This window comes from Passer domesticus, chromosome W (assembly GCF_036417665.1).
Source record: "Passer domesticus isolate bPasDom1 chromosome W, bPasDom1.hap1, whole genome shotgun sequence".
NCBI classification, from domain to species: Eukaryota; Metazoa; Chordata; class Aves; order Passeriformes; family Passeridae; genus Passer; species Passer domesticus.
Genome location: NC_087511.1, coordinates 41041683 through 41113771, shown reverse-complemented (window position 1 = coordinate 41113771; position 72089 = coordinate 41041683). Strand labels below are relative to the sequence as shown.

At 43.8% G+C, this 72089-nt stretch overlaps 1 long non-coding RNA gene across 1 annotated transcript; it reads right to left on the bottom strand.

The window, feature by feature from the left end:
• Nucleotides 1-34664: 34664 nt before the first annotated feature.
• On the bottom strand, nt 34665-50064 carry LOC135288993 (uncharacterized). The gene is made up of 2 exons (XR_010351791.1): nt 43974-50064; nt 34665-43718 (listed from the first exon to the last, which is right to left on the bottom strand). It is a non-coding gene; the product is annotated as an uncharacterized LOC135288993 (long non-coding RNA).
• Between the last annotated feature and the right edge of the window lie 22025 nt (nt 50065-72089).

Here is a 72089-nt window from a genome sequence, read left to right as displayed (position 1 = left end):
CTGAGGCAGTTTTTGCGAGCACAGTAGAGCTAACAGACCAAACAGGTTAAAACAGCATATTTCACCTATGCTAGCAAGCTACAGACTTAATAACTCAAAGTGGCACATTTCATCTAAATCTGTAATGGATTTCTACCCTGTTAAATTTCCACTCTGTTTCAGTACAAGGATCAATATCCCAGTTAGCTAGCTTAATTCCCAGGGGACTATCTTGGGGTAAATCTACTGGCACCTTTTTACTCCCTTTTTTCATTGAACCCGACTTACTGGTTCCTTGTCCCATTTTCCTAGGATTTTACCTGTTCGTCCTTGGCCTCTGTTGCCCTGCATTAGCCGACCCCTGTGACAGCTTGACTACCACCCACCCTTCACAGCACAGAAAATCTTTCCAATAATATAATATAATCCATCTCCCACCATAAAGTAAACTTTAAATCAGCAATCTATATTATGTATACTTTCATTCATTCAATACTCACTCACTTTTATTTCTTTAATGTCTGTCTCACTCACAACAAGACAACACAATAATAAGGTACCTTTACTTTCAATTCACTTGTTAATATCCACCCACAGGTATTGTAAAATCACAAATGTTGTTGGCCAACCCCAGATTCTCTTGGGTATTGTATCCTACACCTCCCATAGCCTCTTGTGTCTTCCAACCCTCAATCTGGCAACTTTTAGGGGGCCCTTACTTTTGTCCTGTTTCCTAGTGGATTGTGCTAGGAACTCTTTAGCTCCCTTACTCCAACGTGTCTAACCCCTCCCGGAGACCCAGTCCCAGTTACCCTTTGGGATTTCTCGCTCTTTTTATCTCTTGCTTTGTGTCCTCCCTCGCCTTTTTTCTCCTGAAAAAAAAATGGAACTGCAGCCCTTAGATACTCCTCACTCACTTCGCAGGAGCAGAATAGCCAGCCCACGTTTCACTCACACACCTTTCATCCCCTGTATGATCCTGCCAAAAAATGCTTATAATCCTTTTTTTATATCCGTGTCTTTGGGCACAAGATTTTTGGGGCTAACTACCACAGTTACTTAGGGAGCCTTTTCCCTTTCGTTTTCTTTATTTGTCTCTTTCTTGTCCTCGGGGTCTCAACCTACAACCACTGATTCATGCCAGAAGAAATGGAGCAGGCTGCCGAACTCCGTGGGGCGAACCTCCCCCACTCGGGATCTCCCAGGGTCTTGGAGGCAAGGTGTTACATCCCGGACAAAGCTCCAAATTGTGAAAAACGAGGTTCACTCACTTGGTAAAATTTAAAAGTTTAATAAAGGACAATAGGATACAAAAATAAAGCAAACTTTAATGGTTGGGTACTTGGCATTCAGCCAAGAGCACACCTGCTATTTTGGAGACACCCTTTACATATATTTTCTATTGTATCAGCCTATTGCATATTCATAAACAATTATGCATATTTAAACTTTTCCCCAAACTAGTTTACCTGTTCCAAGAACTGTTTAGCATGGCTCCTCCTCGGGTCTGCCTTTTTAGAGCATGCACATTTCTTGTCTGTGGTTTTATTCCGTTCTTATTATCACCTCCACCTTGGGCTTTGGTCCATACTTTCTACTCACACTAAGTGCTGGTATTTGACATATCAGTAGCAGGAGTCCTCATCATACATTCATTGGATGTTATCCCAACCAAGCAGGCAGTTCAATTACCACAAGCATAACTATATCGGCTATTTCACTACTATGTCTAAGTTTAGTTAATAGCAAAGTTACTTTATACATATAGCATCCATTTTAATATTTGCAAAAAGCCAATATTATAAGATGTATTTATAACACTTGGTGTCCCATTTTTACCAGTTTATCCAAACACCTCCCACACAACCCCTTTTGCCTCTTCTTTTTCTTAGCTTCCACACAAATCTAACTCTGCCCTCTTCACAGGTATTTTCCCAATTCTCCTATGATACAGTCTAACTTCTGGGAACCAAATACCATTTTCCACACACTACTTTAATTATTTCTGCCGGTTGTGACTCAGCTTCTGCTTGCCTCTCAGCTTTTCCTATCCTTGAGCTATTTCCTTGTGTCCTACAGAAATTAAAAAATTCAATGCCCAATATCTAGTTCTTAATTCTGCTCTTCCATACTCCTGGCATGAAGCACTCCAGCGAGTAGCAGTGCAATACCACCTCCTATGACAGTTTTTGCACTCACACAAGACCAAAGGCTCACACCCAGGTCCACAACTCGAGCAAAAACTTGCATTCATACAAACAAGACAAAATCTTTATTGTAAAAGGAGAAGCACTTCGCCTTTCTCTGGCCATTCCAGTTGCCTGAAAATGGAACCATGGATCCAAGCTCCCCACTCACCTCATACTAATAGTACATCTCATTCATTCAGCAGTTGCACTTGTCAGTCACACTAGATGAGGGACATACATCTCACACACATTTACACAACAATAAGGTACCTTTGTTGTTGAGTTAGGTGCTAATATTCCTTTACAGACGTTTATTAGTTACACAATGACCTACTTCCCAAAAATAGTCATAAATCCCTTTAAGATTTTCCCAAACTTAAAATCTTTCTCTCACCACCTGAATACTTACAAAATCCCAGCCATGTAACAACACATAAACGAACTTCAAAGGCCCTATTACAAGGCTTTTTACTTTTTGCCCTGTTATTAAGCAGACCTAATCAGTTTCCTCAGATCTCTCAGGTAGTGTTTTCAGCTCAGCAACTTAACACTCCTATCAGCCTATCCATTCATGCCTCAAGGGTATATTGGGATTTCAGATCCTTCACATCTCACCTTTTTGCAGACTCTGCACCAACTTTTAACTGTCCCAAGCCTCAATATAACCAAGATTCCTATAGGCAGTCAGACATGGGTCGAACACAGTACTACCTCAGAATTAGGATTTCTGCAGTTGAAATTATAGGCAATTTCTCTCCTCTTTGTTTCCTTAATTTCCTGTTTTAACCACAAAGCAGCTAATTCTCCCCCAATCCGGGCTCTCACTTTCTAGCATTCGCTTTGTCCCTTCACCAACCAGTCCCCTCATGGGGAGACAAAATCACGGCTTATCAGGATCCCACAGTCACCTCGCAGGTTGGGAACTGTCCTGTCCACATCACACACACAAACACACACTCCCGGACTTTTCGCAGCCCCCTTTTTTTCACTATATACTCACCCATCTAGGATTTTTGTGCACAGATTTAGGAGTTGCCACGGTTGCTTAGGTAGTTTTACTTCCCTTTCTCTTTTAGTCCTTTTTTATCCTACTGACTGAGGGTTAAACCTGCAGTCTCACAGCAGCAGGGAAAGCCCAGGTGAGCCGCTATAATTAAGCGGGGGTGCTCCCTGCCTGGGACCTCTCAGAGCCATGGAGACTCAAGGTCTTGATCTCGGTGGAACCTCTAAATCTGTGAAAAACAGAGTTCACTCCTCAGAATTTTTAAAAGTTAAACAGATAAAAGAAGGACAAACAAGTAATCCAGCACTAGGGTGCTTTTGGTGAATGGCCAAAGAGCACAGAGGTAGCTTAAAATCATGTTCTCTATATACGATTACATTTCTGGGGTTACATGCACATTCATTAGCTTATACATTATTCAAACATTCTTGAAAGATTTTGATGTTGCAGGGACTCCTTTTGTTTTGGCTTTCACACCCTGACTTATCTGCATGACATTATGAGATCAAGTCAATATATTTTATTCCTTCCCCGGGTTTCATCCTCGTTGTTTCACACTTCTCTGATAAGAGGAGTTAATAAACTCTTCTCCGAGTCTTCTCTGGTTCTCTGGTTTGTGTCATGGTTATCTTATCACTTGGAGAGGTCAGCCAGTGGATTGCTTTATACTGTTCTCTTAGTTACAAAAAAGCCTTTTAACATCTTATGTTTTGCTAAGGTCTATAGTAAAATAAATTCATCACACCACTACTTCTATAAGCTATACATAGACATTATGTTCATTACACTACTATTTCTATGAGTGATACAGTGCATGCTTGAACTGATAGATTATATTCTATTAACAAGCAGCTACAAAGAGTTATAAATTGTACCATATCTAAATACTTATGATCAATAACAACATGCAAAAGCTAATACATAAATGTGAAAGCCAATATTATGTGGTATTGCAGGAAATCCAGGACTCCTGAAAAACTGACCAATATGATCAAGCAGAAGCTGTTTATTGTTTACATTACTAGCACTTTTATAGATTCTACAAACTATTAAGATCACACTTCTTGATTGGTGCCTTTGTCTTGTTCCCTAGTTCTCTGCCTCCATTTTTCAGCGTCCATGATTGGTTACTGTGCAGGTGTTCTGCAGTCCTCTGTTATCTAGTTCTTGAAATCCTGGTATGCGGTTTCTCAGCTTCTTCGTTCTTATTTTAGCACAGTTTATGTCTTAGTAACCTTGATGATTTCCACAGTGCCCTGAGAAAATTCTGATAAGAACAGTTACAGATGGTGTGAAAAGTGCATATTATATGGCTCTACGTGTTATGAATAGAAAGTTATCTTTTTTTTAGGTTGCAGAGTTAAAAACAAGTCAGACCAGTTGCTGTAAGCAAGTTTCACTGTTAAAGAAGAGTTCTTCAATTACCTGTTAATGGCTGGTGATTAACCATTGTCCCCCTGATGCTTGCCTCCTGCCAGGGAGGGACACAAGCACCCTCCCAAGTACCAGGAAGATAGGAGTGACATCAGAGCCAGTATGCAGATGAGAAATGCATTGCACCCGAATTTTTACAGTTTTCCCAGGAAAAACCCCTAAAATTACGAGCCAACAAGTGACCTAAGTGACGTCTAAGGATGGGAGCGTAGTCCCATACCTGTTTGGATCCTTTTTGCTTCTCACCCTAACCTGAAAAGATGTTGATTAAAGAGATGCCCCGGGGTGTTAGACAAAAAAGCAGGAATCTGCTAATCTCCCGTGAGGACGGAATCCCCAGCTCTGCCTGCAGACCAGCGGACAAAGCTGCATCACCCTCCTTCTCCATGACACGCCTGGGAGCAGCGGCGGCATGGGCACGACCCATCGATTTCTCCCCACCTGAGCTGATTCTTCTTAATAAAGGCATTAAAAAGGAGGAAGATCTCCTGCCCATTTATTTCACTATGCAGATATTTACTATATGTATTATATTGTATTGATTAGTAGTGGTGCTCTATTAACATTTTAACAGTATGGTAAATGTAGTTTTATAGTTAAAAGGTAACTTTTGTAGCTAAAATAGGAACTATGTATGTGGGATTTTTTTTTTAGAAAGGAATGAGGTACTTGCACCAGATAGCAGTCACAGGACACCTAAATCTTTCAGAGAAAGAGAATTTATTACTCCCTTATCAGCAAAAAACTACTTCTGGCCTTGCTCCGCCATGAAGATGCCGTTAGATTAAGAGGAAGAAGTTGGCGATGACCAGACAGAATCCTTTGTTTGAATGGAATTTATGCATCATGTATGGAGTGTATGAATATGCAACAGGTGATTGTTTTTAAGGGTTAATCCTCTGTTAATGGGTGTTCTTTTTCAGGCTTATTTTGCCCAGAAAAGGTACCCGAACTGTCCGTAACTCTTTGTTTGTCTCGTATGATCCTAATCTCAGTTGTTCAAATTTTTATTAGTCTAATTATATTGCTATTTTTATAACCTTTTCGTTACTATTAAAATTTTAAAAAATTTTAAAACAAATGATTGGCATTTTTCACCGGCAGTATGGCACACTGAGGCCTAAGTTGTTCATATACATTGCTCCAATGTGGTCATTTTTAACAGCCTTAAATGTACCTGAAGGCCCTTCAATAAATATAACTGTTTTTTATTCCCTGATTTTTGTCTGGCCTCTGTTTTTAGGTAGCCCAAAAAGGCATCACCCCGTGTGAGGTCCATAATGTAACGGGATTTTGGGATGAATGGTGGCTTCATTTTCTGAAAGGGGCATTTATTGTCTAAATAGAACAGGAGGCATATACATGGGTGTTGGGGGTTAGTATTTTTCCTTTTGTTTCTTTTTCCTAAAGGAATTTTGTCCCATAAGTTGCTAAGAAACAGTAACAATTGGATACTTAAGAAAGACAAAAGAAGTGGCCAAGCTCAGTGGAGGAGGGCATCTGGCTGCACTTCTCTTATCTGAGAGTTTCCAGTGGAGGGCAGAGATACCAGTAGATTTGGACTGGGAAAAAGGGGTTGGGTGCCACCCCTAGTTCTTTTGTGCTCTCGGCATTCAGAGGGGAAACAGGCCTTGGTTGTGGTGGGGAAAATTAGTCACTACTGTGGGGTTCTGTCTCCTGCTACCTTTCTTCTACTGTGAGTGGAGCACTGCTCATAAGAGCGGCAGTTGCACGGGGACTTTTTCACCATCTGCTAGGGTGCCTCAGTGAAAAAACCCCTGGATCCCCAGCTCACCTCTCCCGGCCCTGTTTAGAGCTGGGTTGCCACAGCCCCACTCCTGCCGCTTTCTACACTGTACCCCGCACCCCCTGCCTGCCGAGACATCCCACGGTTGCAGCTACAGCTACACAGCTTTTGATACATCTGCACCACCCCAGGATTTTTTGTTCATTCCTGCCGTTCCAGTTTGCCACTTCCCAGAGTCCTTCTGGGACACCAGGATCAACTGCCCCTGGGGGTTTGTAAAGAAGGTCTTTCTTCTATCCCTTCCCGTCTTGGTCAAGCTGCCATTACCACATTCTCCTTGAGCTCACACCAGAGGGCTCCCTGCAGCTGCAGGGGAATCTTCACACCTGCTCTGCCCACCTGACGCCATCAACGCCCCTGCGGGCTGTGACCAACACTACACCAAAGGGGAAAGTGCCTGTGGCCAAGAAGGCTGTTACTGGGTTTCTGGTTCTGTTTGTAGTAACTGCCATAGCTATTGTTGTTTGTTTGCCTTGTTATACATACTAAGAAAGAACTGTTATTCCTATTCTCATATCTTTGCCTGAGAGCCCCTTAATTTCAAAATTATAATAATTCAGAGGGAAGGGGGTTACATTTTCCATTCCAAGGGAGGCTTCTGCCTTCCCTAGCAGACACCTGTCTTTCAAACCAAGACACTGGGAAAAAGTGTTGATGACTGTACTTTGACTTTAGATTGTTGGACCCCCCAACTGCCCTCCTTACGATTGTTTCAAATATTGAGGCAGATGGAATCAAACACATGTTAAGCTCACTAATGGTAGCTGGGTAAGGTGTTCCTACCATAATTACTGAAGGGATTTTGAAGGCTGTAAAACATGTGGGGGGGGGGGGCAGTTTTTTGACCACCTGTTTTTAACGTGCTCTCAAGATAATTCCACAAGTAGGATACATGTTGTCCATGACTATCAGTGGAAGTGGCAACACTGGAACAGAACTCGAACCCTTTTTAATAAGTTCTGGTCCAGATCTAACAAAACAGATCTGCGATGTAACTGTAGGTGGAAACCTCATGTGAGAGCTTGGAAATGCAAATATTGTGATTTGTATTGTTGAGAAACTATTGCTGGAAGACCATTAGGCCCAGGAAGAAAGCTATATTTTGACCCACCAACTGATGATGAAAATTGGGAAGGCCCCTTTGCCAACAGGACCTGGGCTTTGCAAGGGCATTATGGGATTTGTGGCCAACATGCTTATGACAGGTTACCTCCAAACTGGTCAGGGATATGTTATGTAGGATATATTAGACCGTTGTTCTTTTTGCTACCACAAATTCAGGGAAATAATTTAGGAATCAAGGTATACGATGATCTAATTAGAGAAAAGCAGTCAATTGATGCATCCCTGGCTGGAGGGAGCATCCAAAGGTGGAGAAAAGATGAATGGCCACCTGAACGAATTATACAACACTATGGACCAGCCACATGGAATCCTAATTAATTAATTAATATCAGGTGCCAGAGAACCCATTTATAATTTAAATCAGATAAGTTACAACCTGTCTTTGAAATAATAACCAACCACACAGCTACAGCTCTTGACCTTCTTGCCAACCAATCCACTCAGATGAGGAATGCAATATTTCAGCATCGGATGGTTTTAGATTATCTATTAGCAGAAGAAGGAGGAGTGTGTGGAAAATAAAACCACTCAAACTGCTGTTTGCAAATAGATGACAATGGAAAAGTGGTGAAACAAATAAAGGGAATAATAAAGTTAGCTCATGTTAGTCAAAATGTGGAAAGGATGGGAATGGGACGTGTTTTTGGTTACCTGGTGAACTATGGGTTAAACGAATGCTGTTTTTCCTATTATGTGATATAGCAACTCTAATTTTTTACCATGCATGATACCTTGCTTAGTACAACTTATTCAATGTGTGATCAAGGGGATGCAGGTAGTAGCCATGCCTAGAGACCCAGAAATGGCTACAAAAGCACAGGAAATTATGTCACTGCAAATAATCACAAAACCAAAAAAGAGCCAGGAACAGAAAATTATTGATTACTAAAGTTTGTAAAGACACTTGTTGAGAAAATAGGAAGAGGAGGGATTGAAAGGAATGAGCAGGAGGTGTCTTGACAAACTGTGGATCTGTTGGTAGATAAAGCCAGATACAGAGAGGTGAAAGAAGCAATGAGGGGAACCATAAATTCCATAGGGATTCCACTACTTGACACAGACTGTTACTCACTTAAAACTGTGCTAAATCCCTGGATTTGGAGAAAAAGAACACAGACACAAGGAAAAAGAAAAAAGGGGGGGGTTACATGTGGAATCCTCTGAATCTTTCCCCCTCAGGGAAATCCCCAGAGCATTGCCTTGGAGAGACTTACCATAGAGTCTTTTCCCACCTGGGTGGACAGAAAGGACTTCCTCGTGGTGCTCTGCAGCACTATTGCCAATCTACATTAGATTGCTTCCCCCACCGGCCAGTTGATCCTGCCCACCTCAATTATTCATCCCTCATCCCCCCTACAGGTTGCTGCCCTTTGCCCTGCCCTTTGTACTGCCCCTGTGCCCTCCCATACTTAAGCTTGTTCACAGCACATGGTCTCGCCTTTTGTCTCTGGTTTCCCTTTGGTGTGCTGAAATAAACCTCACTGGAACTGACCATACAAAAGGGCCTTCTGCCTCTCTTCGCTGAGCTAGCTGTGGTGAGTGTGGTGTGTGTGTCTGGACTTGACTGCTTTGCCTGAATGCTTACCCAAGCAGCTTTTCCACAGGAGATGCTCACTGGGGAATATAGGCAGCAGCAACCACTATCTAAACCCCACGCTGGTACAGGTACAGATTAGAAGGGGGTCTGTATTCTGTGATTTGGGAAGTCTGTACCTCTCAAGTACCTTAGACAATTGGGAAAGAGAGAAGGAAATGCGGTCAGGAAATTAGGATAAAAAGGAGGCTGTATCCTCTAACAATTTGAGAAACCCCATGGAAAATGCTCATTTTATTAGAATAAAGTTACAGGACTCCTCTGTCTCCTTTTTGGACATAGCCTCTTGTTGTTTGTGGATCTTTTCTTTCTTTCTTTCTTTCTTTCTTTCTTTCTTTCTTTCTTTCTTTCTTTCTTTCTTTCTTTCTTTCTTTCTTTCTTTCTTTCCTCTTTCTCTTTCTCTTTCTCTTTCTCTTTCTCTTTCTCTTTCTCTTTCCTCTTTCCTCTTTCCTCTTTCCTCTTCCTTCCTTTTTGATCCCCTGACTTGTGTCATTCCTTTTTGACCATGGGTGATACAAGGAACCTATAACTAAGCTTATGCGACTATAGTTTGCTGTGTAATCAAGTGTGTTAAGAACAGATAATCCTTTGCTATGCAACAGCAGGATTTCGCCTATAGTTTAAGACTGATAAAGCAGGTAAAAACTGGATCTTTACTTTGGACTGTGGCCAGAGGCCTTGAAGGACGACCAGACACCAAGAGAGCCTGCACAAGGACCAGGTTCATCCAGAGGACATCATGAGGTATCACAGCAGTTTCCCACTGGGCTGATGCCCAGCAGGGTGCCAGAGCCAGGATAACTCAGTGGAGGCTCAGCACAGCAGCCTAAGCACACTATAGTGATTTTCAGCTCTTAGTGATTATCAGCTCAGTGATTTCAGCCCTTTAGCTTGCTAGGTGCCACAGCAGCAGACGCAAGGAGAGAGAGGAGAAAGCTGTGTGAGGTTCCGCAGGATTCTTTATTCAGGTGTTCCGCGAAGGTTCCCAGTGACAGCTCTTCTGCCGAACCAGGCAGAATCAGGGGTTTTTATACCCTACAGGGGTTTTGGAAACTGTCCAATAGTAAGGGTCAGTGGAAAGTGACCTGTGGGCTTACAGAGAGATAAGCAGGGTCTGAAAGGCGGAAGAGAGGGGCTTCTAAGGTCCAGTCATGCTGACTTGGCATTTCCTAGCTCAGGCTTCTGACCTCCAAGGAGGCCTTGCAGGTCTTGAGCCTGCTACAGTGAGGATGACTACTTACTTCATTCAGCGACCCCTGCCCGAGACCACCAGAAGATAGTGTGCAAGCACAGAATGATGAAAGGCTGATTAACATACAAAGGGAGAGTAGGTGGGGATAGGTCATGAATATGTATAGGCAATGTTGAAACTTTCATAAATATGTATGATCTTAAGTGCATATAAACAGAGCGTCTGTCTGCTATGTTTGGCATGCATGTGTTTGTGCTGGAGCAATCCCCCACCCCACCCAATCCCCCGATCCCCTGTGCACCCAGTGCTGAATAAACATACCTACTTCACAAACCCGCTGGTTGTAGAGTCTCAATTTCCGTGTGTCATGGTGTCTTAGGTTGGAAATGGTTGTGTGTATTCTATTCCAATCTGTTAAGAGGTGGAGCAGTTATCTTCTGTTAATTGGGCAGTTTTCTTTATCTCTTCCACAACCAATCCTCCCTCCGGGGAGATATCTTCTGTTAATGGGCTATTGAGTCTCACTGCATGAATGATAAAATTATATCATCCTATTCTGAGAAACTCCACCCAGAGAGAGGAGCCAAGCATCCCTACCTGGATATAATCAGAGATTTGAAAGACCATAGCAGCCTTTTCCGACTGGATTCCAAGACGAGCAGCTTTCTTCTTCACTGGATTCCCAGAGGAAGACCAGGCCCATCTACACCACCACTGGACCTTCAGAGGAAAATTACACCCTTCTACAGGATCACAGATTCAACAGAACCACATCTGTCACTCCAGGAGGACTGCAGCCACCATTTCCATTGGACTGCTACCACCACCCTGACCAACAGGATGTCAGGTCATATTCTGACTCTATCAGTGGGGTTTTTTTGTTTGCAGTATTGCATTTGTATTTTTCTTAGTTTTCCTAGTAAAAAACTGTTATTCCTATTCCCATATCTTTTCCTGAGAGCCTTTTAATTTCAAAATTATAATAATTTGGAGGGAGGAGGTTTACATTTTCCATTTCAGGGGAGGCTCCTGTCTTCCTTAACAGACACCTGTCTTTTCAAACCAAGACACATGGGCATCTACAAATCTTGAGTGCTCCCTTCCCCTTCAGGGTGGGATGCCACAGGTAGCAACTTGTGTGGTTTAGGAATAGTATTTCCTAATTATGTATTCCCACTGAAACACTCCAAACTATTCGCTGCTTGCTCACTCCGTCTCCTCCTGCGGCTGGCTGGAGATGAGAATTGGAGGCACAAAAGGTAAAGATGACAGGTTTGATGCCTTGGAGTGGCTACCTGAAACAGAGGCTAGACAAAAGAGAATAAAAGCAAGTATTTATTAAAGGTCTTCAATAGGTACACCTTGGGCAGTCAAAATCCTCCAAGGGGCTACATCCAAGATGGAGGACAGTAACGAGTTTTCCATACAGTTATAAGTTTGGTCCACTTACATATCAGGGGTTAATCCTCCCATTACAGTTTCAGGTAATGAAGTAATTTACTCCAAGCTTGTCCCCCCCAATTCACTGTTGTTTGCATCTCTTGGGGCCTGAAACAATAAGGTTTCCTTGAGTTTCAGGCCTAGACAAGAATTGTTTTGTCTGAATAAAATGGAAGAACAGTAGCTGACAGGCTATGGAGTTTTAGAGTTATACACTAAAGCAGTACAGGATCTGAAAAATATAAAAGCTAAATCCTAAGGTATGAGGTTGAGATAAAAAAAAACAAACTAGAAACAGCAATGAGATAAGAAATGAACAGTAATAACAATATTAATAACAGTGTACAAGATAGGCAAATGTTTCATGTGAGTGCTCACCATGCAGAACCCGGTGCTTCCCTCCACTTCCCCGATCACATATCCCATCAATGGCCCCACCAGAAGGGCCCATCCCCCTCCACCCCCTTCATTTGGGAGGTGATATAGAATAACCTCAGGGTCCTGGCCATGCCCCTCCTAGCTACTGCAAAAATGAACCCTGTCCTGGCCAGAACCAGGATACAACTCTGATCTCCTTTTTTCTTATTTCATTGCAAATTGTAAACTCAACCATTTAATGATCACTGAAGCCAAGCAACCTGCCTACCATCACATCCTCAATGAGTCTTTTATTCACAAATGGCAAGTCTAAGAGGGCATCTTTTCTAGTTGGCTCACTATCTGTGGCAAGAAGTTATCTCCTCCAAACTTCAAGAATTTGCAAGATATGCTCAGTGCGATATTCCCAGTTTATGTCTGGGAAGTCAAAATCTCCCATAAGGACCAGGGATACTGATACAGAGATTTCTCCTAATTGCTTATAGAAAAACTCATCAGTATTTATATAGTGGCTGGACGACAGATAAGATATCCACTTCAACATTTGCTTTTGTTTTCCATACCCTTAATTCTCACCCAAAGGTTCTCAACTACATTATCACTAACTGTAAGGGCTGTACAGCCAAACCTCTTCCTTACATGTAGTGCAACACCTCCACCTTACCTGCCCTGCCTATCCTTCCTAAACAGCCTGTAGCCCTCTGTTGGAAGGAAAGGGTTAAAATTGGAATATTTGGCAAGGAGGATGACAGATTGATTTAAAGTGACCTTGTAGCTGGGGAGGCTAAGAATATCTGTGAGAATGGTGCCAAACACCTGGCATCCTAACCAAGATTAGAATAAGAGAATGTTAGCCCTAAAGGCCCTGATAATTTGTGTGTTTGCTGAAGGATGCTGCGGAATCTCATTTCTTGGCGGCAAACCACCATATGAGTGCGTGACATTGTGATTGAAAACAACCCCATGCATGGAATGCTTGAGAAAAGTTTTGTGTGTTACAAAATTAGCAAGAGGCCCTAGGGACCAATAACAAGGCAATTGTTTATCTGTAATGAGATTAAATAAAGGAGACCTTGCTTGGTGTTGTGGTTTGGCCCGGAAGTGTGTTTCTGGAAAAGTTGTGGTCAAACCAATCAGTGGCCAGATTTGAAATTGGCACCTGGTGCTGGCCACTGAGGACACACAGGGGTTAAAAGCAGAGCATTCCCAGAGAAACTTCCTCTTTTGATCCGGCAGGTGAGTGAGTCTGACCTCTCCCCTGCCCAGCTGCGTCTGGGTGGGGGAGGGGGAGGCCATGCGGCCTGAGGGAAGGGAGGCTGGAGCCCCCTGCAAGAGGCAGGGGTGGAAGAGAATTGGGATGGTTTGGGCAGCCCCCCCCCGGGAGAGAATGATAGAGATTGTGCTGGCTTGAAATTTGATATCTCGTGCCAGCACCACGGTCAGGAGGAGAAGGGGGGGGGGAGGGGGGGGGGCAAAGTGCCCAGCCGCTGGCAGACCAGGCTGAGCTTTTAACTCTTGGTATTGAAACAATGGAAGCTGTAAAAACACTGATCCTCCCCAGTTAAAGATTGAGAGGGGACGGAGGATGGGAAAGAAGAGAAGGTTTGAGTAGTTGAAGAAAATGCCAGCAGATGAGAGTGCCCTAGATGGAGGAGATGATTGGAGTGGCTTTGGCTGGACTTTTCTCTTACATAGCCACGGGCGAAAACAATTTCTTCCGATAATGCAGAGACTGCACCTTGGGGGAGGCGGTTGGCCAGAAGCCAAGAATGATAAGGCCGCGAGGAGAAGCAGAGGGAACAGAGACTGAGGGGGAGGGTGTGGTGGAGCCCTCTGCCTTCAGCGAAGGATCTCTGTTCCTGAGACCCAGGCCCCAGGGGAGTAAAAATATGGGGGGGACAGGTGTCCCAAATGGTGAGAGGCGGCCACTTCTTGGAACTGGGCAATGCATTCTTAAAAGGACCTAAGGAGCAGTTTGGATCCATGGCCGGTGGTGAGAGCACTGGACATGGAAGGAAAATAGTCACCACGTCAGATTTTCTTCGGGCTGCTGCCGCGTGTGACACAGAAGCACAGGAGGTTCCACTGTGTTTCCGGGGGAGGCCCATGGTGCAAGAGGGAGACTCCTCTCTCCTGATGAACTGGGGAGAGCTTGTGTGAAGGAGGGTATTGGACTGAGATTTGAATGTTAGAGGACTGGGGGGAGGAGGAGTGTTTTGGGAGTGTTCCATTGTGGATTGTTGTGTGTGGTTTTTTTTTCTTTTTTCCCTTATGTTTCTGTGTTGTAGATTATTAAAGTGTTGTGTTTTTCCCTCCATCCCCAATTGGGAGCCTGCTTTGTTCTGTTTCTGGGTCACATCTCACAGTAACCATTTTGGAAATATACCTTTCATGGGGGACCTGGCATTGTGCCAGGGTCAAACCATGACACTTGGGAAATAAAAAAAGACAGACAAGACAAGGAGGAAAACAATTCCTGCCAAGCCCAAACCTATTACACCGTGTCAGTGTATTATTTCCATCGCTGATACATCTATTTTTATATTGAGATTTTCCTTTGCACTTAAACTCGTCATCAACAAATGTCCATGTGGGAAACTTCACATATTTACTGCTGATTATCCTCTGTTTTGAGAAGTAGAATTCTGTAAAGATAATTTAAAAGCTACTAGAAGCTTAAGAGGCATCTTTCACAAACAGGCCTGAGCCTCCTGCTGGGAGTGAGATAAAAAAGCTCAGAGGTCATAAAAGAATGGCATTGTGATAAACTGTACATGGGCCAGGCCCTTTGATGTTGAGGCCGGCAATGGGTCCACTAGATTTCTGCCCCTGATAAGATTGGACTAAGCTTACCAGTGCATGTGTCCCCATTTGTTTTTGGAATCGTCCAGCCAGCAAGGTGATGGAATAAATTTACTCTTTGCACTTCAGCTGTGGGTTGTAGCTGTCTTGGTTACTTGTATCTATCAACTCACACACCCTGCATCCCAGCACTCCAATTGTGGAACTCATTCCACCACGTCTCACTAAGACCTATGGTATCATAGCTCTGGGAGCTGATCAACACTTCCAATTTATCCTGTTTGTTTCTCATACTGCTTGTGTTGGTAAACAAGCATTTCAGACATGTTCCTGAGCCCTCCATGCTCCCAGGACCAGTGTAAATGTCCCCACTAGCATTGCCACACTCAGTGATGACATCAATTTCCCTCTCACACTCTTGAATAGTCCTCAATCTGTCCACCTCCTTCTGCAACTCAGCCACCAAGCAGAACAGTTCATCAGTCTGGTCCCACCTCTCACAGGCTTGCTTGCTATCCCTTTCTACCTCTAGGAATATCCCTGCACACATTCCTCTCACTATAGGACACGAAACCACATGACGCAGACACGCTGCTGTTCTCAAGGGGAAAAGGGAAGTTTATTTTCTGACTCCAACATTTATAGATTTCTAAAGGTGACAGTGGATTGGAGGGTGAAAGTGCCACCTCTCCAATGATACTGGACAAATCATCAGTCCATCAAATTTCTCCTCCTCCATAAAATAATGCAAAACAGTAAGTTGTTTACAGAAAGTGTGCGAGAAAGTTTGCTACAAGAATGCAAACATCAGAAGGCTTAGAAAATCTTAAAAAATCAGGGTAACACATTCCACAGCTGGAAACCTGTGTGGTCACATGCTTGAAGAACAGCTCTCTTTGAATTGTTAAAACCAAACATCACGGACAAAGACTCTCTAACTAGTTAAAGTTAGAAAGTAGTATGCTTATTACACCAGCGGGCAGCACAGGGGTCGTCCCCAAAAGGCGTGACTGCACTGCACAAGGTTCTTTGCCTTCTATTTATTTTCCAAAATAATACATATGCATAACCCCAGCACCTCCCATCCCCGCTTTGTATTAAAATGAAGTTATTAGTCCTTCACGCGTGCGCAATTCTCTTGAATTGAGTCGGTGGTTTTGAATTGGGTCAGTGGTCCCAGGGATGAAGTCAGGAAGGTCTTTGTCAGGTCTCTGTGACCCTCTGGCACGATCCAAGGCTCCCTGCTTTGTGATGGATTAACACAGAGTCCAGGTGCTGGGCACTGTTCTACTGGTTTCAATATGTTCCTACAATGGTTCACTTGCTCCACTTCCTTCTACAAATGAGCTCATAATATAACAATTAGCTTTAGCTTAAGCATCTAATAATCATTAACCTATCGTTGGTGTATCTAACTTCAATATAAATTGGTTCTAACCCTCAGCTGAAATCTTAACCCTTTAAAATCATGATTCATTCCCCACTCCTTCTTCAAGGTTAGAAAATTCTTTTACTAATATATAGATTCTTCTTCATCTAGCAAAGCTGTGCGGTAGGTGTCTCTTAAATCTGTACCATGTGCTCTTCATATTGAAGTTAAAGCTGCTACTCACTGCAACAGCGTCCAATTCCAAACAAGTACTATAATAGACAAAATCAAACTTATACCAACTAAGATAAGCAAAACAATAATTGTATGAACTAAGGTGTTGAGCAAGCCAGTTGCTGTTGGAGACCACCCAAAAAGCACATCCCACCAATGATGGGATAGACCTTCTTCCAATCTTTTAAATACTCTCCGTATAGTGTCTGTGCCATGGTGTATTGTAATCAAAGTTTTCTTTCCTTCATCTTTAATTTCTTTAAGAATTCTCTTTAATTCACGATGTTTCAACAATTGGGTAACCAAAGTTAAGTTCATCCCTATAGGCACAGGTGATATTTCTTGGACAGTAATCAAATTCGCCTTTATATGTTGGTATGATACAACAGGTGCCTGATAGGAAAAATCACATCCTTCGATTTTGAGAAAGTTACAAATGCAGAAGTTGAATTGAGTTTCATTCACAGTGATCTCATCCACCATTATAGTGGGGCATGCTGTTCTGAGGCAGACACAACCTTGTCCTGCATACACAAGCAAGGTTGTCTGGTTAATGGGATGCATTTCAAAGTGACAAATGCTTTGCTCTGTATCCAAACAAATATCTTTATCATCACTTATATTGCCTTCACATATATACCTTAGTTGTCCCCTCATTAAGCAAGGTTCTAGGTTAATAGTTCGCCACCTTCCTTAAACCTTTCATGCCCACATTCTGTGTTCAAAAGGATATAGTATGGTCCCCTCGTGATTTAGCCCTAATGGAACAATTGGATGTATGAAGCCCACTGATGCATTGTATATGGTTAAAACAAAAGCTGTTACAATACTCGTCATGGGATCATAAGTAAAATTAACTAAAACCCACCAGGGTTGAAGTTCTTTTTCTAAATCTGAGGCATTATCCCAAACAACTTTACAAATTTCAGCAGGGAATATGCTTTCTTCCCTGTCCCTAATGATCAAGGCTGCCACTGATTGCATCCATAATTGTGCCTGTGTACACCCAAAAGCCAAAGAAATGCTCCCACTAGCTGTGCCTAAAGTATGAATTATTAATTGATGATCTCGCTCTTCCATATTTTCCCATTCTGGTAATATTTTGGACAATTTCTACTGGCTGGTACCTAATGCCAACAAGGAGCATTGTAAGGGTTGTTGTAATTTAACCAGATCACTGCCAAGTGCTGTTAATTTGTTCAGTAATACTTCTGAATCCATTGTATTTAAAACCCCTAGCCCTGTTCCTAATAATCCAGTAAGGTCTTTCTTCTGTCTGGACATATAAGGCATACGCTTTTGCAGCCAGGTGGTCCAATCCATAAAAGAGGTCCTTAAAAATGGAGCACACTTGGGCCGAATGGCAGAGGCATTCACTTGCATTGCCATCTCTACCCCTTTTAATGACCACTTTGGATTAATTAGCAGTTTTTGAATTCCAGTCTTCTTAACAGCATATGGTCCAATTTTGGTAATTATGGGAACCATGATTTCTAAAGTGATTTGAGTAGCCATGTTTTCTCTCAGTGTTGGTGCTGGTTGAGTTATTTTAACCTTATCCATTCAGGAAACAGTACAAAATTGAGTTATATTATAATCAATCTTAAAATCCTTGATTGCACAACCTTCTATTTTGAGTCTAAACTCTGGACAATTGGTTAAGCATTTGTCACAGCATTCAGGACCAATTCAATCAAGTTTCATGGGTTTTTGATAAAATTTATTAAACTCATCCTGGACAAACACATATTTACATCCCTGGACATTTCTTCTTTCCCACACAGTTGCATTTGTAACTTTTAGCATCTGATCCAGAAACTTACAGGAGTCAGAGTCATAGGCTTTCCCTTTGGCACTTATATATACCAGTTACATTAAATGCAAGTGGTACTGCATTAGCTGTGGCTGTAGTGATAATCACAAATGCCACAACTCTCCAGGCTACACCTACTTGATTATCCATTATAACTACAAACTTTTATATTCTTAAACTATGCTTATCATTTCACCCACACCCTATTTATTTTCCTGAGAAAGTTTTAATTTCAGTTCGTTGTCACCCAGTATAACTTTCCAGAGTCCCTTGGGAGCGTTCTTCACTCAGGAATAATGGATACAGGTGCTTTGTTCCTTAATCTTGATTGCAGTAAAAGTGGTGAGGAACACTTGCAATGGTCCCTCCCACTGCAGTTCCAGAGTCTTTTCTGAAAAAGACTTAACATATACATAATCCCCAGGCTGTACATCATGTACTGGTCCATCTAATTCTCTGCTTCGAGCCCCAGCCACATGTTTCTCAATTTCTCAAAGTTTTTTGTTTAGGGCCACCACATATTTGTGTAGGGTTTCTTCCCCTACTTGAGTGGGTGTTGTCCCTTCTTGAATTTCTTTTACTCATGGTTTGGTCCAGATTTGTAATAATGGTAATGAAAGAGCCTGAGGCTGAGGTAACTTCGCCTCTTGTCCCAGTCTTATTATTTGCTGCTTAATCAAGTGGTTCATTTTCTCCACTTGGCCGCTTGACTGAGGATGATATGGGGTATGAAGTTCCCAGTCTATGCCTAAATGGTGGCTAATTTGCTGCACAATTTTTGAAATAAAATGTGGCTTCCATCTGAAAACATTGTGGCTGGGACTCCAAAACACGGTATTATTTCTTGTAACAATGCTTTGGTTACTTCCCGCCCTTTGGCAGTTCTTGTAGGGAAAGCTTCTGACCACCCTGAAAAGGTATCTGTTAACACCAATAGGTATCGGTACTCCCCTTTCCCGGGTAGCTCTGAAAAATCAATTTGCCATTGCTGCCCATGTCCATACCCTTTTCCAATTTGCCCAAGGTTTGGTTTAGGAATATTTTTGGGATTAGTTTAGAGGCAAAAGCTACATTGACAAGTCACCTGAATCACTGTACTTTGCAAGTATGATTCTGTCTTTCAAGTAATTGTACAAAGCATCTATTCCCCAATGTGTTTTCTCATGTTCATCTTTCACTAATGACCATAGCATATAAGAGGGGATCACAAGCCTTCCTTTCCCTTCATCTGTAATAGCCCACCCCTTTTGGTTATAACTTCCATTTTCTTTCTCAGTAAGCCTCTTTTCTTTTTTACTGTACCTTGGCTTACCTTCAATAGAAATTTGCCCATCTGGAATTAAGGCTGCCTCAACTGCTTCAACAATTACCTCACCTTTAGCTGCTTCTTTTGCCTTTCTGTCCACCAGCTCATTTCCTTCTTCCAATTCAGAGCTCACTTTTTGGTGTGCCTTGATGTGAATGATGGCTACCTTTTCAGGTAGCTGGACTGCCTCCAACAGTTTTATTATCTCTTGTGCATGTTTAATGCTTTTTTTCTTGTGAGTTCAAACAGTCCTCTTTCCTTCCAGATGGCTCCATGTGCATGGACTACCCCAAATGCATACCTCGAATCTGTGTAAATATTGATTTTTTTTTCCCTTTTTCCAGCTCTAAAGCCAGGGTTAAGACAATTATTTCAGCCTTCTGTGCCAAGGTGTTGGTTGGTAATGATCCAGACTTTATTACCTCTTGGCTTGTGGTAACTGCATACCCAGCATGCCTTTTTCCGCTGATGATGTAGCTGCTTCCATCAGTAAACCAGGTCTCAGTGTCCTCGAGAGGGGTGTCCTTCAGATCTGGGCGACTGGAGTAGGTAGCTTTGATAGTCTCCAGGCAATCATGGATCACTGGTTCTCCCATACTACCACTGAGGAAAGAAGCTGGGTTCACAGTGTTAGTTACCACAATTTCTACATTGTCTTGTTCCACCATTATGGCTTGGTATTTCAAGAATCGCTTTGGGGAGAGCCAATGTCCCCCCCTTTACTTCCAGCACTGCAGACACTGTGTGGGTCACTAGCACAGTCATCTTCTGGCCCAGGGTGAACTTGCGTGCTTCCTGGATGTTCACTGCCACTGCTGCAACAGCTCTGAGGCATCCTGGCCATCCCTTAGCTGCTGCATCCAGCTGCTTAGCGAGGTAGGTGACTGCCCTGTGGTACGGGCCCATATCTTGTGCTAGTATTGCCAAAGCAATTCCCTGCTTTTTGTGAGAAAACAAAAATGGTTTACTCACATCTGGAAGTCCCAGGGCTGGAGCTGACATGAGGGCCTTCTTCAGTTGGTCAAAGGCTCATGTTGCTTCTTTAGTACATTGGAGATCTCTGTTTCCTTCTGTAACCAAGGCATATAGGGGTTTGACTAACAGTCCGTAATTATAAACCCACAGCCTGCACCACCCGGTCATGCCTAAAAAGGTTCTCAGTTCTTTTATAGTCTGGGGCTTTGGGGTCTGGCATATTGCTTCCTTGCGATCCCATCCTAAAGTTCTTTGTCCAGCACTAACCTCATAGCCCAAATAAGTTTTTGCTTCACCATTTTGGCTTTCTTCTGGGATACTCAATACTTCTGTAGGCCCAAAAAAGTTTAAGAGGCCTACCATCCACTCCACGCATGCCTCTTGAGTTTTGGTAGCTACCAGGAGGTCGTCCCCATACTGTAACAGCTGTCCTTCTTCTGATGGAGCTTCCCAGGATTCCAGATCCTTTGCTAGTTTTTCTCCAAATATCGTAGGGGAGTTCTTGAATCCTTGAGGCAGAACTGATCATGTGAGCTGGGTTTTGCATCCAGTTTTGGGGTTTTCCCACTCAAATGCAAAATTTTTCTGGCTGGCCTCATGGAGAGGATGGCAAAATAAAGCATCCTTCAAATCTAAAACAGTAAACCATCTTAGTTCAGATGTTAAACGAGTTAACAGAGTGTAGGGGTTGGCAACCACTGGGTATAAATCCTCAGTTTTTAACAGTTCTTAAATCTTGTACTATTTGATATGATCCATCAGGCTTTTTAACAGGTAAAATAGGAGTATTGAACTCAGACTGACAGTCTTTTAATAGCCCTATCTGTAAAAAGTCTTTGATTACTGGGCTAATCCCTTCTCTGTCTTCCTTTCTCAATGGGTACTGCTTGACCCTAACTGGTTGTTTTCCTTCTTTAAGCCTAATTTGCACTGGGGATGCATTCTTCACTCTCCCTGGTATGTTAGAAGCCCACATCCCAGGAAATACTTGACCCAGTATTTTCCTGTGAATCTCATCTTCACTTTCAACTTTAGCCTCATTGGTTATTAACATCAGGCTTAACAATTCCACAAATTTTGGGTCCTTAACCTCCAAAGTAATCTCTCAATTTTTGAATATTATTTTTATTTCTAATTGTTCTAATAAATCTCTACACAAAAGTGCTGATGGAGCATTGGGCATATATAAAAACTTAGGAATTCCCCATTGTTTCCCAAGTTTATATTTCAATGGCCTACAAAAATAAGCTCTTTCAGATTGGCCAGTTGCCTCCTTTACCATGACATAATCATCTGTTATTGGTATTAAAGCTTTATTTAACACTGAATATGTTGCCCCTGTGTCTATCAAAAATTCAGTTTCCTTTTCCTTGTTTCCTAGTTTCATTATAACCAGAGGGTCTCCTAGGGTAAGATCCTCCTGTCCACCTCAGTCTTCCTTAACATGGGCAAACACCGTGCCCCCTTTTTGATCTCCTCTACTTTGTTCATCGCCTTTTCTTCATCTTGGGCACTGGTTCTTCCAGTGTCCAACTCTCTTGCAGAATGCATATTGATCTCTGCTTAGATGAGGTGGTCCCTGCCTTAGTGGCCCTTGTCCACATTTCCCTTTTTCTTCTTCCCTTACTACTGCAAATAATTTTTTCATCCCTTCTTTGTACTTTTTTGCCTGGTTACTAAATGTTATAGATACATATTATAATATTGGCTTTTTGCAAATATTAAAATGGATTTTATATGTGTGATGTTAAAGTAACTCTGTTATAAAAAATATAGTTTGGATTTCTACTGTTAATTAAGCTTAGACATAGTATATTAATCAAACATATTAATTGAATTTATTACTGACAAAATCAGAGCAGGATAATGAGAAGTAAAGTAAGACCTTCAAAACACCTTCCCCCCACCCCTCCTTCCTTCTCAGCTCTACCTTCTCTCCCAGCAGCACAAGGAGACAGGGAACAGGAGTTATGGTCAGTTCATCACCTGTGGTTTCTCCCAGTGCTCAGGGAAAGGAGTCCTTCCCCTGCTGCACCATGGGGTTCCTTCCACAGGAGATAGTTCTCCATTAACTTCTCCTTCATGAATCCATCCCATGGGCAACAGTCCTCCCCACACTGCTGCAAAGTGGGTCACTCTTCTATGGGGTGCAGTCCTTCAAGGACAGGCTGCTCCAGCATGGGCTCCTCTCTCCACAGGTCTCCCATGGGTTAACAGCCTTATTCAGGCATCCACCTGCTCCAGCATGAGTCTCCTCCACGGGCTGCAGGTGGATCTCTGCACCCCCATGGACTGCACCTGCTTCACCATGGTCCCCCCAATGGGCTGCAGGGGAATCTCAGCTCCAGTGCTGATGCCTTGTGAAGGCTGACCTAGAACAGAGACTAGATGGAGATGAAGAATAAAGTCGGTATTTATTCGAAGGCCTTAAAGGATACACCTTGGGCATCACAAGAGCCCAGCCAGGGCTGCACCCAAGATGAACCCGAAATGGTCACAAAAATTGTCATGGGGTCTCACACTTTTATTAGTTTTCATCCATTAGCATATTGGAGTTAATTGTCCAATTACAGCTCCAGCCCATGAAGTCCCATCCTTCTTGTTTTTCTCTCTTCAGTCTACCGTTGTTTGTGCTCTTGGGCTTGGGATTTAGATCAGTTGTCCTTGGTCCCCAGCTAGAGAAGTGTGGGAAAGACATTCCATGCTGTTCTTGTGAGCCAGTGAAGGCTTCCTGGAGATAAGGAAAGCCCCGTATCTTTCTCAAGGAACACATCAAGGCTATCACTATGGCAACGTGATAGAAGAGGGAAACTAAAAAGATACGGATGTTAGCTGGCTCACAAAATGACGTGGCTCCCTGGTTACCTATTAGGAACTTTGTTTCTTTCTTCTTACCAATGGGCAATGTATGTTTCTGTTAGGTAAATGTAAATATCTTGAAAAACTATAAAAGCAACATGTTGCTGTAATAAATCTCTCTCATACACCCTTCTGATGGAGTCTGGGTGCTTTGTGCCGTGTGGTGCTCTATAGCAACAGAGAAGGAATTGTTTTGTCTACCTACTCTGTGAAGAGAGCTTACCATCCCCCAGTATGAAGCCCAGAAGTACACACTAAAGCAGTACAGAATCTAAAAAATATAAAAGGCTAAAACCTGAGGCATCAGTGCCTGGAGCACCTCCTCCCCCTCTTTCTCCACTGACCTTGGTGTCTGCAGAGTTGTGTGAGAAATGATACTTTCAAAAATTTAAAAGGTTTATTAAAACCTTATCAAAAATACAACAGAAGACTGAATAGAGAAAATATTACTGCACCGGAAGCAAAGGATTTTTTCCCACCATGTGCTAATCCACACAATGGAGGTTTTGCCTTTTAACCCTTTAGCCCCTCCTTCTTCGCTGTCCAGTGGTGGAGTTTACTTCCTTATATCTTGATTTGAGGTCAGATGTTGCCATGGTAACAATCCAACTCTCCCAAATGTCCTGAACCCAGGCCAACCCCTGATGACAATGCAAGGGGGGTAAAACATAGCTATAAGTCTATAAAACTTCTCTTAACATGTATACATAATATTTTCTGTCTTGGTTCAGGGCAAATTTGAGAGAGAACTCTTAAAGGGGTTCTTGTAGAAAAGCAGATTCAATTGGCTTCTTTTTTTAACTGGTTAGGGAGAAAACACTTTTTTGGAGAGAAGTGGAAAAAACTGTTTATTGAACAATAAAACCTAAACAATATTAAACAATAAAACTTCTTGCTGCTCCAAAAGAGATGACAAACTCAGAAAAGTTGCCTCCCCGGGTTGCAGCTTTGCTCACTCAGTCTCTTATCAGTCGCTCCAGCGCTGGAAATGTCATGGCCCAGGCCCGGCTGGTTGGGCTACAAGTGCAAGCTGCCGGTGCTCTTCTGGGTGTTCAGTCCAGAACAGGTTTAAACAGGTGTGAAGAAAAGGAAAAAAACCCCACAGTCCATGGAACTTCTTTGCCTCAGCTAGCTAAAACTAACTAAAACAAAGGAGAGCTCTGTCCCACTGTCTGTTCATCCAGGAGGAGGAATGTGGAGGAGTGAGTGCAGTGTCTGAAAACAAACTGCGCGCTTCTTATCTCCCCCCTTCACTCTCTGGAACAAGTCTTAAAGGTGCAAAACTTATTATACAGCATAAACAGAACAGGCAATTGGGGATAAAAGCATCATACAGTCAACTTAGGACATTTGCCTTTTAATTGTGAGAGTCAACCATCGCATTACTCATCTATCACAGTTGTTCCTCACATATTCTCACTCTGCTCTTCTCTGGCTGCTGTTACAACTGCACAATAACTTTTTTCTCTTTCTTCTTAAATATGTTATCACAGAGGTGTTACCACCATTTCTAATTGGCTCAGCCTTGGCCAGCAGCACATCGGTCTTCGGAGCCATCTCTACTGGACACGGAAGAAACTTCTGGCAGCTTCTCACAGAAGCCACCCCTATAGCCGCCGCCCCTGCCTCCCCCCAAAACTTGTCCATGCAAACCCAATACATTAACTCACATGTTTTCTCACTTGTATTCTTTCCATTCTCTCCCTTATCCTACCCTGGGGGAAGTGAGTGAGCAGCTGTGTGCTGTTTAGTTGCCAGCTGAAGTTGATCCACAATACTCCCTCATTAATCTGAAGCCATAAACACTTTAGGGGAAGAGATACATATATTTTATTAAGTTTCACAAAGCTGAGATTGGGGTTAGGAAATTGCCAAGTATAATTCAAGAAGTATTAAATGCAAAAAGGAAAAAAGTCTTTTAAAGTCTTGGATTTTTTAGAAAGCTGTTCACCATTGGCGTCTGTTGCTCTGCCAACCTTCATAAATGTTCAGCTTCAGTAGGAGCAGCCTTTTATGAATGAAAAGGCATTTTTTTCTTTGCACTTCCACCCATCATGTATTATTACTTCTAGTATACTACCACTAGGCAGCTACAGTAATTCTAAGTTGAAGGCTTCATATATCCTTAACAGTTGTTTTCTGTCATCACATTTTATATTTCATATTTCTGGACTTCTCTGCCAGAAATCTGTCAAATCTACAGTGAAATAAAAAGTACTAAAAAGCCATATAGGCCCACTGTGATTTCATCTCATTCTCCTGACAAGTCCAATTTCCTGCTCTGACCAGCTTCCATTTGGGGTGTTACAGGTGGATTTCTCCTGCTCTTATGTGTATCTAAGGAGTAGTTTGGGCAGGCGAGGCAAACTAGCACAGAAGCTGCTCCTGACCTTTCTTCTTTCCCTGTTGCCAAATAGGCCTTTGGGGTGAAGCAGTGGAGAGGCATCTCATTGTAGTTAAGCATCCGGCCAATCATTTACTTATGTAATGTCTTTCCCCTTGAGAGGTCTTTGAAAGATGGTGTTGCTATTACCCAACTGTACCAAAACTTGAGGAAACAAGCACTAATGGAATCCTTCAATCTGCTTCACGAGGTGTTTACTACAGTGAACCACACTTGAAATGTTTCTATACCAACGAATGCAGCATGAGGAACAAACAAGAGGAGCTCAAGGCTTTGGCCTACTGTCATGGTTTTGCATGGGAGACATTTATGGAAGTGATGCAAAGCTTTTTGCCAATAGAATGCTGTACATGCCTCTGTGGAAAACACATGTTAAAGATGAAAGAAACCTGAGAACTTCCCCTTTCTCTTCTGGCCAGCAAAGATGTAGCATGTCCCGGCCCCCTGTCTCGGCCAGGCCGGGCTGGTTGGTCCTGACCACAGGGCTGGGCCCCTTCCCCCAGGGCACCTGCCAGCCACCACATTGGCTACCAGGCAGGGGAGTGAGTGCTGTGGGCCAGGCCATGGCTGCGATTTCTAACATCTTGCTGCTAGCCCTCGGCTGAGCCGAGTCCACTGGGCCCCATGAGCAGCCCCAGGTCGAGCTGGCTCAGCCAAGATTCGACCACCTCAACCACTGGGCAGACTGGGTGGGGGAAGGAGAAGCCACACACACACACACACACAAACACACACACCCCGGCGTGCTGCTGCTGAGTTCTGGCCTGGCTGATTAGATCCTAGCCACCCCCCCAGCTGCAGTTCCTGCCGTCTGTAGCACCCAGCCCCACCAGGGACAGGTTGACTATATGCAGGCACTGGGTGAGATGCTAACTCTTTCAGTGCTTCAATCCTCCCTCGAGTGAGAGAAAGGAACAAGATGCAAGCATGTAAAGGAGCAACATGAAGACGCTGAGGTCAGTGAAGAAGTCAAGTCCCAGATGGGAGGGGTGAGGAGATGCCTTGATCTTGGGGCTGAAATCCTTTTGTAGAGATGTGGAGAAAAGACTCTGTTTCCCTGTAACACATGAAAGCCATGGGGAGATGAAGGGTTCAATTCGATATCGAGCAAAGACCTCCATGCCAAAGTAAGCAAATGTTAAAGTAGCTGTGATTCTATGAGAAGTTTGAACAGAGAAGGAGAGAAGAGTGGTCCTGTGCCCCCAGGAGAAGACCACCTCTGTTCCCAGAGATTAAGATGATTTTAAAGATAGATAATGAGAACTTTTGCCTTTGAACAGCTCATCTTTAAAACAGTACATCATAAGTTGACATGGCCCATAAGCAAGCTGTGGGAAAAGCTTGTGGAAAATGGGAGAGACTTCACAATTCCAGGTTTTTCTGGGAGGCTGCTATTCGTGACAAATTGAGAGCCACGAGATAACTATTTTTTTCCTCGTGGAGAAGTCTCCACAACATTAACAAGAGGGACTTCTCTCCCTAAGTGAACTGAAGAAAGACTATTCTAGAGGTGATAAACTGACTGAAATTTTAAGTTTTGTTTCTTTACATTGTCAGTGGGAAAGAAAAGGTTGTGGGGGGAGGACAAGTGTTCTGAAGGTTTTGTTCTGATTCTTATTACTCTTTCTTTTAGCTACTGTTAATACATTTTTCTCTATACCCTTTTAAAGTTTTGAGCCTGCTTTGCTTTTCTCCTAATCCTACCTCACAACAGGAAGTGAGTGCATTGGTAATTGGCCAGCACCAAACCCGCCACACTCTTTGGTGCGTTGGCCAGGAAATCCCAAATTGGCGAACCAAAACCACTACACCCAGTCAAAGAGATTTGACATCATTGGCTTAAGTGAAACCTGGTGGGATGAGTCCTGTGACTGGAGTGCCCTGTTGGATGGTTACAGGCTCTTCAGAAGGCATTGGCAGGGCAGAAGAGGCGGAGGGGTGGCACTGTATGTAATAGAAGTGTTAGAATATATGGAGCTCACAGTTGGCAGTGGTGCAGTTGAGAGCCTCTGGATAAGAATCAAGACGCAAAGAAATAATGCAGATGTTATCATAGGAGTCTACTATAGACCTCCTAACCAGGATGATGAGGAACTAAGGGATGCTTCCAAGTCAACTTCCTTTGTCCTTATGGGGGACTTCAAACTTGCTAGAAATTAACTGGGAGCATCACAAAGATGGTGCAACCCAGACCAGAAGATTCCTAAAAAACCTGGCTGACAACTTTATGGAACAGGTCCTAAGGGAGCCAACCCGGAAAGATGCCCTTCTTGATCTACTGCTTGTCATCAGAGTGAATCTCGTGAGAGAAGTGGAGATTGGTGGTCATCTTGGCCACAATGACCATGAAGCGACTGAGTTTAAAATCTCTTTACAGGAAGAAAAGCGCCAGCAAAACCTCAACTCTGGACATGAGGAGAGCAGACTTTAGGCTTCTCAGGGAACTAGCAAGTTAGGTCCCAATGGGAAAAGTTTTTGCAGGTGCTGGGGTCCATCAGTGCTGGTCGCTTTTTAAACCTCACTTCCTAAGGGCACAGGAGAAGGCAATTCCTAAATATCAGAAGTCAAATAGGCAGCGTAGAAGGCCTGCTTGGCTGAACAGGAATCTTCTCTTAGAAATAAGGCAAAAAAAGGAGGTGTGTGCCCAGTGGAAACAAGGTCAGGTGACATGGGAAGAACAGAAAATTCATGTGGCCATGGTTCAACTGGAGTTGAAGCTGGCCAGAACTGTGGGGCACAATAAAAAGTGTTTTATAAAATATGTTAATGGAAATAGTGTAAAAATAACATGGGCTCATTACAGGATGAGGATGGTCACCTCACAAAAAGGGACAGAGACAAGGCAGAGATGTTTAACACAGTCTTTGCTTCTGTCTTCAATATGGATGACAGACCAAGGGGGTCTCAGTGCCCTGAGCTGGAGGACCATGACTGTGAGAATGATCAACTCCCAGTCGACCTGGAAATTGTGGGGGATCTGCTGTTCTAGCTGGATCCCTACAAATCTATGAGGCCTGATAGGATTAATCCAAGAATCCTGAAGGAACTGGCTGATGTCATCAGAAAACCTCTCTCAATGATTTTTGAGCAGTCTTGGGAATCCAGAGAGGTCCCAGCTGATTGGAAGTTGGTGAACCTTGTCCTGATTTTCAAAAAGGGCAAGACAGAGGACCCTGGAAACTACAGGCCTGTTAGTCTCACTTCAGTGCATATTTAAGTTATGGAGAAGATTATTCTGGGAGGTATTGAAAAACACCTGAAGGACAACGCAGTCACTGGTCACAGCCAGCAGAGTTTCATAAGAGGAAAGTCCTGCTTATCAAACCTGATTTCCTTTTATGACAATGCAATCCACCTGGTCAATCAAGGGAAACCAGTTGATGTCATCTTTTTGGATTTCAGTAAAGCTTTTGATACTGTGTCTCCCAGGATCCTTCTGGACAAAATGTCCAGCCCCAAGCTGGATAAACACATCATGCGGTGGATGAGCAACTGGCTCATAGGTGGGGCACAAAGAGTTATAGTGAATGGGGTGACATCAGACTGGTAGCCTGTCACTAGTCGGGTTCCACAGGGCTCTATCCTTGGCCCTGTGCTCTTCAATATTTTCATTAATGACCTGGACACAGGACTGGAAAGGATACTAAGCAAGTTCACAGATGATACAAAACTGTGAGGAGCTGTCAACTCCCACAAAGGCTGGGAGGCTCTGCAGAGAGATATTAACAATTTAGAGAGTTGGGCAATCATCGACCATATGAAGTTCAACAAGGGGAAGTGCCGGACTCTGCACCTGGAACAGGGCAACCTTGGATGTACAGACAGACCAGGGACTGAGATGCTGGAAAGCACTGACAGGGAAAGGGACCTGAGGGTCCTGGTCAACGGAAAGTTGATTATGTGTCAGCAGTGTGCCCCTGCAGCTAGGAGGGTCACCCATGTCCTGGGGTGCATCAGGCACAGCATTGCCAGCTGGTCAGGGGAGGGTGTATTGGTTTGGCATTGCCAGGTTTTTGGTTGCAGGGGGGCCACAGAGGTGGCTTCTGTGAGAAGCTGCTGGAAGCTTCCACCATGTCCAACCAAGCCAATCCTTCATAGTTCTGAAGATGGACATACTGCTGGCCAAAACTGGGCCAATGAGAGAGGCTGGTAATGCCTCTGTGATTACATATTTAAGAAGAAAATCACAACAAAGTCACGCAGTTATTTTCTTCTAGTCAGAGAAGAAGGTGAAAATATGTGAGGGAAAACAACATGGTGACACCAAGGTCAGTGGTGAAGGAGGGGGAGGAGGTGCTCCAGGTGCTGGAGCTGGGATTCCTCTGTAGGCCGTAGTGAAGACCATGGTGAAACAGGTTGTCTCCCTGCAGCCCATGGGTCCACAGGGGATGCAGAGATCCACTCAGAGCCTGGGAGGGAGGTGCTCACACCAAAGCAGGTGGATGCCTGGAGGAGGCTGTGATCCAGTGGGAGACCTGGTGGAGAGGAGCCCTCGTTTCCAGTCTGGAGCAGCCTGTCCTTGGAGGACTGCACCCCATGGAAAGAGAGACACATGTCAGAACAGTTTTGGAAGGACTGTTTTCCCATGGGAGGGAATTCACATTGCAGCAGGTGTGGTAAGACTGATGCTCATGTGAGTGGGCCCACACTGGAATTCACAGAGGACTGTCTCCCGTGGGAGGGACCCCACGGTCTCACAGGGCAAGGACTCCTTTCCCAGAGCAGTGGAAGAAAATCTTGGGTGATGAACTGACCCCAAAAAAACCCCCATGCCCTGTCTCCCTGCACTCTTGGTGGGAAGGAGGGAGGGGATGGGGGGAAAAAGGTGTTTTAAGGGCTTTTTTTCTACATCTCATATTCCTCCTCTGATTCTGTTAGTAATAAATTCACTTTGCAAGCTTAAGTTGAGCCTGTTTTGCCCTTGAAGTGTTTTCTCCTGATCCTTATCTCAACTAATGAACCCTTTGTTAATTTTTTTTCTCTCCTCTACCCAGCTGTGGCAGGGGAGGGTGAGCAAGCGACTCCCATAGGTGCCTGGCATTTCACCACTGTCAAACCATGACAGAGGTGATTGTCCTTCTCTGCGCTGCAGTGGTGCAGCCTCACCTTGAATATTGTGTGCAGTTTTGGGCACCACAATATAAGAAAGACATGAAGCTATTAGAGACCATCCAGAAGAGGGAAATTAACATGGTGAAGGGGCTTGAGGGGAAGCCTTAGGAGGAACAGCTGAGGTCGCTTGGTCTGTTCAGCCTGGAGAAGAAGAGACTGAGGGGAGACCTGATTGCACTCTATGGCCGGGTCATTACCCTCAGGGCAGGAGCCCAGCAGAGAATGCTGGCCAGCCAGGATAGCTCAGCGGGGGGCTCAGGCAACCTAGGCAAGCTAGAGTGATTTGCAGCTCTTAGTGATAATCAGCTCTTAGTGATTTCAGCTCGTAGCTTGCTAGGTGCCACAGCAGCAGCAGACGCAGGGGAGAGAGATATGATAAGCGCTGTATGGGTTCCGCAGGATTCTTTTATTCGGGTCTCCGCGAAGGGTCCAGTGACAGCTCTTCTGCCGAACCGGGCAGAATCAGGGGTTTTTATACCCTACAGGGGTTTTGAAAACTGTCCAATAGTAAGGGTCAGGGGAAAGTGACCTATGGGCTTACAGGGAGATAAGCAGGGTCCGAAAGGTGGAAGAGAGGGGCTTCTAAGGCTCAGTCATGCTGACTCGGCATTTCCTAGCTCTTAGGCCTCTGATCGCCAAGGAGGCCGTGCAGGCCTTGTGCCTGCTACAACTCCACTTTCTGTCTTTAGAAAAAAGGCGTTCCCTATGGTTCTTTTAAAACAATGGACAAGGCATGAGAACATAACTAGCATGATGACAATTACAAGAAAAATCCACAAGATTCCCTTAACCAAAGATGCAACCCATCCTGTTAATCCCCATTGACCAAAGGGGTCATTGACCCAGTCTGGGGTCTTTTCTATTTTTAAGTCCTTCACAAGTCCCTTCAGTTTCTGGATGTTGGTGTGGATGGATTCCGAGCATGAAGAGAGATTGAAGCAGCACATCCCTTCGAAGTCCTCGCAGCCATGTCCGTGGGCAAGCAGCAGGAAGCCAATCGCTGCTCGATTTTGGAGGGAGGCATGTCTTGTGGTTTATTCTTCCTTTAAGAGATCACTCAGGGCAGCAGAAGTAGCGTTAGCTTGCTTACTGAGCCAGCACCCAAGGTGATTTATTTCACCTAGGGCCTTAGCTGCAGCTACCCATGGTAGGAATATAGAGACCGCTATCTTTTTAGGTTTGTTCCAATTGTATAATTTGGGATCGCAATTTTGATCAAATGCTGTGTAGGACCTTTTGTGGCGTTTTAATTCGCTCTCTTTTTTCCACTTGTGCAACAAGGTGATATTTGGAGTAAGGGTAGAAAGTTTTCCAAGGGTACAGGGACCTCCCTGGAGTCGTGAGGGGATCCCAGCCCATACTCTGTCACCACAGATGAGAAACGTTCCCTTGGGTAGAACTTTGGGATGGAGAGAGGACACAGAGATCACACGAGCAGTGTAATTACACCAATCGTGAGGGTTGTAGGCTTTGTTAATTGGCGATATGTCTTTTCCGTATGTGTTTTTGTTCTGGTCAATTTCAGGCAAATTATTCTTTGGACGTCTAAAGTAAAATTTGACACAGAATGTGGCCTTAGAGGACTCCAACAGATCCAATTCTTGAGGTTCCTCAAGAGCATTGGGCAGTATTTTTGTCCACTCATCCCAAGTTTATACCTGGTGGGGTCTCTTACCTGCGGTGCGGAGAAGCTCTGAATTATAGGCGGGCCGGTCATCGGCTACGAAAGGGATTCCTACTAGACATGTGGAAAGTGGGTTATCAATGCTTCCCATGGATAAGCACGTTATCCTGTTTTAATGTCCTTGCTAAGGTTACCCAGACATTATGGCTTGGCTGTGGGCCGATCCAACCGATGGCACACGGCACGGTGAGGAACATCCAGGCAGCAGTGAGGACAGCACCAACGGAGACATTTTTCATCTTTGGGCAGGAATGGGGCTTCTGATAGGGAATATAAGCAAAATTTGTTATTTTTATGGTAGGAGGGGAGGGTTAGGGTTCCTTTCTTGTTCCTTTCCTCTGTTCCTTCCACCCCCCCCCCCCCATTTATTTTTAGGTTTTTATTGGTTTTTGTTTTTTCTATATGCTAAGGGTGGGGGAGTGGGTAAAAGTTAGAGGCTTTTGGTAAGGGTTGATAAAGGGGATAATAGGGTTTTTAGGGTAAAAAGGGTAATAACATCTAATTCAGAGAACAGTTTTTTTCTCAGGCTGTGTCTGGTCTAGGGCTTGATGCCGCAGAATGTTGTTCAGCTTCCTGTTTTGTCTGCTGTTGTGTGATGGGACGGTCGTCTCCTCCACCTGTGGATGTTTGGCGACGTCTTCGTCTCCAGGCCGAGCTGGTCTGGTTTTGAGGAGGTCTTGTGTTTGACTCAGGAGGATTCTTGTCACTGCTTGTGGAAGTGGTATTTGCAGTGCCTAGGTATGGTTTTATGTTTTTTCCTGGGTACCATCTTGGACCAGATGGTAGCAGAACACACACATATCCTCTTCCCCACGTAATGAGTTTGAAAGGTCCAGAAACTTTATGTGTTTCTGAGTCCTTCACCAGCACAGGTGGTTTCTCCGTGAGCTTTGCTTGGGTGGTATTTGCAAAGTGGCGAAGTATTGGTGGATCAGGCTCTGAGGTTGTACAGTTCAGGAAGTTGATGACATAGAGAGCCTTGCAAAGTCTTTCAACTGGAGAAATTATTTTTGTTCCTCTCTGTTGCTGATTGAGGACTCTTTTGAGAGTTTGATGTGTCCTTTCCACGATGGATTGTCCTGTGGGGTTTGCAGGTATACCTGTCTTGTGTTGTATTCCCCACTCACTGAAGAACTCTTTTAACTTACGAGAGGTATAGGCAGGTCCATTGTCTGTTTTGATCTCCTTGGGTACTCCCAGGGTAGCAAAGGCAAGGAGAAAATGTTTTATGGTGTGCTGCGCAGTTTCTCCTGTATGTGTTGATGCAAATACTGCTCTTGAGAATGTATTGACCGATACATGCACGTACTTTGACCTTCCAAAAGGTGCAAAGTGGGTTACATCTGTCTGCCACAGCTGGCAGCTGTTTAAACCTCGGGGATTGACTCCCATCCCCATAGATGGTATCTGGCAGTTTTGACAGTTCGGGCATGTGGCAACAATAGCTTTTGCCTGATCTTTTGAAAGCTTGAACATTCTGATAAGGGCAGGAACATTTTGATGAAAAAATGCATGTGACAACTTTGCCTGGGCAAAGACATTAGGGACATTGGCAGTTTTTATTGCCATGGTTATTGCGTCCACTTTCCTGTTCCCTTCTGTGATGATACCTGGGAGGTCAGCGTGTGACCTCACATGCATGATATGGTAAGGTTGCTTTCTGTGGGAGATTAAGCATGTTAATGTAGAAACCAATTGGTATAACTTTGGATTGGAAACCTCTTTGAGAAGAGCATGTTCTGCTCTCATAGCTATGCCAGCAACATAAGCTGAATCTGTGACCAGATTAAAGGGTCCGTCTTTGAATTTCTCAAAGGCTCTGACAACAGCTGCAAACGCTGCAATCTGTGGAGATCCCTCTACTATTTGAACGTCAGATTCCCATTTTTGGGTCTTAGGGTCTTTCCATGTCATTACAGACATGTGGGATTGTGGTAATCGGCGGAAGAAATGCGGCACTCAATATGAGTGATCAGCAAATCTCAAAACTTTATTGATAGGCACATACATTTATATTGGTGTTAATGAGGCTAATACATATTGCAAAAGGCGAGCTCATTATTGGTTAGTTACTTATCAGCTAACTACGCCTACCTTATCATTCTTGAGGCTACTATGTTGCAGCTGTTCACATATTTTCTTCATGTTTCTAACTAACGATCCTCTCCCCCATCCTGATGTTGCACCAAGGGCACAGTGCCTTTGCCAGGTTTGGACACTGACTGCTGACTCCTATCCTCGTCTCCTTCTTGCTTAACTAACGGTATTATGTCAGTGTGACCTTTGTCAGCTAGCCAGCTGTTCACAAAATCCTCCACACTTCCCCTGTTTTTCTGTTGCACAAGCATAGTCTGATTAGATGCAGCAAATATCATTCTTTGAACCATGTTCTGTAAGCACATGCAAGATCAAGGTAAAACTAACACTACTAACAAAGCTATAATGCCTACTATAATGATGACTCTAACAATAGAGCGCAACCATGATCCCAAGCTTAATGATTTGAGCCACCCATCAATGCCAGAGTCTGATTCTACCTGTAAATTTCCAGTTAACCTTCGCAGCTCAGAGAGCTGGGAGTGAATGGACTGGGAATGATCAGAGGGGTTCATGCAACACATGCCCTCAAATTCTTCACAACCATGGCCTTGTGCCAGTAAAAGGAAATCAATTGCAGCTCTATTCTGAAGCGTTGCATGGCGAATAGAATCAACATCAAGCAAAAGGCTAGAAAGTGCTAAAGAGGTGGCATTAGTTTGTTTAGCAAGCCAGCATCCTAGCTTGTTTAAAATGGCATGGGCACCTGCTGCTGATACCCCTGGAGCTAAAAAGGATGCTGCCACTATGGCCCCTGGGGACCAAAATTTTACATCATCTTTGCAGTCAGCAGTAAACGCATGGGCCATTCTTTTAATTCTGTGATAGCGGCGGCTCATATTAAGGATCATTGACGTATTGGGTGTGAGTAGAGACAAGCGACTAATTGTACATGGCCCCCCGCTCAGCATCGATGGGACACCGGGCCAAGCACGATCCCCACATATTAAAAAGTAACCTGCTGGTAATTGAATAGGGTCATTTGATGAGATCGACACCCTCTTTGTGGTATAATTGCACCAGGTTGTTGCATTACGGTAAATGGCCATGCTGGAGGTTACAATAGTAGAACAGTTTTTGGATGGCAGCTGACTTTTATGCTTAAACCTAAGGCATGCATCCGCCATCACTGAGCCTAACAGTTCCAATTCTTGGGGTTCCTGCGGTGCTATAGGAAAATGAGAAATCCACTGGTCCCAGTTATCTACACTGACCCTGGCGTCATTGGTTTTGCAGGTGGGTATTTTTGATGGGCATGGCCAGGGATCTGCTGGCAGTCCAACCAAACAGGTTGTAAATGGATTACCGGGAGAAGATAATGACAAGCAAATAGCCTCCTGGTTAGTTAAATTTGCCATGGTGATCCAAATATTAGTCTTGGGCTGAGGTGGGGCCCATGCTTGGTGGGTTCCCACTCCTTTGGCAATGTCTGGGCTGTCTATTAAGAGGGCAAATACGAGTAAAACAGCAGCATAAGTCTGCCACATCACCCTGATTTTCCTGGGCGCTGTTTTGAACCATCCAGACATTTGGGGAATTAACAGGTTGCCCACAAACTGTTAAGAATGTCTCTTCTTTCCTCTCCCCCTTTTCTTTCTTGAGCCGCCCAGACTTAATCTTTTTAGAGCCCTTAAACAATCGTCCCACGCTTGGTTAGGATCTTGATCCCCCAGAATCGGACCTACTACATCTAACTGGGAGAGGGGAATACCCCAACCACACTTAGACTGTAAGATACACAACTGAGATTGCCCTAAAGCGCGTCTGGCAAAGTGCTGGGTTTCCCACCTAAACCATGCGAGAATTTTCTGTTCTGGGGACTCATACAACTGTAACCCTTGGCGGCCAGGTAATCCTGTAAAGGCCTGGAGTTCTGCTTGCCAGGAATCCCGCTGCTAATAAAATGCACAGCTTCTGCACCACAGCTCAGGTAACTGGGACTGATGCACCCACTTAGTTTGCTGACACCCCCCGCAAAAGAACAATATCCATGCAGCACACTGAGTATTTTGACACTTAATACAAGCTAATCTCTTAGGCCCTCTATAATAAAACGTATGAAGCGCCGGAATCAGGCTTAGTATACTGTCCAGAGATTGACACTGATCAATCGCTCGGTCAATGGCAAAGCTGCACTGTCCTTTCAGCTTGAGAAGTATCGGTCGAATGGTGATCAGCAGCTTTGCCTCCACTCGCCGACGGTCCTCCTCGCTCAGTTGTCTGAGGTCTGGTTCCATCTAACACAGCTGCTCGGGTCCATTTAGCAGGTACCCACAAGGATCCTGTAGGGGTAGAAACACAAAGATACCCGCGGCCCCAGTATAATACCTTAGCAGGACCTTGCCATTGTCCTGTCTTGGGATCTCTATATTTTACCCATACGTCCTGCTTCACACTATCTTTCTCTATTACATAATGACGAATTACAGCAGGAACTTTGCTTTCCTCAAAAACACACAGGTGATTTAAGATAAATAGACATTTTAGCAACCTCTCTTGCGGCTCTCTAATATCTTTGTATTTACCTAGATATTTTTTCAAGGTACCATTAGCTCTTTCTACGATCGCTTGTCCTGTCGGGGAATTAGGGATGCCTGTCACGTGTTCAATCCCCCACATTTGCATGAACTGTTTTATTCTTTTGCTGCAGTAGGCAGGTCCATTGTCTGTCTTAATATGTCGTGGCACTCCCATTACTGCAAAGCAGCTACTAAGATGCCTCTCCACGTGCCCTGCTTTCTCACCGGTCTGTGCTGTGGCCCATATAAAATGACTATAGGTGTCTATAGTAACATGCACATACTTTATCCTTCCAAACTCAGCAACATGTGTGACATCCATTTGCCAGGTCTCATTTGTATTCAGCCCTCTGGGGTTAACTCCTAGACCTAACCCGCAACCCCCATTATGATGACTACATATGGGACAGGCTTTGACTATTGCCTGTGCCTCTTCCATAGATATCTGAAATTCTCTATGGAGGCCTTTTGCATTTTGGTGAAACATGGAGTGTGCCTCTCTGGCCATAGTCTGCCTGGGAATTGGAGTCACATGTGTGATTGAGACTAGCTTATCTGCTCGTGCATTACCCTCTCCCAGACCAATATCCCACTTATGACTTCTGATATGAATGACAGAGAAAGGATACTTCCTCAGTTTAATTGCCCTCTGTAACTGTATAAACAGCTCATGTAACCTCTTGTTTTGAACTTCTTTTATAGAGGCATCTTCTATTTGCTCGCATACTCCAGCAACATACAAAGAATCTGTCACTATATTGAGGGGCCCAGAAAAATGCATCATGGCCCAAACAACAGCTAATAACTCCATCGTTTGTAAAGTATCCAACTCGGAGGCCTGGAGAATCTGATGGTGCCATTGTCCCTTTTCCTGCCAGGTCACTGCAGCAGTTTTGGATTTTCTTCCCGCATCCATGTAGGCTGTTATAGCATCCGACAGGGGTTTCTGTGACCTTTTTGGGCATTGAATCCAACCCCATTGCCCTATCCAATTCAACGGTATATTGGGGATATCATCAGTGGCAATCACACTTCCGGCTCCCAACAGTGCCTCTTGTAATTCCATACTGTTTATCAGGTACCAGATCAATGTATCTTTCTTCATTGGTACCCGTATCTGATCAGGCTCCTTTCCCATGATCTGTGGTGTCCGTTCACGACCCTTCTTTAGCAAATCAGCCAAAATTTCAATTTTTTGAAGAAGGGTTTTATGCTGTTGAAGTGGAGGAGATATCCATTCCAAGGCCCACACCTCCCCCGTTTTTCTGTTTTGCTGAGTAAGTGCACCTAGTAAGTATTTAGTTCCACACCAAACTGTCAGTTGTATAGGGAGGTTAAGGTCTCGTCTCCGGACACTGCCTTGCATCACACAGACCAATATCTGTCTGTCTTCTTTGCTTGTTGAATGGTCAACGTTTCTCTTGCTTTTGATAGAGTTTCACATTCTTCATTGAAATTCATCTGGACTTTGCACCTGTTAAAACACAAACAAATCCCACGTCCCCGCAGGACTGAAGAATTGTCTCAAAATCTTAGAGGTGAAGAATGGGTCCTGGTTTCATTTTGCAATGTTACATAGAGAAATGTTAAGATAAGAGTAATTAGGAATAAATTCAGATAATACACACAATCAACAACACATACAAGATCAGAAAATTACCAAACACTACAACACTGAACTCTTATCCCAGAGTCTGCGACAGCTGATAAAACTTAAAATGACAGAGAATTGGAGAAATCATGTCCGGATTCATGTTTCTCCAAATTACCTCTGAAAATGGCTCAGCCGTCATAGATGGTCAAATTGCCAAGTCAATCACTCCATCTAAATAGAGCTAGAGCTTGGCCAGAGCTCGAACTCTAATTGGTGAGTGTCACTTCACATACTTTTTAAACAGGACTTTTAAAAACAATCCTTATAAACAAGAAACTTTAGGGTTACAAACTAATTAAACTACCAAACAATTGAATCCTTCTGAAGTTTCTGTCAAGACAGAGATTTTCTAAACACAGCAAACTTCTTGAATTCTCTGCTGGAGTATTCCTGTAATAATAATTAAAAGAACTACAAAACTGGCAATTTGGATAAAAACCCTCAGAAACATCTAAATAGTTAGGAAATAAAAGACAGGATCTTGAAGAGACACGTGTCTTGCAGGTGATCACACAAAAAAATAGAAAAACACATGAAAGCCGGCTGAAAACACCACAACAACACACCAACAACAACTCTCATCACAAAAATCTGAAAACTCCTTAACAAGAAGTTCTTGAAGGGGTTAAGACAACTTTCTCAAAGTATTCATCTAGTATTAACAACAATCACTATCTATCAGCATTACTTACAAAAACCGAAAATAACAAAGGTTATAAACTTAATATAAATAATTCTTAAAACTTTGAATCATTGGGGAATCGACTGATGACCCCACAACAGGGTCTGATTGACCTTTCCCAAATGCTTTGTCTTCCAAGACACCTTGGGTAATTAAATCTTTACTAATACTTTCATCTTTACACGACATTTTGTTTCCCTGGAAATAATTTTTTACAATAGAAGCAGTTCCTTTTTTGTTTTTGTTTTTGTTTTTTTTTTGAATGAATTAAGCTGGCATTTTGTTATACTGAGATTTCTTACTGATTGACAACAATCATTAACTGAAGGATAACAGGCTGGTAAGGCTGGACAGTTTGCATAGATATTTTAAAACAGAACTGAGAAAGATGACAGATAATTTCAAACACAAATAATTTCACTTAAAATAAGGACAGTACAAAAACAATTAGCACATTTACATCCATTTATCTAATGCCATCTCTTAATGAATAGAAGAGAGCAAAGACCATAAAGACCATAGTATACAGAAATATTACAGTTTAAATCTTCTCACATGTAGTCCAAACAGAAACTAAGAAGTTTATTTAGATTCTGTTCCCTTAAAAGGTTGTTCTTGCCTCAGGTAAGGGAAAGGCAATGAAGTCATCAAACTTTAAGCAATCAAACCCAAATACTCTAACACTTTTAAAAACGCAAACACATTTACAAAAAAAAAACTGGTAAACAAACTGTAAAGCCTGTGGAACAGTTGGGTAAAATGCCCCGTATAACATCTGGATGAAGCACTGTGTGAATTTTCAGAAGTTTTTCATCCTGATCTTGAAGAAAATTCTTGACCTGTTTTTTCTCAGACACTTGTTTGAATTGCTGCGATCGGCTGGCTGCTGTGGTTGCCAGGCAGCTGTGACAGGGCGGTGCTTTGAGGAATGTCAGCCCGCGCCCATGTCCTGCCTGCTCCAGCACAGCTTCAGTCTGCGCTATCTCGGGGGTGCGGAAAGGAATGCTCTCGCCCGGACCTGCGCAGCCCTGATCTCCTTTGGGCTCCGCTCTGCCTGGATCTCCGCTCGGGCTGGTTCCCCCTGGCTCTGCACCAACACCCGCAGCCAGCGGGAGCACGTCCCACACCGCTGGTGCTTTTGTGCGCTTGCAAAAAGTGAAAAAGCCCTCCCAGCTCCAGCTTCCGGGTTTCGCGTTACTGGTGCGCGTCCGCTGCCGCTAGCACCTATTCGGCTGCCGCGTCTCGCTTTGGCCGGCCCGGCCCCGGCTGGCACTTCCCTCACGATCTGTGTGCTTTCCCTACGGACAGCTGCCGTGCAAGTTTTTGTCACCGTGCGCGTCACTGGACCCGCGGTGCCCGTGCCCGCGGCCGGCACCGAGCACGCCGCCTCCGCAGCGCTCGGTTCGCTCCACCGCCACACCGAGCATGCCACTGCCACCACACGCGTTTTCGCCGCCACGTCTGCCCGGGGCTCTCCCGCGGTGCGCGTAACCGCCCTCCTGGTCCCGAACTTACGCCACTCTGTTAATTCATGTACTGTATAAGGATTTTGAGAAACTCCTTGTGCATACTCGTAAGCTAACAACTGTGGGAGCTCTTTCTGCAAGTCTATGTCATTAACCTGACGCTTTTTTAAAAAGCAAGTAAATAAATAATATGCTGCTTGCCTTTCCATTTCCATTTTTGAGAACGTCGACGTTTTTGCAGCCCTTCAAGGTCTCGGCAGCACGTATCGGCCGGGCTCTTCTATAAGGTCACCCCGGGCGCGGCACTTTTTGCTTTTTCAGCAGTGCTTATTCGCCGTCCTTGCTGCTGTAGGACCCGAACTCGTTCACCGATCCACCGTGGTTGCCGTTACCGATTTAACGTCCGGGGTCACCATTTGTGGTAATCGGCGGAAGAAATGTGGCACTCAATATGAGTGATCAGCAAATCTCAAAACTTTATTGATAGGCACATACATTTATATTGGTGTTAATGAGGCTAATACATATTGCAAAAGGCGAGCTCATTATTGGTTAGTTACTTATCAGCTAACTACGCCTACCTTATCATTCTTGAGGCTACTATGTTGCAGCTGTTCACATATTTTCTTCATGTTTCTAACTAACGATCCTCTCCCCCATCCTGATGTTGCACCAAGGGCACAGTGCCTTTGCCAGGTTTGGACACTGACTGCTGACTCCTATCCTCATCTCCTTCTTGCTTAACTAACGGTATTATGTCAGTGTGACCTTTGTCAGCTAGCCAGCTGTTCACAAAATCCTCCACATGGGATGACCTTGAGCCATCTGTAAAGATGGTTAGAGCTTTGAGAAGTGTTTTACTTTGGACTAATTTTGGGGTCAGATGAAATGTTACATCACGATTAAAAATATTATGTTTTGGGATATGTACTGAAATTTGGCCTGTATAGCTATCTAAGGTGTACTGGAGACTTTCATTGGTCTGGAGCAAATGTTCCAGGTCCCCAGTGGTCATTGGCAAATATATGCATGTGAACTCACACCCTGCAAAGGAGCGGAGGTGAGTTCTAGCCTTTTTTATTAAATGTGCCATTATTTCTTGGAAGGTGGTAATTGTCTTTGTGGGTTGGTTACTTGTAAAGATCCATTCCAGGATTAGTAAAGGGTCCCGAAATTGAGTGTCCCATTGGAAAATCAGTCCATAGAACCTAGGTGCTTTTCCCAGAATGACAAACTGGAAAGGCAGGCTGGGCTCGAAGCGATGGGCTTTGCGTGAAGACAGGGCTTCTTGGACCTTGGTGATGGCATCTCGGGCCTCTGTTATGAGAGTGCATGGAGAGTCCAGATCCTCCTTGCCCCGAAGAAGGTTGAACAGTGGAGTGAGGTCCTCTGTTGTAATTCCTAGCAGTGGACATACCCAGTTGATGGATCCGCACAGACTGTGTAAGTCTCTCAGGGTTTTTGGGTCGTCTCAGATGGCGAGCTGCTGGGGTACGATGGTCCTTTCCCGGATCTGGAGTCCAAGGTAAGTCCATGGATTGGTGTACTGTATTTTGTCCTCACGGATCTCGAATCCTGCCTTTTCTATGGTTTCAATAGTCCTTTTAACTGCTTTGTCCAGGTACGTTTTTTCTGGTGCACAGACCAGGATATCATCCATATAGTGATGGATGATTGCATCTGGGAATAGGTTCCGAACAGGAGACAGAATGTGAGCAACATACCACTGGCATATACTGGGGCTGCATTTAAGTCCCTGAGGAAGATAACGCCAATGATATCTTTTGAGTGGAGCCTCTCTGTTAAGAGAGGGGACGGAGAAGGCAAACTGTGGAGCGTCCTGAGGATGCAGCGGGATGCTGAAGAAGCAGTCTTTAATATCAGTGATAGCAAGTGCCCAGTCTCTAGGCAGCATCGATGGTGAGGGCAGGCCAGGCTGGAGGGGACCCATGTCCTCGATGACCTCGTTGATTCTGCGAAGATCGTGGAGGAGCCTCCACCTGTCTGTTACAGGCTTTTGTAGTACAAAGACTGGAGAATTCCAAGGGCTGGTGGTCTCTACGATGTGGCCTTTGGCGAGCTGTTCATCCACAAGGGCATGCAGTGCGCACAGTTTGACTTTAGAGAGGGGCCACTGCTCAATCCAGATCGGCTTATGGCATTTCCAGGTGAGACGAGGAGTGTCTGGCAGTGCGCGCTCCTCAGTGGCCCCAATTAGAAATCCGGACTGGGAATACGTAGGGAAGCACCCCACTGACATGAAATGTCCCGTCCATACAAGGTGATGGGGGCCCTTACCACAAATGGGCGGATGGTTGCCAACTTGCCTTCAGGCCCTTCGACGAGGATGTTGTTCTTGCTCCGCATGGAAACTGTAGCTCCACCGATCCCTGTAATCATGCCTGCCACAAGTTGTAGATCCCAGTGTGCTGGCCATTCTGAGCGGGCGATGATGGTCACGTCGGCACCAGTGTCCAGCATCCCTGGTAGGTGGACCTTCTCTCCTCTGCAGGTAAGACCGCACTCGAGGACAGGCTTACTTGGTCCCACAACTTGTGTCCACATTGCTGTGGGGTTGAGAGGAAGCTGTTCCCTGTGATTCTTAGGGAGTAGAAAAGCCTGTGTGAATGGGGTACCCTTTGGAAGAAAGTAAGGTAAGTCTGTGCAGTACACCTGGACAAAGTTTTCTTGTCCCGGGTGCACTGTTCGTACTTCGGGAACAACAAATATTTCCTTTGGGCTATGGAGAGTATCACCTATAATTAGGATGTTAGAAGGACCACCTTTTGGCCCACGTTTGCCTGTGGGAACACGATAAACATTCTCATTTTTAAAGTTAATGGACAGTGCACTTACCAGTTGGCGGTGGGTTCCCCTCGGTATCGCTCCGTGTGTTGGGTCCTCCTCATGTGGTCTGGAATCCCCTGGGATGGTGCGTGACTGGGTCTGGATGGCCTTTGATTTGGTGTTCTTGCGTGGGGCGCCACCACGCTCCGATGGAAGTTTCCCGGACGCGGCTGATAGTACTGCTGATTTTGGGGCCTTTGGTGGAAATTGCGAGGGTACCTAGGAGGTGACCTCTCTGGACAGTCCTTTATAAAATGTCCAAAATTTCCGCAGTAGTAGCAGCGGACCTGGTCTTTAGAAGCTATTACTGCATATGCACTAGAAACTCCTTCTGCAACACCCTTAGTAACTGCTTGGGCCACTGTATCTTCAGTGGACAAGTGGCGTGTACAGCTTTCCAGTATTTGCTCTGTGGTAGGTTCTGTGTCTAAGGGTAAGGCTCTCAGAATTGCTTTACATTTTTCATTCGAATTACTCATGGCAAGCTTACATAACAGTTCTTTTCTTGCCTCTGTGCTCTCTATCTGTTTTTCCAGAGCATCCTTAATTCTATCCACAAATTTGATAAAGCTTTCATCTATTCCTTGTTTAATAGTAGAAAAGTATTGGGTAGGGGTAGAGTCATCAGGGGTAAGGAGTAAGGAGGTTTTTGCTGCTATAGCCACGTCTTGTAGTGTTGCCTTAGGTAAGGTATCAGCTTGGTCAGAGGGTTTCTGCAAATCCCCTTCGCCAGCCAGTTGTTCAAGTGTAAAGTTTGACTTATCAGCATCTGCAGCGTAGTTATCTGATAATGTTTTTAATTGCTTTTTCCAATGCCTTTCCCAAAGCATGTACTCGGCGGGAGAAAGGAGGCACTGGGCAATATTTTTAATATTGTGGGGTACCAGAACATGTGCTGAGAACGTAGCTTCTAGGAAATTTCTAAAAATATTTGAACTTCTACCATGTTCTTTGGCTGTATTTCTTAGTTGCACTAGTTCTTTATTTGTAATAGGTTCCCATGTCTTTCTAGTAGTAGCACCTCCTCTTTTTCCCTTTTTATAATCTACTGGAAAGGCAGTAATTCTCTGAGATAATTGCCAGTCCCCTGCCTGCGTCGCTTCCATTTTTATTTTTGCCCATGGATCAATATACTCTATTTCCAAATCAGAATCGCTGTCACTGCTGTCGTCAGATGACGAGAAGTGAGAGCTATCAGGCCTTGCCTTATGTTTCTTATGGCAGGCTGGAGCAACATTTGGCAGAGGGGCATGTGGCTGGTCAGAGTGTAAGGCAGCACATGGCAGAACGTGGCTACAGGGAGGCAGCAGGGCTGGAGTGGCCGTGCAATGCGTGGCACAGCAGGCACAGAACTGGGGAGCGTGGGGGGGTGGGGTAGAACTGAAGGAAGTCTGGGGGGTCCTGACCGGGGATCCCTGAGGGTGGGTGTGTGGCTTCAGAGCCTGGGTATGGGGGCAAGGGATCAGCGCGGGAGCGGAGGAGGCGGCGGGACTGGAGGAGGGTGCTGCGGATACAGGGTGGCTTGGGTTTGGGGCAGATACGCGGGCGGGGATGATTCTGGTGGCAGGCAAAGGCGCGATGTTGGGGGGGAGACAGCAGGGGTGGTGGGTGGGACTGAGGAAGCAAATGCGGGAGGGGTGGGAGAGGGGGTCAGGGGGGCCCCGCCAGGGACAGGAGGGGCAGCAGAAAGAGTGGGGTTTGGGTCAGACCCGGTGGAAACTGGCGCAGATGCTCTCGGAGATAACACAGAGCAAGGAGGCGCGCAGGGTGTAGCTCCCGAGGGGGAGGCGGGGGGGGAGGAGGGGTTGGGCAGGGGCCGTGGGCGCGGCGGGGTCGGGGGGGTGCGGCGCAAGGGTAGTGGGGGAGGGCAGGATGCTAGGACCCAGAGGAGTACTGGATTCCAGGGTGGGTGGGGTGTTATCTGAGCGATTAGCATTTGAAATAGGGGGTTCTGTTGAGTCAGATAAGAGTTTCACGCTTTGTTCAACAGAAGTTTGCCCTGAAGTTACTATGTTTTTGTTAGTTTTTTCTACAGCTTTAGTTATAACATGAAATATAGGTAAAAACCGGGTTACAGAAAAATCTTGGCTAGTTTGAAACTTATATATTGTGGTCCCAATTGTATCCCAAAAGGAGTCTAAGGTGATAGTCTGTGTATTAGTATCTGGAAAGTGGCAGAGAATCCATTTTATAAATTTTTTCAGGTTAGTTTTTGAAAGGTTACCTTTAGAAAAAGAAAAGTTGTTAGAAGATAGGATTTCTAGGATTAGTAAATATAAATCTCTCTTGTTCTGGGATCATTTCAATGTACTAAGCTTTGATCCCATGTTCCCGTTCCCCGCCAGCAGAAAAAAAGAGAAAAAAAAAGAAAAAAAAAAAAAAAGGACCCAAGGAAAAAAGTATTTTGCACGCAAGAAAGGCTGTTTTAAACTTACACCTCTTCAGCCAGTTGTGGGTCAAAGTTCTGCTGGGGATTGTCTGCTTGTCAGTCTCCACGAACACTTGCGTGCTCAGGTGTTGGTGTTGCGGTTCGGCTGACCTCCTTTCCGGAAAAGTCCTACTAAAACGGAGGTTTCTCCTTCCAGGATTTCTGGCGAGCGGAGGCAGTGACAATTTCAAGAAGAAATGCTGCTCCTCTGAAATGCCAGGTGCGGCATTCTGTTCCGCGGCCAGGGTATCGCGGCGGTTCAGATGTCGGTCTAGAGGCCCTGGCTGTTCGGTGCGCCAACTATGGCCGGGTCATTACCCTCAGGGCAGGAGCCCAGCAGAGAATGCTGGCCAGCCAGGATAGCTCAGCGGGGGGCTCAGGCAACCTAGGCAAGCTAGAGTGATTTGCAGCTCTTAGTGATTATCAGCTCAGTGATTTTCAGCTCTTTAGCTTGCTAGGTGCCGCAGCAGCAGACGCAGGGAGAGAGAGGAGAAGGCCGTGTGAGGTTCCGCAGGGTTCTTTTATTCGGGTGTTCCGCGAAGGTTCCCAGTGACAGCTCTTCTGCTGAACCAGGCAGAATCAGGGGTTTTTATACCCTACAGGGGTTTTGAAAACTGTCCAATAGTAAGGGTCAGCGGAAAGTGACCTATAGGCTTACAGAGAGATAAGCAAGGTCCAAAAGGTGGAAGAGAGGGGCTGCTAGGGTCCAGTCATGCTGACTTGGCATTTCCTAGCTCAGGCTTCTGACCTCCAAGGAGTCCTTGCAGGCCCTAGGCCTGCTACAACAGGACAACGCCCAAGTCCCTCCATCTTGCCTCCTAGACCCCTATAGTAAAAATCTTCAAAATTCCACTTTTCACCCAGTGACAAATACTATTACGGTACTTAAACTTTTGTGACTTGTAATTCTTCATATAAAGTTGGTAATTTGCTCCATGGGTTAAGATTGAAATCCCAAGTGTCTTTGGCTTCCTGCCAGGGTCTCCGAGCCCCTGCCAGGATCTCGAGCTATTCAGGGCACCCAGAGGAGTGTCCTGGGTTCCGACAGTAGCTGTCATTGGTCATCAAGTAAAAAGAATTTCACATGCTGGGTAAACAATTCTCCAAATCACATTCCAAAGCAGCAAAACATGGAGAAGCTGAAGCTTCCCAGCCTCTCAGAAGAAAAGATCCTGGCAAAAGGATTTTTCATAAAATATGTCTGAGACATTTCACCCTTTGTTATTAAATTAAATTTAAAAGTGTTTGTAAATTCTTCTGCTGGGCCCATGCAGAAGAGAGAACAAACACTTCTTGAGGTTTATCTGTTGCCAATCAAAACCTCAATCAACTGCTGATGTGGAATGGTCACAGTAATTCTTCACCTGTAGAACATTCAGGGAAATTCTTCACCTGTAGAACATCAAATTCTATCATATCACTAAAACAAGCTTACAATATAAGAAAATGCAAAAAACCCATGCAAAGAATGTTCATTGTTTCAAGTCCAAACAGCTGAGTTTCAGGAGATAGTCCATGGACTGAAGATGTTCCTCTTTGACATCTCTGGAAGTCCCTTTTGGTCCTGAAACAGACTTGCAGAATCCTGAAACAAAGAACTGCTAAAGAAAATTATCAAGAAGTATTAAAAATCCATTGACAGTTATCAAACAATTCTGAGAAAATTTCTGGAAGGCCCTGGCCACAGCCCTCAATTGAAGCACTTGGGCTGAGGCTATTTTTTGGCTTTTCAATGCTTTTGAGCTGCTAGCTCTTTCCACATTTTTTTTTTTAAAAAGAGCAGCAGCAGCAGAGGGCCTTTTAGGAACCTGCAGTGGCCCTGGTCCTGGTGGGCGGACTAGGGAACCCAGACCCGGCCCACAAAACAGTGGCCCGGGCCCTGATGGGGGAAGCAAAACCTCCAAACTTGACACTGAGCGAGGCAGAGGCCCTGGCCGAGGAAAACGAGTCAAACGGCCCAGAACTGGCCCATGAGGTGAGCCCTGTGTTCTCACAACCCAGCACGACCATGCCTTGGGAGCAAGAGTGACCAAACGCTTCGTCCCCCCAGCACCACCAGTGCGCGCCGACAGCTGGGGAAGCGAAGGTTTCCCAGGAATCTTGATCCCGGATCTGGGGATGTTCTGTCCCCACAGCAAGTGAGCAATGCTTGCTTTGCACTGTTTCTCTCACCCCCTGAAGTGCAAATGCCAGTGTTCCTGCTTTCTGCCCCTCGCCACCACCCCAACCCGCTTCGGGCTCGGGGCTGGAGGCAGAACCTTCGGGACCCCCCTCCCCCATGCCGCCAGGGCATGCGGGGGGGGAGGCAGGCACCACAAACCTCAGCAAGAACCCCAGACCAAACACGAATTGGCCCGCAAAAAACACTGAGTTTGAAAGTGGTCAGCCGTGCGGCACCGGCTGTCAGTAGTCGAGCTGGGCCGCTTCCGCTGCTGTTCGTCAGCGCCGCCATCCCAGCCGCAGCCCCGGGGGCAGACGGCTCGGGGTGGTCTGGTGAACTCAGAGATGCCGCTGGCTCCAGCACAGTCTCTGACGCAGACGCGAGGGACGGAGCCCCAGAAGGCAGCAGGACAGCCGGGAGCCGGGGGAGCTGGTGGGGCCGGCGGGGTCACCCGGACCGGCGGGAGCGCATCGCCCGCCGGGCTGGGCACAGCAGCCACGTCTTCTCTTGGTTCCGGAAGCTGCAGTGCAGGCGCAGTCATCAGAGCTAGCGGAGCCGGTCCGGGAGGCGGTGGGACAGGCGGGGGGGGGGGGGGGGGGGGGCGGCGCGGCCGCAGGGTCGGCCCCCAGGGCGTCCTCAGGCGGGCAGACAACCGAAGAGACATGCTTCCTCTCTGAGACAGGCTCTTGACGATCGCCGCTGCAGTCAATTGCGTTGCCTAGCAACACAGGCGAAGCTGCGGGAGGCGGTGCTTCCGAGGTCGGAACACCGACAAACTCTGCCGAAGACGGCGGGGCCGCGGGGCTGGACGGGGCAGCGCCGCCGGAGATGGTGCGGCGATTGGCTCTTCCGGTGGGGGTGGGAGCGGCAGCCGCTGCCTCCCAGAGCAGGGGGAGCGGAGAATCCTGCGGCGGAGCGGGTGGGGCTGGCCCGGAAGGTGGCGGGGCCGGCTCCCCATCCCCCCGGGGAGAAGGAGGCGGGGGGGAAAGCGGCTCCCTTTGAGCATGCTCCAAAGGTGCAGAAAAAAACTCAGCCATGGGTTCATCGCCCCCTGCATCAGGGGGGCTGGAAACCAGCAGTTTGTGTCCGTGTACAGGTTTCTCTCCTGCTGGGTCCGGCAGGAAGGGAGCACGCCCCCTGCACTCAGCAATGAGCTCCATCACGGACTCTCTGCACTTCAAAACACTGAAGAGGGTTGTGAACGCCAGGTAAATTCTCGACAGTCCAAGACCCCGGTCAAATATCTCCTCAAAAAAAGAATCCATGAAGTCCCAGATATCTAAATCGAGGGAATATATCAAATCTGTAAAAAATCAGTGGAACTTTGTCCATCTGAAAAACTCATAGAAATGTCTCTCCACCATATGAACTCTGTCTTCAAGACCCCATAAAATCCAGAGGGTAATAACTTTCTCCTCTGAAGAAGAAAAGTGAACCTCTGTTTCCAAAGGCACATTTTCCCAAATTTCCACCCACATTTTGCAAAGGGCAGTATTTTCAGGAAGGGAAGAGTTAACAGTACCTTGAGACAGTGTCCTTTTGGCTCCAGCAGCTGCTCTGCGGTCTCCGGACACGATGTCTGGGAAACGTCAGAAGGTTCTCTGTGTTCAGCCTTGGCTGTGAACTCTGCCCATCTTCAGGGTCTTCGGTTCTTCAGCTCCAGGCTAAAACTCGAGGTCACCAATTATGGTGACCATCAATGCCACACACTCGGGGTTCACCAAATATGGTTGTGTTCGCAAGGGTCCCAGGACGAGGGAAGAGATGAGAATCTTGACTCCATGTTTCAGAAGGCTGATTTATTATATTAAAATGCTATACTAAAACTATACTAAAAGGAATAGAGAGAAAGGATCCATCAGAAGGCTGGAAAGGAATAGAAAGGAATGGAATAACAAAATCTTGTGACTGCTCACAGCCTCAACACAGGTGGCTGTCATTCGTCATCAAGTAAAAACAATTTCACATGCTGGGTAAACAATTCTCTAAATCACATTCCAAAGCAGCAAAACATGGAGAAGGTGAAGCTTCTCAGCTTCTCAGGAGAAAAGATCCTGGCTAAAGGATTTTTTCATAAAATATGTCTGTGCCAGGCCCCCTTTTGCCACATCCTATTTATGTCCTTAAGGACACTCTTGTGTGAGCAATGTCATTGACATAACTGAGTGAAATAGGATTGGCCACTGCAGCAATTACTTTCCCTTCTGTCTCCTCCTTTCCTGTTCTCATATTACCTGGAATCCCATGAGCACACCATGTTGTTATTCCTTTTACACTCTGGGCTCACTGCAGGTAGCGGGACATATCTACCTTCAGCTTCAAGGTCAGTTTAACTAACTCCATTGCTTATCTTATTTGAGGTAACTGAAATGGTGGTATTTCAAATACAAGGCTTAGTAAAAATTAATTGAAAGCACCACAGGATGTGGTGTTTGTTATAATTTATTGATTTGAATAACTACTTAGTGCAGAAAAATGTCAGCCCACTGTGAAGCGGTTTCAAATGTCAACCCTTAAATAACAATTTAAATAAGGGGAAACATAAGTTCCTTTGCAGAGGTTCAGAGAAAGCATCTTTATTTTGGAAAGTTAATGAAAAGTTTATATCTGTCAGCACTGTTGGGATTAAGTTTTCACATTGTAAAATAGTGGTTGACTGATTCAAAAAGGCAAGCACTACCAACACCTTTCACTGGATTCAGCAAGAGAACTTGGGGTTCTAAATCTCACTGGGTCAAATTTAATAGACTAGATCTTTATCTGGTAGAAATCAAAGAGTGTTCTGACTGAAGAGTAGTTGTGTGACCTATTAAGAGTCACAGCATTTTCCTTCTCTCCTTTCATAGTAAGGAATTTTTGATTTTTAAATTTATTCTTTTAAAAAAGATGCTTTGATTTTTATACCAGTTCACTTACCTCTGGAATTACAAGGAGAAAAGAAAGCTGAATTTTAGTTTATTTTTCCTAGAGGCATTCCATGCTATGATTAAGACATACTTAGCATGATGTCTGCTCTAACATAATTTATGCACTATGGAGATTTTTGTATTAAACAAAGATCAGTCAGAAAGGGTCATGTCTTGCTCGGGCTGAGCTATGAGAAACTGAATAAAACCCCACTCATATTGTTTTATGAGATTTAAAATTTTTATTTAAATCTTATCCTCTGACCTTGTAGAGTGATATAGCAGACCAAGAGCAATGTAAACTGGTTTTTAGGCATCTAAAAATGATATATCAGGCATTTAGTCACTTATGACATTTCTTGCAGATGTTTCTAAGATGCCCACAACTGCTGTAGAAGGCAGAGAAAAATTTGCACTGGGTTCTGTGGATTCTAGATCAAGCTAAGGATGACTCATAGGAATTATCTCTCAAATATAAAGACCAGTATCTTTTGTAACTCATTTCTCCAACACATGGAAAGTTTTGTTCAGTACAGTATCACCATTAGACAGCTAAATAGTTTAAAATTTGCAGATATGTGGTTTATGTGTCTGTGTGAACTTCAATAATGATTCTGCTATTCCTCTAAAATGTCACTCAGGATCACTTGGTGTGGTACTAAATATACCCATGACATGATTAAAATATTTAAACTAGCTCTATTTCTAGAAATGTCACCAGTCAGTCTGTAACCCTTGTACCTTCTTTCCATCCTTGGCTAAAGTAACATGTGCAGTCTTGTATAAAATAAAGAATAATCAACATTTATGTTCAACTACATGAATATCCACCTAAGAAAACAGAGCTGACAACTTTCTCTTTAAAATAAGTCTAAGAAAGTAAAGGGTTAATTGCAAAAAAAAAAAAAGGTTTGTTTATATTAAAAGTAGTAGTTCTGCAAGTTCCTTAAAGGGTAAAGTAGTTGTTTGTGCATTTATGATGATTCAGTCTCTGAAATGGATGGAATGGTTTCACCTCTGTGCAGATCACAGGATCACTGTGTGCAATATGACACTGCTGAAATAGTTTGAACAAGGCTGTAGGCATGAATCAAATGTCCTGAAGCTCAGTTGGTTAAAGCATGGTGCTAATAACACCAAGGTCATGGGTTTGATCCCTGTATGGGCTATTCCCTTAAGACTCAAACTTGATGATCCATGTGGGTCCCTTCTAACTCAGAATATTCTGAATAGCAAGGGGAGTTTTGGTTCAATAGAATTTTTATAAGTTATTAATCTAAAAAAGGCATATTTTTTTGTGCTGGTAATGGACCTGATCTAAAAAAAAATGTATTTCTTTTGAAGCCTTTATTGGCTTTAAGAAAGTCTGTAACCTAGATGTATCGTGAAGAGGGAGAAGTGGTTTAATGCCCTAAAAGAAGCATATTTTTTTTTCTCCCATCCTGTGATTCAGCAGCTCCACCTTAAATGATAATTGGAATCCTTCAGTCTGTTTATCAGCTAGTCCAACAATTTATGCAGTGACATTTACAGTCTTGGGACTGGCTGTTGTCTCCACATTCTATGTATGGTAGGTTTTAGATCTATAAATAGAATTTTTAAACATAATACACTCCTGACAGAATATTAATGTTCTAAAAGCTGGTTACAGGTAGCTGAGCAAATCCTGGGGAGAGAAAAAAGGCTATGACCTCCAAGATCATGACCTTTCAGATTGCTTTTGCTAATTCACTCCAAGTCATAGATTACTGAATATTATTCTAGAAAAGGCAAATCCAATTTGGCTCTGAATTTGCTTATCCTTTATAGTGCTGATGTGGTGGGAGATCAGTAATAATTGTGTTCAGCTATGAAGAAAACTTGGTTTTTGCAGACGCTTAATGCTATATGTTTTATGGCTTAGTGACTTGAAGTCAACATAGCATTTAATCCCCTCATAATTAATCACTTCATGCATGAAATGAACACTCTCTATAAACTTTATCCACAAGATAGCTTTTAAGGAATTAATCAAAATTGTTCACCATAGGAGCAAACCTGTTGCATGGAAAATACATAGCAGCTGTTACTGAGCCAATTGTTCTGCATTTCTTCACTTCTGTAGAACAATATTTCTGCTTTCTTCAAGTTATAATGCAAGTACAAATGTCCTTTGAAATAAAACTTTAAAGGACTTATTACCAGTGACAAATTCCACTCTCAAAACTATTGAGCTGTACTTGAGCCAAAGGAATGCATAGTCCTGGAGGGATACAAAAGATATAGTAAGTAGTTATCATGAGGCAAATCCAGTAGCCAAATTGTGAGCAGAATGACATAATAAAGGCAAAATGTATAAGGCTAGTTGTCCAAGCACTTTATAAAACTGTAATATTCAAATCCCAGGAGTCATCAAAATGTCTTGCATCACACTTGGCTAACATGAGAATAATCCCTCCATCTGACCCACAGGAAAACCATCTGATGCTGGATACCAGCTGATACATATGTATCTTACCCTCCACATTCAGCAATTAACAGATACACAATTGTGGGTACTGCTGAAGCTTGCATCTGCCATCTACAATGGAAAGAAAAACAGAAAGATTTTAGACTCTGGGTGACAACAGAGCACAACTGTGTGCGATATGGGACAATCACCCCAGGCAGTGGTAAGGAAAAGCAGAATATCTAATGACTTGATTAAGACCATCACATTATGACCAGTATTCTTGCAAGCCACTTGTATTGGATAGTTGGCGAGCCAAACCCAACAGTGATGCCATGTGCAGTAAACACAGGTGTACCCTCCCAGTTGCAGCACAGACTGGTATAGCAGTGCACAAAGTACATTTTTTGTATCTCTGTGACCTGCTATGGTATTTGAGAAGCTCCTGCTTCTTTCTAGCTGGCTTTCTCTTTCTGCTATTCTTCTCATCAGCCTGCAATAACATCAATGATGTCTTAATCTTTGGATCTGAGTTAGCATTCCAATTTCTATTTCCACACTGTGAAACAGCAGTTCTCATTTATTTACTCTGGACTGTTGTGTTTCCTGATGTGCTAACTTTTGCTTATCTGCATATAGAATATAGACAGTGCTCTAGATTCAAGTCTTACACTGAAACAGTTCATTTTAGATAATTTCCCTGAATATTTCTAATACAGTGTGCAAAGTAGGTTAGGCACTGAAATCCCTGACATCATCCAATTAATAAAGAAAAGCTGTGTGTAATGCTTTGGAAAAACACTCATTACTATGGGAGTATCATCTGAGTGACATATGGTTGTGGTCTCTTGCTACAAATCCTAAATGTGTCCTTCAAATATATAAAATAAAATTACTAAACTTTATACTTAGGTAAGATGCAGTTCAGTCCTATATGTTTCCAATAAAGTGCAAACATCTATGTAGCTTCTGGTGCATTGACAGAACTAATTTCTACAGATTGATGAAGTTATAAATCAATCAGCAGAGTGGTGGGTTAACCCTGGCCAGCAGCTAAGCACCACACAGCTGCTCATTCACTCTCCCAGCCTACTGGGACAGGGGAAGGAACAGGAAGAGGAAAATGAGAAAATTAATGGGTTGAGATAAAGATAGTTTAATAAGCAAAGGAAAGAGGAGGGGAAAAAAAAGTGATGCAAAGGCAATCACTCACCACTTTTCACAAGTAGACTGATGCCCAACTAGTCTTCAAGCAATGGCTACCTTCCAAATCTCACCTCCCCTCAGTTTTTATTGCTGAGCATGATGTTGTATGGCATGGAATATCCCTTTGGTCAGTCTCTGTCAGCTGTCCAGGTCCATATCTTTTCCATCCAGTTCCCTACATATACTATATTGCATCAGTTTCCAGCCGGGCTATGCCCGGTGGGCTGCCTTGGCCGGGATAACTCAGGGAGTCTCTCAGCACAGTGTCCGAATTCCCAAGCAGCTCCCAGCTGCAGACAATCTAAGCAAGCTTTAGTGATTTCAGCTCTCAGTGATTATCAGCTCTTTGTGATTTCAGCTCTTTAGCTTGCTGGTGCCGCAGCAGACGCAGGGAGAGAGAGGAGAAGCACTGTATAAGCTTCCGCAGGAATTCTTTATTGGTGTCCCCCACGAAGGTTCTCAGTGACATCTCTTCTGCCAAACCAGGCAGAATTAGGGGTTTATACACCTTACAGGGGTTTTGGAAATTGTCCGATAGTAAGGGTCAGCAGAAAGTGACCCATAGGCTTACAGAGAGATAAGCAGGGTCCGAAAGGTGGAAGAGAGGGGCTTCTAAGGTCCAGTCATCATTACTTGGCATTTCCTAACTCAGGCTTCTGATCTCCAAAGAGTCCTTGCAGGCCCTGGGCCTGCTACAATACTACAGGGACTTTATGTCCTTCTACAGCACATAGGAGTTTTGTTTGGGCAGGGCAAGGTCAGTTATTTGATTCTCTGGTATTAACCAGCCAAGTGGCTTCTGATAAATTTGTATCCCAATGCTTCTATGTTCCAGCACTTACTGCTTTCAGTACAGTCTTTACTAGGCCATTGTATCCTTCAGTGTTTTCAGAAGCTGGTTCATGATAGGGAATGTAGTACATACAATCCTATTTGGCAAAACACTGGAACAGATTGCCCAGAGAGGTGATAGATGCCCTATCCCTGGAAACACTCAAGGTCAGGTCAGACAGGGCTCTTAGCAACCTGATCTAGTTGAAGATGTCCTTGCCCATTGCAGAGGGGTTGGACTAGATGACCTTTCAAGGTTCCTTCCAACCCAATCTATTCTATGAAACTACGATCAACGCCATGTTTCTTGGCCAGGTACTCATAAAGTTGTTTTGGATATGAGGCCTCTTGTCTGACTCAATTCCTTCTGGGATGCTGCGCTGTCACAGAACTTGCTTTACAAGGATCAGGATGGTGTTTCAAGCAGTGATATTAGTTACAGGGTGTTTTGAACCCTCGGCTGATCACCTCCACCATGGCAATCATGCAGTACTTGCTTTGGTGAATTCATGGTCGTGTGATATAATTGGTCTTCCATGGCCTCCCCATATTGATATTGTAGCCACCATTCCCTATACCAGAGAGACTTTACTTGGCTTGCTTGATTATGGTACATGTTTTGCTTTCCTGGAAAACCTGTGTGATGGCTTCAGTGTTCATGCCCATCCCTGGATGTGTATGTTGCATTTCTTCCTATGTGTGCAGATATTGCAAGGACCCACTGAGCTACAAATACCTCATCCTTATACTCCCAGTCAAGGTCCATCTGAACCACTTCAGTTTTACAACCTTGTCTACCTGTTTGTTGTGTCGATGTTCTTCAGTAGCCCAGTTCTTAGGCACATGAGCATCTGTATATGACGTACCTTTACAGCAAGGTTCTCTACCTGGGCAGCAATGTCCTGCCACAATGCATCAGCCCAGATGGGTTTACCTCTGTGCTGCCAACTGGTTGTCTTCTACTGCTGTAGCCAACCTCAGTACATTTCCCACCATCCATGAGTTAGAAGAGAGAATACTCTCCACTTTTGTTCAGTAATCTCTAGGGCCAGTTGAATGGCTTTCACTTCTGCTAACTGACTCAACTCACCTTCTCCTTTGATGGCCATTACTGAAACTTGGTGGGATGAATACCATGACTGGTGTGCTATCGCCAACTACTAATGGTGACAGGCTTTCCAGAAGGGACAGGCAAGGAAGGAGGGGTGGAGGGGTTGTCCTCTATGTCAAGAAATTGATAGATTGTGAAAAGCCATCTTTGAAGAATAGCCATGGGCAAGTTGAAAGCTTATGGGTAAGAATTAGAGACCAAAGCAACAAAGGGAACCCTATGGTTGGTGTTTACTACAGGCCATCCCATCAAGGGGAGCCTGTTAATGAAGCCTACTTGCTCCAGCTACAGGAGCCATCATGTTTGCAGGCTCTTGTCCTCCTGGGGGATTTCAACCACCCCAACATCTGTCAGAGAAGTATCACAGCGAGCTGAAGGCAATCCAGGGGACTCCTGGAGTATATCAAGGATCACTTTTTAAGCCAGGTAATAGACAGCCCTACCAGAGGGGATTCAATACTGGGCCTGATGGTCACCAACAAAAGTGAGGTAATTGGTGACATCAGGATTGGAAGCAGCCTGGGGTACAGTGATCATGTGCTGTTAGAGTTCGCAGTCCTGAGGTATATGGGTCAGGCAAAGAGTAAAGTCAAGACCCTGAATTTCAGGAAAACAAACTTCCAGCTGTTCAAAGAGTTAGTCAATAGGACCTGCTGTGAAACTGTGCACACACACAGGCATTCCAAACATCACAAAATGTCAAGACATCTTTCCCAGTCTCTGACAGCTGGTCAAACTAAAGAGCAAGAAAGAAATGCACAGGCAGTGGAAGCAGGGACAGGTATCCTCGGAAGAGTACAGGAGCTTTTCCCAGTTGTATAGGGATGGGGTCAGGATGGTCAACGCACAGCTGAAATTGTCAAGGGACACAAAGAATAATGACTTCTACAGGTATATCAGCCAGAAAAGGAAGGCCAAAGAAAGTGTACCCCCTCTGACAAACATGACTTGCAAACTGGTAACAATGGACAAGGAAAAGGGTGAGGTACTCAATAAATTTTTGCCTCAGCCTTCAATGGTAATCTCTCTTCCCATACCTCTCAAGTGAATACATCTCAAGGCAGAGACTGGGGGAATGAAGTCCCTCCAACTGTAAGAGAAGATCAAGTTTGAGACCACCTGAGAAACTTGAACACACACAAGTCCATGGCCCCCAACAAGATGCTTCCCAGAGTTCTGAGGGAACTGGCAGATGTAGTTGCAAAGACACTCTCCATGATATTTGAAAAGTCCTGTCAGTCAGGTGAAGTCCCATGTGACTAGAAAAAGGGAAACATTTCACCCATTTTTTAAAAGGTTAAAAAAGAGGACTGTGAACTACAGACCTATCAGCCTCACCACTGTGCCTGGGAAGATAATGCAGCAGATCTTCCTGGAAGTTAGGCTGAAGCCATATGGAAGTCAGGGAAGTGATTAGAGACAGCCAACATGGCTTCACCAAGGGGAAATCATGACTGACTCATCTAGTACCCTTATATGATGGAGTGACTGCACCGGCAGACAAGGGAAGAGCTACAGATATCAAATATCTGGACATCTGTAAGGCTTTTGACACAGTCTCCTATCACATTCTTGCCTCTGAATTGGAGAGAGATGAATTTGAGGGATAGACAGATGGATTGGGTTTTAACCATGGTAGGCAGCTAAGCTTCTTAGTGCACCTCCTCAAGTTATGTCTCTGAGGAGAAAAAGGGTAAAGGTGTAATTACTGACTGTGAAAAACGAGGTTCACTCTCCTGGTAAAATTTAAAAGTTTAATAAAGGACAATAGAAGACAAAGACAATAAAGTTTTTAACGGCTGGGTGCTTGGAATTCTGCCAAGAGCACACCTGCTATTTTGGAAACACCTGTTACATACAATTTCTATTGCATCAGCCTGTTGCATATTCATAAACAATTACGCATATTTAAACTTTTCCCCAAACTAGTTTACATGTTCCAAGAACTGTTTAGCATGGCTCCTCCTTGGTCTGCCTTCTTAGAGCATGCATATTTCTTGGCTGTGGTTTTAGTCCATTCTTATCATCACCTTCAGTTTTGGGCTTTGGTCCATACTTTCTACTCACGGTAAGTGTTGATAGTTGGCATATCAGTAGCAGGAGTCCTCATCATATGTTAATTGAATGTTATCCCAGCCAAGCAGGCAGTTCAATTGCCACAAGCATAACTATATCAGCTATTTCACTACTATGTCTAAGTTTATTTAATAACATAAATAAAAACTATACCTTTATAGCAAAGTTACTTTATACATACAGCATTCATTTTAATATTTGTGAAAAGCCAATATTATAATATGTATCTATAATGACTGTCTTCATGAGATGGTGCTTGGAGTACTGAGACAACAGAAATGTAGGACCCAAATATCAGATGAGCATAATGTTCTAGGTAACCCAAAATGTTATTGTATTCCATATCTATCTGTGCCCAAGAACTGTTACTGTTTAAGGCCCAGTGGCTCAGCCAGAACCGGAATTGCGGGGCAGCCAGGCAGTGCCGGTCCCTTTAAAAGGTCAGGGCACCCAAGCCGACTTCCTCCTTTGCCTGGTGGCTTTTGAAGGCAGAGGGTCTGCCTCAGAGTGGGTTGTTTTGGGCAGGTTTCTGGGCTTGCAACAGTAGCAACTCAGAAAAACTGCATTTTGCAATGAGAAACTGTTTCAGAGTGAATTTTGCAAACCCTATCGGCAGTGCAAAGCTTGAGCCAGTCCCTGGGGCCAGGCCACCCTGTGTCGATCCCGACAGACAAATTCTTCTCCCCCCAACACACCCCTAGCGTGTATGACAGCAGCACCAATACTGGCGCAGTCCAGCAGGTGGCAGGAGGAAGCAGCGAGAGGCGGAGCTTACCCCACACATGCAGGCAATTCTTCATCTGCCACTAGAACTGCTCTGTAAGGTCCTACCTTCCCAGAAGGGTGTTGTTTTATTTGTCCACCACCTTCTTCCCTTTGTCTCCCGGACCGTGCAGTGGACTGCAGCATACCATCTTGAGGGAGACAGCTGATGCCATTTTCCTGTTGCCATTTTGCTTGCTAGTAGACTGTTATGTTTTCACTTATATCTATCTACTTGTATTTTGTTTTTCCTTATTAGTGGAAAATTATTGGTTTCAACTTGAAACTAAGGGGAGGTAACTCATTTTAGTGTCCAACTCTTTAAATTGTCTTAGACCAAGATGCATAGCTAACACTATAGCTTAACACTGCAAGCCGGAACCTGGGGGGAATGGGGGAAGACTACAGAGCCCTGGGGATGCAAGCAAAAAGTATTCGTGCCCAAGTTATCTTTTCCTCAATTTTACAATAACAGCCAGAAATAGATGTATAAGTCAAATCAACTTCTAGCTTTGTGGTTGGTGCCGTTGTGAAAAACAGAGTTCACTCCTTAGAATTTTTTAAAGTTTAATAAAGTATAAAAGAAGGACAAATAAGTAATCCAGCACTGGGGTGCTTTTGGCAAATGGCCAAAGAGCACAGAGGTAGCTTAAAATCATGTTCTCTATATACGGTTACATTGCTGGGGTTACATGCATATTCATTAGCTTATACATTATTCAAACATTCCTGAGAGCTTTTGATGTTGCAGGGACTCCTTTTTGTTTTGGCTTTATATTTTGACTTATCTGCATGACACCCTGTAGAACAAGTCAATATATTTCATTCCTTCTCTGATAAGAGGAGTTAACAAGCTCTTCTCTAAGTCTTCTCTGGTGCTCTGGTTTGTGTCACCGTTATCACTTGGAGAGGTCAGTCAGTGGATTGCTTTATACTGTTCTCTTATTTACACAAAAGCCTTTTAACATTTTATGTTTTGCTAAGGCCTACAGTATAATACATTTATCATGCTACTTGTTCTGTAAGCTATACATAGATATTATATTCATTGCACTACTATTTCTGTGAGCTATACAGTTCATACTTAAACTGATAGGTTATGTTATATTAACAAGCAGCTAAAAGGAGTTATAAATTGTACCATATCTAAATACTTATGATCAATAACAACATGCAAAAGCTAATACATAAATGCAAAAGCCAACATTATATGGTAATTTTTAACAACTCCTCTTTGTCTTTCTTACTTCATTAGGCTTGAGCTACAACTTTTGAACTTCTGCATACTTGGCATACTGATACCTTTCATAGATCTTAAATGCCTTGTTTTTATCATCTTTCATTTTTCTCAATAACATAATTTTCTGTTTTCTTCTTATGGTTCTTGACTCTGGATTGGTGGGCACTGTCATTATTTGCATATTTTGGACCACATAAGTAATTAATCGGATGAGGCATGGGATCAAACATGGAAGAAAAATTAGATTTGTTATTCTGTATAGCACTACAAATCCTGCCATCTTCTACCAGGATATTCTAAAAAAAATTCTTCTAACAATCTTTTATTCATTGTAGATTCTCATTTTTGGACTGGTACATGGGTTATTTTCCAGATGTTTCTGGCTATATCCAAAACTGCATCCCCATTATCATCAATTTGTAGGCAGCAATCAGATGTGTTAAATTTTCCATAAACTCCTCCTTCTTCTGCTAAGTAGTCTAGCGTCAACTGATTTTGATACATTGCAGCACTGGTTTGCCTTTGATGGCTGGCTATTAATTCCATTGCCCTGGCTGTTTAATTAGTTAAGATTTCTACAACTGCTTGGAGTCTAATGATGCGATTTAACATATAAATTGGGGGTTTGATATCCCCAACTCCCATCTTGTCCCCAGGTAGCTGGACCATATGTCTGTATTATTTGTTCAGGAGGTCACTCTTCATTGCCCCACTTTCGGCATCCCCCAATTTTTCTGATTAGTTCTCTCTTATTTATTTTTAAGGCATCGTATACCAGTATTCCCAAATTATTTCTGTCTTGATTTGGTACCAGGAAAAATCCTGGTTGTATAATTCTTAGATTGCACCTTTTTTCCATTAGGGAGGAAGTTTTGGATAAGCCCTTTTTTGACATATCTAGAATAAGCCATCTGGTGCTTTCCAGTATTCATTTTTTTGATTATTCATGTTTTCCCAAAATATTGAAATTTTGGGTATCCCATAATAGGGATTCTTCCCAGGGTCATTACACCAGAAAAGCATAATTCCTTTCTTATATTTACAATTCTTTTTCCTCTCTTGGGTCCAATATTGTGTGGGTTTTTCAGGGATCTACCATGTGAAATATCCATTATAAACTTTATATCTTTTACAGGAAGTTTATCTTACTTTATCTAAGAATTCATTTCCCAAACGCCAGAGGCACTCCTCTCTTATTATTTTTGAACATAATATCTACCCCTCTGGTCAATTTTCTCCTTTCATGTTGATTGTATTCCATTTCAAGAGTTCAACTGGGTGTAGGCTACTGCCTTTCCATGGACACTCTTCACACATTAAAGCCCCCCCCCCCCATACCCAGCAGCTGGTGACATTCAGTTCTTTGCTGATCCTTTCTCCCAGATCTACAAACAAATTCTTCCCTAACCTTGGGATTTCTATCTCAGTTTCTATTTGTTGTTTGAGCTTTGCATAGAAATCTCCACGTGGAGTTGGCTCTGGGGTGGACTGTTGCATCTGCTTTCTTTGCTTGCCTATTATTTGTTCTGGTACTAAATCTTGTATCAAATCTTGCTCCTTTTTCCGTTCTTGAGTCTGACTCATGGAGAAACAAACCTATCTGTCTCCTTGTGGGCATCAGTGTTTTGACCCCAGAATTTTTGTAACCCCATACATTGGGCCATTTTGTAGGCAGGTCTCTATTTTGGATGAATTATAAGAGTGGTGGTGAAAGGAGGAATGAAAACTAAAATAAGAACCTTGGGGTTTTCCATGGTGCAGAGGTCTGTAGCACCGAGCACATGGATCATCTAGATTCCCAAGAGGGAGAAGACTAACAAGGAGTATTAGGTGACACTGCTGAGTCAGGGACAGGAATGAAAGACTTCGGTCTTCAGAAGGTGAATCAGAAGGCAATTTAATGAAGGTCGCGGGTCCTTTATAATGTGACTCGCTAAGGTGAGACTTGATTGGTCTCAAATCAAAAACCTCTCACACTATTGGTGAACTATGAATAGCACACTCTGGAGAACCATATCTATAAACAATGGTTACAGAAGGAGAGATAATAATTGTTTTAATTCCTTTTCTAAGTTTTCCAAGCTCAGCCTGGGAGAAATTATCTCTGTTCTTTCTTCGACTGAACTGAGAATATCCATGATTAGGAGCCCAGCATAACGTGAACCTCCACCTTCCATGCCTGATGGGATTGCTGCCCACAGCATGTATATATGATCTCCTTGGTGGCGAGTACAGTGATTAATCTAGTCATGCTTCCTTACTTCATTATCACAAAATTACCTATGTCACCTACTTTTCTTATATTGTGGTCATTTGTTGTTTCTTAGATAGCCACCACTTATTAATTCCACTTGCAGAATAGGGTCTTATTATCTCCCCATCATATGGAGTTGTTGTCTACATTCAAAATATGGTCCTTGTTTTTGATTTACTACAGTCTCTCACTCAGCTTCTAATAGCTTGCGAGTATTGGGGAGCATCTATTCAATTCCAAAACAAAGCATTAGAATTGGTACTTGCCCTCGATTAGTGTTGGCACTTCTCCCTCTATCTCAAAAAATTTTGCAACACGTTTGTCTCTTGGGGGAGCTACAACATCAGAGCTGGCCACAATTTTCACACTGACATTGTACCCAACTTGAGTGTCTTGTTCCAGGGTGCTTCAAGCAGGGTATGTAACCAGGAATAAATCTGGGAGATGTCTCAGCAGAGAGACCTGATGATTTTTCTTTTTGCCAGTCACAGTCAAAAGCAAAAGCTCTAGGATCGTTTATGGACCCAGTATTTGTTAATCTGTATATACCTGATCCCCCCAATTGGGGAGGTAGTAAATAACCACCTCAGAGTTTAGAAAGCCTCTGGCCTTTGGGAATGCAAAAGAATCTATAAAGCCCATGGGGAACTCCTTCCCAGTCTGGACTGATGTGCGATTGCTCATGGTTTACTTGCCACATTGAGCCTGTGTGTTTTGTTTTAGAGTAATTTTCAGTCCTTCTGTGGAAGTGACAGTCTTCCAGTTGCGGGGTTCTTCTACTGGTCTTTTTATTCTGCTAGCGATGGTCTATCATCGTTCTGCAGTTCGTACAGCCAATTTGGTGGGCAGCAACATCTGAAAGGGACCCTTCCATTGTAGGGTTAAAGGTTGGTCTTTCCATGATTTAATCATTACCCAATTCCTAGGATTAACATTATGAAATTTGAAATCTAGGGTAGCAGTCTGAGGGATTCTTCCCCTTTCCCATGGTTTCTCTAGAATTTGTGCTATAGACAGGACATATTTCTTGACACTGTCCTTCCCTTCTTCGTAAGTGGTAATACTATTTGGCAAAATCAGAAAAGGTAAACCAAGCATCATTACATAAGGTGAAACCCCTAAGTCTGATCTGGGCTGTGTTTGGATTCTCAACAAGGCTAGGGGAAGGCACTTGACCCACGACATTTGGGTTTCAATCATCAGTTTAGTTAGAGTTCTCATGAGAGTTTGATTCATCTTTTCAACCTGCTCTGAACTTTGTGGAAGCCATGGAGTGTATAGTTCCCATTCTATACCCAGAGCTTGGACTACTTGCTATAGTACTTTTGAGGTGAAATGTGTTCCTTGGTCTGAGTTGATGTTATTTACTAACCCATACCAGGGAATGATTAGTTCTAGAAGAGTTTTGCATATCACACTGGCAGTAGCTTTAACTACTGGTACCACCTCTACCTAATGGGTCAAATGATCTACTATTACTAACAATAATTTCCACTGTTGCACTTGTGGGTGTTCAGTGAAATCTACTTGGCTACTCTGAAAGGGTCGTAAGGCTAATTCTCATCCTCTTTGGCATGCTCCCATCATGACCTTTTTGTTTACATTTTGGCATATGGCACACTTTTCACTTATTTGCTTAGCTATTCTAAAAATTCCTATAAAACCCAAATTTCTCAGGAAATGATCACTCAGTGCTTGGGTACCCCAATGAGTTTTACTATACATGCTTTCTAGAATTTTCCTGGCCAATGGTTTATTTAATAACTGTCTCCCATCAGATGACACCCACTTCCCTTCATTGTCTTTTTTTGTTCCTATTTCTAGGAGGTTCTTTTTCCTCTGTTTTACTGAATACTGGTAGATCCTGAATTTCTCCTGCAGGGGTCAGGATCATCATTGCTTTCTCTTCCCTGGACTCAGCTGCATTTTTAGCTTCTAAGTCTGCTAAATTGTTACGTCTTATTTCTAAGGTGGTCTCTTTCTGATACCCCCGAATATGCACAACAGCAATTTCCTCTGGCAACTGTAAGGGTTTTAATACTTCTGAGATAAGTCTTTAATGAATTAATCCCTTCCCTTTTGAATTTAGCCATCCTCTTTCTTCCCAGATTTTCCCAAACATATGCACCGCCTTAAAGGCGTACTTCTAGTCAGTATACACAGTCCCCCTCTCTTGTGTTAATATTTTGAGGGAGGGCTCATTTCAAAGTGTACAATTTACGTGCTTGAGCTGACCAACTGGGGGGTAACCTTCTCTTTTCTATGGTTACTAACTTCTCATCTACTGTAGCATATCCTGACATTTGTGATATGTTTTCTCCTCGAGCCAGGTCTTATGAGCTCTTAGAGAAATGTATCACACCCAAGATAGCCCAGCTACCTCAAATGGCATAAAATTAGCAAGATGGCTTCTGTTGCAGTGTTGGAAACAGAAAAGTTTTAATAAAAGGCAAAATAACAAAGTTCTTTACAGAGAAAACCCAGTCAGGAGCAAGAGACTTTTGCTCCTGGTAAAACACCTCACAAAAGCAATTAGTTCCTTTGTTGTCTTCTTTTTCTGGTAAATTGCTTAGGTGGGACTTTTTGGCTTCTGTCCAATTGGCTATCCTTAAGTTTGAGGTGAAATCCCCAAGGTCCTATGAGGTGTCTTTTTACCTAATTGAGGAGAGAAACTTCTGGGCTTTTTTCCTTTTAAGGAGACAAAGGATAATTTTGTCACTCTATCAACAGGGGGCACATTCCTACAGCCATCCATCAAATTCCTGGAATGCATAAAGAACTGCTTCCTCTTAGAAATGTTAGATGTGCCAACCAGGAATGAGGTGATAGCCTTGGCTGCAGTGATCACAGTATTATGGAGTTTGGGATCCAGCTGAGCATGCTGAAAGTTAGTACTAAGACAAAGGTTTTAGATTTTAGAAGAGCAATCTTCAGCTCACTCAGAGCTCATTTGGGAGGGATTCTGTGGGAAGCTTCCATGGAGGATAAAGGAACCAGTGAGTGCTCAGAGTTTTTCAGGAACACTCTCCTGGAAGCACAAAGACAGTTCATCCCTTTTAAAGGTAAGGGAAGTAGGTGGAGCAAGAGACTCTCTTAGCTTAACTGTAAGCTTCTGAGTCTGCTCAAAACCAAAAGTGAAGGATACCATAATTTGCGGAAGCAAACAAACTCCACAACTTTTGTGAAAGTTGTAAAGCCAGTATGTTTATTACAGCAGTGGACACATGTGGAGATCTGTCACATGTCCCGGCTAGATGAGCTCCACTGAATCCCAGCTACCAGTGCAAGCGCAGCACAGAAACAAAAGAGCAGCAACACGGGTCCTGGGGTGGAACTGGGATAACTTTATTCGATGGCAAAACTCCCCCTCCCCAGCATCCCAGGACACCAAACTGAGGGCAAACAATGACTTATACATGGGGGGAGGTCTCAGGAGAGGATACAATCTTTAACTCATCAGGAGAACTGGGAGTGAAAAACAAGGCAGGGAATACAATGTGTAAACCAGTAAAGAATTTCAAGGGAGAAAAACAACTCCAGTGAACTAATGGGGTTTGGGAGAATACAAAACTGATAGGGAAGTTTATAGGGGCAAGGCAGGTTCAGGGAGAAATTGACATTTAATGAAAGGAGGAGTAAGGAAGGTTCTGGGGAAAGGGCAGGAACAGGAGGGGTTAGCAACTGGGAAGGGGAGGGGGTTTAAAGCTTGACAGGGAGTAGCTAGGTAACAAACAAAAAAACAACACTTAACTAAATAACAATGAGGGAGCAAGTCTAGTTTTAAAAACATAAAATACAAAATGGGAAACCTGTGCCACTCTAAAGGCAGGGAAAGGACAGCATAAGGAAATTACAAAACTACAAATCAAACAGTAAGCATACTAATAAAACAAACAAAACACATTACAACAGGGATCGTTCCCCTTAAAAGGACGTGTATCTCTGGGGACTCCAGATCCCTTTTTATCTCCCTTAATCCATGTGCATGCAATTTCACAATAGGTTCATACATATTCATTCTACTGATTTCGAGTTACATTTGCCGCTAGTTTTTTTTTTTTTTATCAGAAAGAACTCCTGGGTCATCTTGCCCTGTCTCCCGCAGCAGCCTCTCCATCTGTTTCAGAGTTCAAGGGGCCCTTCCTTATTTCTGTCCTTCGGCTGAAGCAGTTTCTTCGAGCATAGGTTTGGTTTTTTTTGAGAACAGGCAGTCAGACCAAACAGCTATATTTGCAAGCTACAGACTTAATTCAAAGATGTACATTTCACCTAAATCAAAATGGATTTCTACTCTGGAAAATTTCCACTTTGTCTCAACCAGAGATGGAAAAGCAGGCATATACACATTGAGAATTAAAAGAGCATTGCCAGGGTGAGTAGAGATGCAGTTGGAATTGAAATCAGCCAGATATATCAAAAAACACAAGAAAGGGTTCTTCAGGTACATAACCAACAAGCAGAAATAGATGGAAAACATTGGTCCACTGTTAAACAGGAGATGTGAATTAATCACCAACAAAGTTGAAAAGGCAGAGGTTCTCAACACTTTCTTCATCTCTGTCTTTACCAGCACTGTGCGGCCCCAGGACCGGGTAACAAAAGTCCAGGCTGATGCAAACACAGACCCACCATCAGTGAAGGAAGAGTTGGTGTGTGAACTATTACAGGAGCTTGGCCCCTGCAAATCAATGAGCTCTAAAAATATCCACCCAAGGGTGTTAAAGATGTCTAATGTCATTGTGAGGCCACTCTTCATGATGTTTGAGAACTCGTGGAGATCAGGGGATGTGCCAGAAAACTGGAAGAAGGCTAATTTTTATGGCTTTAGGGTTTTTGGGGTCTGTCCAACCCCGGCTGCCGTAGGTGTCCGGATAGCGAAGTCCCTCTAAGCACAACCTGTCCGGGTCCCTCAGGCAGGCTCCCAGCTGCAGGCAATCTTAGCAAGCAGCTCAGCTCTTTAGTGATTTCAGCTCTTTGCTTGCTAAGTGCCTTGGCAGATGCAAGGGAGAGAGAGGAGAAGGCTGTATGAGGTTCCATAAAGGTGTCTTTATTGGCAGTTTCTGCAAAGGGTCACAGTGACAGCTCTTCTGCTGAACAGCGCAGAGGTAGGAGTTTATATAGGGTATAGGGGTTTTGGGAAACAGTCCAATAGTAAGGGTCGAGGCGAATATGACCTATGGTCTTACAGAGAGATAACAAGGGTCTGAAGGCAGAAGAGGGGCTTCTTTGGTCCAGTCATCATGACTAGGCATTTCTTATCTTAGACAACTGACCACCAGGGAGACCTTGCAGGCCCTGTGACTGCTACAGCTAATATCACCCTCATCTACAAGAAGGGCTTAAAGGAGGATCCAGGAAATTATAGGTCCATCAGTCTGACTTCAGTCCCTGGAACAAATCCTCCTGGGGGCTATCTCAAGTCAGATGAAGCATGTGATTGGGAAAACCAGCCCAGATTCACCAAGGGCAAATCATGTTTGACAAACCTGATCATCTTCTACGACAAAGTAACCTGCTTGGTTGATATGGGATGATCAATGGATGCCACCTACCTGGATTTTTCGGAGGCTTTTGATACAGTTTCACAGAGACTCTTTTTAGAGAAATTGATGCATTATGGTCTAGACAAGTTGTCTGTATGGTGGGTGGGGGACTGGCTGACAGGCCACACCCAGAGGGTTATGGCAAATAGTTCCTTTTCAAATTGGCAACCTGTCACAAGTGGGGTCCCTCAGGAATTGATATTGGGCCCAATGCTGTTTAATATCTTCATACGTGATTTGGATAATGATAGGATCAAATGTTTGCCAATGATACCAAACTGAGTGGGGAAGTAGTCACCTCATAAGGGAGAGCCATCCTGTAGGAAGACCTGGATAGGCTGAAAGAGTGGACTGACAAGAACCTTATGAAGTTCAACAAGGACAAGTGTAAGGTCTTGCACATGGGAAAGCATAATCCAGGAGTGCAGCACAGGCTGGGATCTACCTGGCTGGAGAGCAGCTCAATGGAAAGGGACCTAAGGATCCTGGTGGACAAAAAGCTCAATATGAGTGAACAGTGTGCTGCTGTGGCAAAGAAAGTCAACAGAATTCTGGCTTGGATCAACCAGTAGAGATGACAAAGTCATTATCCCACTCTTCTCAGTGCCATGCCAGGAATACTGTGTCCAGTTTTGGTCTCTGCTACACAAAAGATGTGGACAAGACAGACAGAGTCCACAAAAGGGACACAAAGATAATCAAATAAGTGGGAAATCTGCCATATGAGGAAAGGCTGAGAGAACTGGGTTGGTTCAGCCCTGAGAGGGCTTAGGGGACACCTTATCACCATGTTCCAGTATTTAAAGGGTGGCTACAAAGAAGATGGAGACTCTTTTTACAAAGAGTCACATGTAAAAGACAAGGGGTAATGGATACAAGTTACTCCTGGAGAGATTCCAGTTGGACACAAGAAGAAATTTGTTCACATTGAGAACAATCAGCTATTGGAATAATTTCCCCAGGGAAGTGGTGGATTCTCCAACATTGGACACTTTTACAATTTAGCTGGATGGGGTGCTGGGCCATCTGGTCTAGACCTTGCTTTTTCCAAGAAATGTTGGACCAGAAGATCCTTGACATACCTAGTATTATACAATTCTATGAAATCTGAAACACATCTCCTATGTTTCTCATCTGCCATATGTGACTGAAGTACAAAGAAAATATTGCTTTGCAAGTCAAATTCTGAAGAAAAAAAAAATGCATTCTCTTTTGAGGAAGAAAAAAAATATGCATTCTTTTCTTCAGTCTTTTATAGAATGAGCCATTTTCTCTGTTAGACTCCAAGATCTCCTGTACTCTAGACATAATCCCAAAATCATAGCTGCACTGGGAACATACTGCTGGGAATGATTAACAGACCACACAAATTCCTAATAAGTATCTTCCTGGATTATCTTCCCAGAGCAATGTTTCCCACCATGACTTCCTCTCTCTAAACAGCTCTTTTCTTCCCTAGCTCACTGAAAATACATACTGCAGGAATTTTATAGGAACATGTCATGAGGCAAGCTCTACACATTTTCATCTTTAAAAGAGCCCTCCCTCCACCACCCTACTCCTCAAACTAAGAACATTATTGAATTGCAGTAAGGCCTCTAAATTTGAAATCCTTTATGTTCATTCTTATTTTAAAGTTTTGTGTAGTACATAGTACGTGCAGTATAAATGCAAAAGAGATTCTCTCTTTGTCTTGAAGAATGAAAAATCACCATTTCTTGAGAGACAAACATAATCCTAGTTTGGTACTTCAAGACTGATTGTCACATGAAAAAGGGAGATTTCCTCAACCCTTAGTGTGGGGAGATTTACTTGATCATTAATATTTAATGTCTGTCAGTGCCCCAGGAAAGCCGAGACCCTTGTGCCTGACCAGCCTGTCAGCATCCCCTTATGGGGACCCTTCACTGAGCAGTCCTGCTGGATTGGAGGGCAGTTCAACTGATTTATTCAGGGAAATATGCCAACAGGATAAGGGAGACCCCTCAGTGGTTCTTCCCAATTTATGACCCTTCAGTGGGCCTTCCACTGTATTCAAGTATATTCCCTGCTGCTGGCAATTGCCAGTGCCCATGAAGGACTCACACTAACAGTTCACAGAATAACACTCTTTATTAATATAAATTTGTGACAGATTAAGGTTCAAGGATTGCCAGTGATAGTTTCTGACTGCAAAAACATATTCAAAGCAATATACAGACAAGCTCTAATCCCCAGTAAAAGTATTCAGTGCACATAGAATATGGTTCTTACCCAACAGGCATCCCTATGGGAGAGAAGACAGGTTCAGCCCATCGACTGATCCCAGCAGTTATGATGGAGTCTTCCCTAACTTTCCCCCCATTCTTGACTTACTTTTATACTATTTCTTTGTGTTTAGGTGGAGCTTGAGTGACTCTAGTAATGCATACCTTTGTTACTGATTGGTATAAAATTGTCTCACTTCACTTTTAAAGATACAGTCAAAAAAATATAGAGCACATTTCCGGTGAGGGATGGTTGTACCATGGAGGTGGGTAACTTTGTGATGGACGTGCGCTTTAACATTATAATTAGGCTATAATGGACCAAGTTCATCTGAGGAGAATGATTTCACCACAGTTCTTGGCTCGGCAGCAAGACATCTTCTGTCTCCCTTGGTTGACAGGTGCTATGTGGTTTATCAGTTGCAAAGTACAATTTAGTTCCCCTCACTGCAAGGATTTCAATAGAGCCTGGCTGCAGTGTTTCCACTCTACTCCAGTCTCTGTTCTATCACCCTTAGCAGGTGCTATGGTTGCAGATTGTGGGTATGGGGAATTATTGTAGAATGGGTCTCAAGCATGCCAACCACATTCCACCAAGGGAGCAAAAACTGTATTTTACCCTATAATTTCTGTACCATTATGGCTTCTGTTAGGATGTGAATATAGCTTCTCAGTTTCCTCTAATTTTACACCCAGCCATCTTTCCACACTGATACAGAAAATGCTACTTATAATGTGCCTCTGCTAAGTGGCATCTTGTGGCTTGAAGATGTCATCTTACTTTGCTTTTAGTAATATTTATTGTTCTGAAAGATGATTGTATACTTCCTGTTTTCATGTGTCTGTTTAAAGCCCACAATGCATTTCTTCCATGTACTTGTTCAGTCTCCTGTTGAACCCATGTGAATGTCTTGCATATACGGCATCTTTTGA